The sequence below is a fragment of the Elaeis guineensis genome, chromosome 1, assembly GCF_000442705.2.
Source record: "Elaeis guineensis isolate ETL-2024a chromosome 1, EG11, whole genome shotgun sequence".
Lineage (NCBI taxonomy): Eukaryota > Viridiplantae > Streptophyta > Magnoliopsida > Arecales > Arecaceae > Elaeis > Elaeis guineensis.
This window is the reverse complement of record NC_025993.2, coordinates 169,847,463-169,919,551: the sequence shown is the minus strand read 5'-3', so window position 1 is coordinate 169,919,551 and position 72,089 is coordinate 169,847,463. Positions and strand designations below refer to the sequence as shown.

Here is a 72,089-nt window from a genome sequence, read left to right as displayed (position 1 = left end):
CATGAAGAGATTTATGAAAATTACTTGAAGGATAAATCTTTGACTTATAAAGTTTTACGACAAGGATATTATTGGCCTACCAGGAAGAAAGATGCAACTGAATTTGTCTGAAGATGTGAACCATGTCAGAAGTATGCTAACATACAAATCAATTGGCCAGCCAGCTGATATCAATTGTTGCACCATGATCCTTCGCACAATGGAGAATCGATATACTTGATCCTTCGCACCAGCCAGCTTACTGACTATATCTTGATTTTTTATTATAAAAACTGACTTAAGTCGAATGACTACTCATATCGACTTAGCTTTAGCTAAGTGAAACATTACACCGACTCAACTCCGATCGAGTGAAAAATACACCGACTTGACTACGATCAGTCGAAGGATATTCAGTTTATCACCATCTATCAAATACCTAAAGTATACAAGTTAAATCGACTGACATCCGACTAGCAGACAAACTCTACTACGACTATTGGTCGACATTCAATTCATCGATGAATGATCAAAAATTTGACTGTTATTCAATGACATTGATAGTACAAGTGTAAAAAAAGATTCCTTAAAAAATTTCTTTTCATTCATTCAAAAAGACATTATAAAATTAGACTCAAGATCTGATTATAAAATTAGACTTATTGTCCAATTACAAAAAGAAAAAGAAAAAAGTATTATACCGGTCACCAGTCAACTTCTTCTTCACCTTACTCCGGTATAACTTGGGTGGTTGGAGCAGGTTCTGGTGCAGTCAGTGCATCTCCTTCAGTCAGCACGGTGGTTTCCTCAGCAACCTCTTCTCCTGAACTAGGAGGGACAATGCTGCTCAGATTCAGGTTCGGATATAATTTTTCGACTGCATCTCTACCGTCCTCATATCCAATGCAGTAGGAGGTGAATCTGTTCTCGAGAATTTCATCCTTAAATTCTTATGAATCTTTAAAATTCTCAATGGCCAGACTCAGAGCATCTTTCGCCAACTCAGCTTCTTTCTTAGTGGAGGCCGACTCTGCATTGGACAGTGCCAATCTCTCCATGGTGGCCCGATGTCTTCTGTGCTCTGCTTCAAGCTCCTTTATGCATCCATCTCTCTCTTTCTGAAACCGACTGATGGAATGCTTTTTGCTTTTGATCCAGAATTCAAGAGACACAAGGTTCTATTAAGCCAACTCTGATTCGGCTCTGGAGGACTATAGTTCGATCGTCACGTGGGAGATCTCTTCTTGGAGCATCTTCTCCCATTCGACTGTCGTCTAAAGTTGTTCGACAACAGCAGTTTTATCGACGTTGGTGATTGCCACCTTATCCATCCACGTCCGACAAAGCTCGATGATTTTTCGATATCCACTTTCTAGAACGTGCAAATCATGTGCCCACTGAAAAGAAAAAGGATAAGTCAAGTTGGATCAAAAAAAAAGTTTCATTGACTCACCCCAAGCATTGTCGGATAAAATAAAAAAAATATTTCAGACACTATCCGATCTCTCCTATTCTCCCTATCAGTCAGAAGAAGTGCAGCTTCGATAAGTCATCTGGCCAGTGACAGATTGGCCAAGGCCAACTCACCGACTGGGATTCGGATATCGAAAAGAGTGGGGAGACCCGTCGGTGACCCATTGTCAACAGAGGTAGCCGGCACCTTTCTCTGCTCTGTAGTCGACGGTCGTTCGCTTGAAACCGTCATAAGACAGTCGTTCACTTGAAACCATCATAAAATCGATGCTCGACTATGCTCGAGATCGCTCCGCTTGAGGAATAGCTTGTGCAGCAACAGATAGTTCTAGTTCAGTCGCGACTGCAGAATCGGCCTGAACTCCAACTGATAGAGCCATCGATGATTCTGATGCGGCGTCTTCATCTCTTGTCGTCTCAACTCTGACTGACGGCACTTCAATTGGAGGTAGCATTGTCGAAGCCAACAATGCTATAACCGGCTCGATGTCGGGAGCCACCACTGATGGGATGTCGGACTCCCTCACCAGTACCAACCCAGACGCACCCTGAATTCTCTTTGGCAGTCGAGATGTTCCAGCATCGGTCGCTGCTCTTTTCTTAGCAACATGTAAACGGATGTCGGTAGTTGAAACTCATGCTGTCGTCCACGTGGCTGCAATCAAAAAACAAAGTTCAATACAAAATTCAGAAGCAAACAAAAAATAAAGCGATCGATTATGCTATACCTAAAGAAGTTACCGAACTAAATCCGACATCATAGAGAGCCTGCTCTGTCATCAGCTCTTGTTGCACTGAAACTTCTATATCTTTAAGTAAGAAGAAGTCTTCTCAATCGATGATGTCAACTCAACTATGCTCATTGGGGCCAATTCTCGGGTCACCCCAGCAGAAGGAAAGTCCTAAGGAGATGAAGAAGAAATGAAGAAAAATTGATTCTTCCATCTATGAATGGACGATGGAAGACCGAAAATGAAAGAAAGATTATTTCTTGGGTTGAAAAACCACCAACCTTTAGCTTTAAGATGAGGACGAAGAATAAAGAAAGCCTAAAAAAGAGAAGGGCAAGGGTTGGTTGGGATAAGACGATACAACAGAGCAAAGCTGATAATCAGCCGAATAGAGTTCGGGGCTAACTGAGTGGGACAAAGTTGATAATAATCAAGAAGATTTCAGATGAACTCCGAAATCGAAAATCGAAGACCAGTCCAAAGGTCCTCGAGATAAAAGGCAATCTGATTCGGAGGAGGAGAGTTCACCTGACCATCCAAACCAGAGGCAAAGAGCTGATATTGCTCCAAGATACGGTATTATTTTTGGAGCCGATCGATATTGGGTCCGAATAAGGAAGAAATCTCCTTCTTCAGATCCAAAGGAGAATTGCCAATCGAATTCTCCAACTGGCTATCTTGAGAAGTTGAGGCCTTTGCCTTCTTACCCCTACTTGCCATTGAAAATGAAAGAACCTAGAAGAAGAAGAGAAGAAAAAAACCTAGAAGAGAAATAAGAACTTGACCTAGAGAACTAGGAAATGACGTGAATGGGGAAAGCTCTCAGCACCTAGGGATAGAACCTCCTGTTGCAGAGGAAAATGAGGAATGCAAAAGTAGAAATTTCAAATAAAAGTGACTTTATATATATATGATCCCTCAATGGTCTGAATGAAATTCAAATTAGGGCTCTCTCGGATTTCGATATGTGGCTACATCAAAACTGATCATTGATCGAACGGTTCGACGTACCTACTCTCAGATCACGTTACCTCACCACTATCTGTGTGAATAGCGCAAGTCAATGGCATCTGGATATGTGGCTGAAATCTACTAGTCAGAATCATATCATCCGAATTCATCGGATGCCAAATTATCTTCTCGAAGCGACCCCAATGATGATCTCACAGTTATCGAAATGACAAAACTGTTGGAGATCCTTTGCATTTAAAAAAATCATTAATGTCTGCAGTCGAATCGGAGCTCAAGATAATACGTGACAACTCCCTTCGTCCAACGTGCCAGACCACGTGACAATCCACATGTCAAACTACCTTGAATTTGGGAGTGGGGGGCAACTGTTGGGACAATTCAGCCGACTCCCTGATTCCAACTCTCAATCGACCTCATAAGCACAAACTGTCGACTATCAATCGACTTGCTGACCAACAGTCGGCTATCCTCAGCCATCAACAAACTCCAACTATAATAATCTGACTGATTTCAAACCGATGACCATCGGCATATCAGAGTTGCCCGTCGATGATCATTCGGACTTCCACAACTGTCGATATACGATCGACATACGACGTATTCTGTTTACCGACATATAGTCGGCTTGCCAAAAACTACCAGCGCAAAAAGCGCATAATGGTCAGCACATGATCAGTAGTGGGTATAACCACCTATCCCACGATCACATAATACCAGAACAAGCAGGATCACGTGTCTAACCGTTACAGACGGTTACCAACTACTCGTCTATAAAAGAAGATAAATGAACAGCACTTGGTAAGGTCTCTGGAGAGCTGAAACTCTGCCTCTTTGAATATTCATCTACTATTTACCACTCTCCACTAACTTAAGCATCGGAGAATCCCTGCCAGACATAATTTCGATCAGTGTGGATTTCATTTTGTAGGTACTCTTCACCGGCAACAGACGTAACAGGAGATTGACCGCAACACTCCTTAATTCTAGAATACCAATTCCATAGTGGACCATGAAATTGGTAATTCTAGATTATATTGAACACCATCTAGGTCATATTGAATATCAGTTGGAATAACATTGCATTAATTGTATTGGAATAAAGATAGAATACTAGATTTTCAATTAAACAGAAATCTGAAATAACAAGGATGAATAGCAATTCTCCGAAAATTCACATTTTTATTTCAAAAATAAAATTTAGATATTCAAATACTATCTAAAAATACATTGCATGGCTGTCCTTGCAATCAAACATAGTCTATAAGGAAAGATCCATACACGACAATCTCATGGCACAGCAATCCATGCTTTGAATTCTTAGAGGTGAAAAATTAAGATCCAGTCCTGTTCCTATTTAAAAATAGAACGCCCCAGCTCGGTGAATTGATCAGGGATAAAATACTCCAGTTTGTGTTGTGCAATGGAGGGTTGAGTCTGAAGAGGGACCTAAGATCCTCGACAATTGGCCCAAAACACTCCGGATTGCGATTTAATTGAGGACAAACATGGGTAATTAAAGGATGGATGATCTTTTCAACAATAAGTATATGTGCTGAGGATCGGGGTTATGTGGTTAATGCCATGGTATGTTTCGTTATTGGTTGTGAAGTCTTTTTATCGACCCATGTGACGACGCAATATTTTTTATTTGTGTTTGATTTTTGTGAGCCCAATTAAATCATCCAAATTAGAGATGGTAATCTAGTGGCATTTGACAAAATATGGATTGCAATGCAGCATAAGTCAAAAAAATTTTAACCCGAACTTGATCCTTTTATTAAGTAGGCCAAAAATCCAAACCAGAATATGTTCATTTTATTAAATAGGTAATCTAATTTGATATGTAACAAGTTGAATCTAGTTAGACGAGTTAAATGGATTGAGCATTGCCATCCTTAACACAAATACTGTCCGACTATCCAAGATATGATATATAGCTTACTTTAACATTCTACCCCTCCTTTGTTTTTTTATTTGATTTACTCGTTATAGATTGATTCAGCATTTAGGGTCACAGTTTGGATCTATTGAATACTTTTAACTGATCAAGACCTCATGTGACCTCATCATAATATTAGAATATAAAGTTGAATTTCATAAAATCAGTCTACTCGAAATCTGGATGTGATCATAGTTCACCAAGTGTACACTACACTGTTTTATACTGCTCACTGTATTTCAAGTTTATGGTATTAAGGAAGAGTTACGAGAGTGTAAAATAAATTTTAACTTATAAACAATCATACTTTCTTGAGATTTTGATCCCATCAAGTTCTCTACTTGATTTATATCATGTCTTACATGAGTCCATTGTCTATTAAAGCTTGAACCCTCTCTGACTTGTAGATGAATAGGATTTGTTCAATTTCATTTGGGTGCCCAAAAAGTTGATGGCCCAATAACGGTTTCCGGCCAGCGTTATCTTTAGAAAATCTGATTGAAGCAGATGTTTAAGAAGATCAAAAGAAAAATTCTTTGTGCACCGGTGCGGTGCAGAATGCACACATCGCACATAATGATTGACTTACATACAAGGTCAGTAAAAAATAAAAAAAAAAATTTGCATGCTGTTCGATCCCATGCGTGAGTCAATTACCACGCGCGGTGCACAAAAAATTTTTCAAGATCAAAATTATTATGTAGAGCAACTTAAAAATCCAGCGGATCTTTTTCTTTGGGCCGGCCCTCTAAAATCAGGCCTAATCTGACTTATAATTTTATTATTTAACTAAGTGCACCGGTCCAATTCATGAATACAATGAGATTTTTAGTCCAACCATTAAAATATACCCTTAATAGTAGATAATCCCTTTTCAGGATGATTTCATTTATTTAAATCAAGAGGGATTAGGTAGCCTCATAGGTAGAAATATCATTTTTCACTTTTAATAACATTTTTCTTTTTTGCATATTTTCATAAATGAATCCCTTGCCAGTTGATTTTAGGGGCCGATAAGATCTATAGGCAATAAATTAGGTTCTACATCATAGAATGAAATCTTCTGAAAGATCATATGTTTGGATTAAAAATTATGCCAATCTATTTGTCCCAACAGATTTTTTTCCTTCTATTTTTGGATCGAACTAGGAATTAGATAAAGCAACACAACAAGCCCTTATCTATTCTGCATTAAACATGGCGAAATTTTAAATGAGTAACATGTGGATCAATTTCACTTCCAAATTCCTGTGGAGTCCAACTTCCTAGTTTCCTTTCTGGCGCATATAACTTCACATTTTCTTAAATATAAATAAAAAAGCAAGCTAAACTTGATCGAAAATAGCTTCATTAGTGTAATATATCACTATCTAACCTTGATTAATCAGGTCAATTAAAGCCCACTTGCTTTTGAGCGAAAATCTGTGTTACAACAAACAGGTTGCTGGTAAATGATTCCCTGACTATAAAACATTATTTTAGTATTATAATAGTTACCTTATAACTGTCGATCTATGATAAAATACCGGAATAAATTTATGACAATAAATACTAAGGTGTTACTCCATCTAATTGATGTGGCGCCCAAGTCAAAGAGCCAAGGGATCTTTTCTTTTCAATTGTAGCACACAAAAGACTTTACCTCTCTCATAGTTGGGGCGTTACAATTAATCTACTTGGACTCAAAAAAAAAAAAAAAAAAAAAAATCTAATACGATATACCCTCTTTTTTTATTTTACAACCTTTCAAATATAAACAATACCAGAACTTGATCAGCATTGCTCGGGAACAAACGCTGTCTTCATCCACTGGTAGGTCCATGAGAATCAAATTGCCTGCCTTTGTTGTTGTGCTAGGACTTCTACAAAGTTAAGCCGACTGCGTTATCTACAAAGCACTTCACTACCCAAAAAAATTTTAAACAAATTGGAAGCCGTAGAGCTCAGTGCACAAGAATTATGAAACTTAGTGATATTAAACCCATCTTTGAGGACTAATTTCCAAGATCATCCCTGGGCAATAATATCGGGCCTGATATTTAAGGACAAAAATACCAGTCCAATGGAAAAAAAATTATTTTCATAACTGTCATTTTATGAAAACATGTTCTATCAAGGATTGGGATAGTTTTGATATTACATGATAATGATCATAGATTATTATAGCATACCAAAAAAGTTAATCGTGGATATCTGATGATCTTTAAACACTGGAATTTAGAATGCCAAACATGGTAATGTTAAATTATGGAGGATCAGATAAGTCTAGGATGAGAATTGTTGGAGATCTAAGATCACTATAGTGATACCATTTAGGTCACCAATCATTTAGAAAAGTCAGGGCTGTGTTAACTTAGAAAAATCACTCAAAAAATGTCACTCAATTGTCTTGCTCCAATCACCTTGCTTTATTAAATAGCACACTTCACGATATCAATTCAAAGGGAGCAATAAGAACATGCATGGCTTTATGCGTGATTAATTTGAGTTATTTAAGCATTTTTTATGTTAATTTAATGATGGCCGTAGTATATAGAAAAAATTAATTGACAAAGAATAGATTGCATCAGAAAAGGAAAAAAGAAATTAAGATGGGATGAAATATATGTGGAATCGTATGTTTGCAACAGGGGAAATTTAGCGATGCACGGGAGGCACCACAATAAAAAGAGGGCAGACTAAACTGGCCAAGAACAATTTATAATGGCCGGCCTATCTGCACATCGCCCAAACCTATTGAATATTCGTGTCAGCAAACTGGCAGGCATATTCGTAGATCTGTCAAATTTTATAAAAATCTTGGGGCTTGTTTGATACTGCTGTTGTTTTTATGATCTTGTTTCCCTGCATATTAGTGAAATACTACTTGTTATTGCTTACTATGTCCCTATTCATTATTTCCTTCCTTCCTCATCTTCTTTTCTTCTTATCTTGCTTTTCTCTTGGCTTCCTATTGTCCATTTGAACTCTCTATACTTTGGTTTCCTTGCCTATCTATCTCTGATTTCTCATTTTTCTATCTCAATGGCATTCCTTATGGTTATATCTCTCTCCTATTCTATCCTTCTCATATTAACAAAGTGCATAGCAATCTTACCTCTATTTATCAGGGGCTCTCAGCTTATACTTCGGCGGGACAGGTTTCTTACGTTTATATGCTGGGACTCCATGCTGCTTTTTTTTATCTGTAAAGACTATATGTTATACAGTGCTATCTTATTACTTGCAAGCTAGGATTACTGTTTGGTTATGTTGCATAACTTTGCTCTATGGAAACTTCAAGATGTGACTCTCATGTACGAGAACTTCAGGGAGATCAGACATATTGCTCTACTAGACTTCAATATATGATTCACATGTACAAGAACTTTAGGGGGATCAGATTTATCGGTGTTATGCTAATCTATTTGCTGTCAACTGCATTCTCTGGCTTATTCTTTTATCAAGTTCTTTATTCCTCGTTATTACTTCACTTTCCAAGATGTTGCTGGATCTTTGTTCAACTGGTTCTTAATCATCAACACTGCTGGTTCCAAGATGCTGGTTATAATTCCTTCACTGGTGGTCCTCTATTTACTTGCTCCAACATGCCGGTCTAGCTGTGTTTCACTTTCTTTGATCCTACGGCTGCAACCATACAATTGGATGCCTGTTTTCTTTACATCATCATGTTGGTATTTGTGTGGTTATACTTGTTACTTATTCATATTCAGCTCTCTGCTGTGACTCTATTTCTTGTGTCACCAAAGTTAGGATCATATATTTACTTCATCAGCAACTCAACTTCCAAAGCATTCGGCAATGTATCATCATAGAGTATTCACTAAATGGCAAGTCTAGCGGGCACGATTTCTTTTTTTTTGCCACTGTTCTGTAGATATTTAGTCCCTACCTTCTGTAAACAGTTGATCTTTTAATTCTAATATAGCATTGGCCCTTCTTTTATATATATATATATATAGGAAAGCTACTTGATATTGTCGTTGGAGACGGCATGTCCAAGAACCTTTTGCCATCCCTTCCTTTTTATTTTTAACCTTTCTCAAAAGTAACAAATTTTTGCAGCTAAGCGCTCCTCATGTTATGCAAACAATTTGAAAAACCAAAAAAAAGTTTCATGATACATATTTATTAAGTTAAGTTGAATCGTTTACTTCAATTTTTAAAACTAAAAATTAGAAAAACTAATACCAGATACATTCTTATCTATTCTGCCTTAAACATGTCCAATTTTCAAATCAGTAATATGTGGATCAATTTAGAGTCAAAATTCCTATTGAGTCCTGGTCCATATTTTCCATTTTGTTGCAGATATCTCCATATTTTCTTAAGTATATTAAAAGAAAAAAAAATCAAGTTAAACAAGATCGTGAAATAGCTTGATTGGTCTAAGACACCGCTACTAAGTGGGTCAATTTAAGCCATTTGCTTTTGGGCAAAAAATCCACGCCACAGCAAGCAGGTGGCATGTAAATGATTCCATGACTATGAAATATTATTGTGATATTGTAATGGTCATTTAGTAACCGTTAATTTATAGCATCTAGACCACCCAAAAGAAGGTTTTGCTGTAAACACAACGTGTTTTGATTTGTCAGACGTTTTCACTTTCCTAACTTTCGTTTGAAAAAAAAAAAGAAAAAAAAAAAAACAAAGAATGTCGGAATTTTTTCTAAAAAAAAAACAAGGAGGGTAGGAATTATTTCAGCCCGGTTCCATATTGGGACATGCATTATTGGGTGGACTTGGTGGCCCGTCACTATCTTGTGACGTGAAAGAATTAATTTGCCGGAACGTTACATGTGAGAGACAAGCAAACGGCTGCGGTAGTGCTGATTGCTCATGTAGCTCCCACGTGTCATTACATAAATAATTTACTGCATTTTTGTAAGGTATCGCTTCCAATCCCGCCGTCTCCACGGCGCGTCGCCCATGTGAACCGGGACGTCACACCCACTCGGCCTCTCCCTCCAATGGCGACAAATGCCCGGCCGCCCGCGTGGATCCACCTCAACGAGGAATTATATTATACCCCAGTATATCAGTTTTTTTTTTTCTGTCTTTTATATATATATATAGAGAGAGAGAGAGAGAGAGAGACTACTCCAATATATAAAAAAATAATAATTAATAAAATAAAAACAAATGAAATCTTTGATGAGTCTCCGGCACTTTCCTGCATATTTCTGTCTATCTAACCATCTTAGCACAAACGAAAAAAAAAAAAAGAAGAGAACGATCCAACTTTTTTTTTAATCCATCTCATTTTAGAAAGTGAAGATCTTTTCAAGCTCGAGAGGATGTTGGAGTCAATTTGATCGGAGAGACTTTGCGAGCAAGGTTGAGATGCATGATGGTGCTTGTTGCAGCCAATCATCTCATCATCTATTCGTCGGAAACGAATACCTGTAAAATAAAGTCCGTACTGATCAGAGTTATCTCCGATGGAGATCCTCTGATGCTTAAATCAGAGAAGAAGATTGGGTAACAGTCGAATGAGAATGGAGACAGAGCTCAATGATCAGGATTAGCTTACCGAAATATATTGCCTTACTCCTATTTTATAGAGTAGAGCGTCGTAACTGCCGGATATGGTTCCGCATTCAGCGACGTAGAATCACGAGGTGATAATCTCGTAATAGGTTATTAATCCCCATGGATTACATCCGATATCAGTGGAGTAACCTTTCGTGATGGTTATGATATATTTGAATGAGTCGGCCGACTGTTCATCGAGAATCGATTGTCGGTTAGTAGCTCTAAAATACCGATGGGTGAAGTAGCTTACTGTCTGCAGAGTTCGAATATCGGTCGTCTGTCGATCTTGATTCGATAAGGAATATTCGGTTGGTCGGTCGAGAGTAGCATCGGTCTACTCAGCCGACATATAGTCGGTAATCGCTTTCAGGATCGTCTGTTCGTTTAGTGGGTCAGAGTCAGACGTCGGTCGGTGTGTGCTGGAGTTCGATCGATTTATAGAGGTCGGACGGTTTACTCTAACAGTTGCCCCCCCACTATCGAGTCCAATGATGGATCATCGCGTGCGTCGTCACGTGGTTAATTATCTGAGACAAAAGGAGTTGTTGTCTATCATATCGAATTCCGACTCTGACACCACCTTCGTTGGAGTACGGTCGAACAATCATTTTGTTGCTTTCGAGCCGTCGTATCGGCAGAAAGATTTGGTGTCAAGCATGGTATCGGGAAGATGAGCCAGCACCAGCTGTTATATTGGAAAGGCGAACCAGCATCGTGGGATTTAATTCTGGCATGTAGATTTTCGTCATGTGTCGGGGTGCTATTAGGTCGGAGACGTTCACGCAGATAGGGATGACATGGTTCAATCTGAGGTAGGTGCATCGAACCGTTCGATCCATATTCAGCTCAGATGTTGCCACATGTCGTCATTCGATAAATTTTTTATTCAACCACTTTCATCTCGATCGTTGATAGATCTTATATATATAGGATCGCTCTCAGCCAAATCTTCACTTTTCCCTGTCTTTGGTACTGGGACTCTGCCGGATTGTTGCCCCTACACCCAAGATCGTTGCTCCAGCTCAGGTTAACTTTTCTTTCGAGTCCCTTTTCCTCGAGGTTCTTGTCTACCTTAGAGTCACTTTCATGGCTAGGGTTTCTCTTTCTCAAGAAGATCAGTCGGAGAATCCGACTGATGAGTCCCAATCGAGTCTGGACATGGAGGCTTCTTCACTTTCGGGATCGAACGTTGAATGGCTCCGGGAGTAGTTTTGCATTCCAGAGCAGTTTTAACTTTTCAACCCCGGGATCGATGGTCAGATGAATAACCCACCATCGGGTCAGGTGGCCTTCTACATCGAAGATCTTTGGGTGAGTCTTCGATTTTCGATTTTGAAATTTGTTCGGAATATCATGGATTACTACAGACTCTGCCCGGCTCAGCTGGCATTGAATTCGGTCCGACTGATAATCAACTTTATCTTATAATGTCGGATGTTGCCGACCGTCCCCCGCCCTTCTCTTTTTCGAGTTTTTTTCATCCTCCAACCCCATCCGAAGGCCCGAGGGTGGTGGTTCTTCAACCTTCGAAAAGGTCTTTCATTCATTACCGATCTTCCATCATCCATTCATGGATGGAAGAACCAGTTTTCTTTGTCTCTTCTTCTCTTCCCTAGAATTTTTTTTTTTAACCGACTTATCCCTTGTCTGCAGTTGATCCACGACATGTCCGATCTGGAGACCGACTACATAAAGTTCGCCGACATTCGGGGTGCGTGGAAGAATAAGGTGACGGCCGCTGATGCCGAAAAGGCGGCCACGTTTGAACAACTCAAGCCAGTGATGGAGCGGGAAGCCAGACTTCAGGAGGAGGTTTTTCGACTTACCGATGACTTGGCATCTTCGGGGGCCGAGCTTAAATTGATCCACGAGACTATTTCGGCTCTTGATGCACAGGTCAAGAGCAAAAGGCATTCTCTCCACCAGCTTCGACGAGAGCGAAATGGATGCATTGAAGAACTCGAAGCCGAGCATGGGCGTCATTGGGCCAGCCTGGAAAGGTTGGCAATGGCCAAAGAAAAATTGTCATCTGCTCGAGCCGATACTGATTTGGCAAAGGTGGAAGCAGAGTCGGCAAAAGAAGTATTGGATCAGGCAGTCGAAGATTTTCGAGGCTCGGAAGAGTTCAAGGAAGAGATCCTCGAAGGTGGCTTCGCTTTGTATCGTGTCGGGTATAAAGACGGTCGCAATGCAGTCGGAAAGTTATACATGGACCTTGACCTGAGCAGCATCGTCCCTCCGAGATTAGAAGATGATGCTGATGAAGAAGAAGCCGCTCCGACACAGGGTGAAGCACCGATCGAGCCCAAAATCATTCAAGTTGGAGACGCTACTCCCAAACAAAGAGACGATGACGAAGCTTAGTCGGTGTATCTTCTTTTTCTTTGTAAAGAAAGTTATCATCGAACTTCGATCCAATTTTATACTTTTCTTTTCTGATAATGAATGAAGATATTTTCCTTCAAGATACAGAATTTTTGTTTGCTGAAATGTCTATGATGTCCGTCCATGGAGTAATCTCCAAACGTAGATCATAGATCTGACCATTTTGCAGATCGTAAGGTTTGCTAGTCGTGTAGTTTCCAATGTATTTAGTTAGAATAACGATAGTAAGTCGTGTATCCATTACCCAGATCTTGATTGGGTTCATACGTCGTGTTACCTGATAAATGTGGCAAGCCGAATATCTCTCGACTGGCCGAGGCCATATCGGTAAAATTCCAATCCAACCTTGGTCGTTTTGGTGTTTTGCCTTTCTTGTTGATACCAAGTCAACAAATTAGCTAGCCATTTGAACGAAAAGCTGACTATGGGGGCGGCGTAGCTTTTGTGGAGAAAATCTGCATGGCCGGTGCTAGCCTCCCGTTGAAGTAAATAGATCAGTTCTGCAGGGGAATCAGGATATAGTCAGTGGTCAGACTGAAGGTTTCTGACTTCTTTGGAAAATCAGACCCCAGGCCGTGACATCGATGATCCGGCCTCCACAACGAGGACCGACACTTCATTAGAAGTCTGGTTTACGATTCTGGAATAGAACTGTGTTTCCAAGTGTGTACAAGGATCACTGATAGTACAATTTTAGATTGTCGATATTTCATGTTCAGAGAATAGCCAAACTTTCCCAAGGTTTTGAGCCGATGGGCACCCAATCTGTTTGTCTCTGATATCCTGTAGAGTCCTTTCTAGTTCGGAGATAGCTTTCTTTGATCTAGAGGTTTTGAAATTTTTACTTTTCTCAGAACTAAGTCTCCTGGTCGGAAAACTTTCGGCTTGACTTTGGTGTTATAGTACCGAGCTATCTTTTGTCGGTATGTGGCCATGCGAAGTTGAGCTTCACGTCGGAGTTCTGGTAGGAGATTCAAGTCGGCTCTCCAAAACTCGGAGTTGTCCAGTTCATTATATTGCTCAACTCTTGTCGATGGTAATCCGATCTCAAGTGTGATCATCGCTTCCGTCCCATAGGCTAAGTTGAAAGGAGACTCTCCAGTCGGTATACGGGGAGTTATCCAATACGCCCATAAGACTGGATATAGCTCTTCGACCCAAAGACCCTTAGCCTCATTCAGTCGGATCTTTAACCTATGCAAGATTGTTCGGTTGGTCACCTCAACCTCTCTGTTTGACTGCGGGTACCCGACTGATGTAAGCTTATGTGTAATATGGAACTTCGTACAAAATTTTTTGAAGTCCTGATTGTCGAATTATCGTCCATTGTCGGTGATGATGGTATAGGGTAGTTCGAATCTGTAAATGATAGATTTTTGGATGAAGTCTTCTATTTTACATTCGGTGATTTGGACCAGGGGTTCAGCTTCTATCCACTTGATGAAATAGTCGATTGCGACCACTATGAATTTTTTTTGGCCAGACATCGGGGGGAAAGAGCCGAATATGTCGATTCCCCACTGAGCGAAAGTACTGGGTGTGACAATGGATGTTAGCTGACTGGCAGGTTGATGTTGTACGTTGGCATACTTCTGGCATAGTTCGCACCTCCAGACCAAGTCAGCTGCATCCTTTTTTATGGTGGGCCAATAGTAATCTTGTCGCAAAATCTTGTAGGCTAGGGACTTGCCCCCTAAGTGGCTTCCATAAATTCTTTCATGTACTTCTCTAAGTGCATAATCAGCATCGATCGGTCCTAGATACTTCAGTAAGGGAAGGGAGAATGATCTTTTGTAGAGACGACCATCCATCATCACATATTGAGAAGCTGCCCATCAGGTTCGTTTTGCTTCCACAGGGTCCTAAGGGAGGACTCTGTCGGACAGATACCGGATGATCGAATCCATCCAAATAGGTTCAGCTGTTAGCTGCAATACTTTTTCATTTTTGTCGATGCTCGGTTGCTCAAGACACTCTACAAATATTCGGCCCAGCGAACTGTAAGTAGTCCTTGCCAATCTAAAAAGTATGTCGGCTCGAGCATTCTCGTCCTGGGTATGTGGAAGATCTTGAAGTTTCTTAAGTTCGTCACAAGGTCTTTCACCTTTTGAAGATATATTGCCATGATCGGGTCTCGAGCTTTGAATTCACCTTTGACTTGTCCCACGATCGGTTGGGAGTTGGTGAAGACCTTCAGACTGTCAATCTCGAGCTCCTTAGCCATTTTCAAACCGACTAAGAGAGCTTCGTATTCGACTTGATTGTTTGAAGCTTTGAAGTCTAACCGAAGGGCGTACTCGATGACTACCCCTTCTGAGTTGGTGAGAATGAGGCCAGCTCCACTATCTTGAGCATTCGATGCCCCGTCGATATGCAGCACCCAGGTCGACGTTAGATCGGGCTCGGGGGTTGCAGCCTCCTTCATGGTTGCATCTTCTGACTTGTTGTCATCTATTGTGCATTCTGCGATGAAGTCGGCTAGAACTTGTGCCTTCATGGACGGTCGTAGTCAGTATTATATGTCGAATTCATCTAGCTTCACTACCCACTTCGTCATTTGTCCCAGTGTATCAGGACGGTGCAGGATCACTTTTAATGGTTGATTAGTAAGGACCGCAATAAAGTGTGCCTAAAAGTAAGGGCGAAGCTGTTGCGCCAATATGATCAGGGCGTAGATCATTTTCTCCACTTTTGAATATCGGACTTCGATGTTATGGAGCACTTTGCTGGTGTAGTAGATGGGTCGGTGAATTAGGTTTTCATCTTTTCGAATGAAAATCGAGCTAGCCGCCTCTATCGATGTTACTAAGTAGAGATACAGTATTTCTCCAATCTTTAGTTTTGTGAGTAAAGGTGGAGAAGCCAGGTATTTCTTCAGATCTTCGAAGGCTTGTCGACATTCATCTGATCAAGAGAAGTCCTTCATTTGTCTCAAAGTCTTGAAGAATGATAGACACCTTTCAGCCAATCTAGACATAAATCGACTGAGTACGGTGATTCTGCCATTCAATTATGGTACCTCCTTTGTATTTGGATGCTTCATGTTGATGATAGCTTTTATTTTTTCGAGGTTGGCTTCGATCCCTCGTTGCGAAACAAAAAATTCAAGAAATTTCTCCGAGATCACTCCAAACGTATATTTGATCGGATTTAGCCTCATTTGGTGTCGTCAGAGCGTGTTGAAAGCTTCTTCCAGATCGTGAATATAGTTCGAAGTCTGAGTGTTTTTTACCAGCATGTTGTCCACATATACTTTCATGTTTCGTCCGATCTGTGCTTTGAAGATTTTGTTGATGAGTTGTTGATAGGTGGCTCCGACATTTTTCAGATCGAATGGCATTACTTTGTAGCAGTATAAGCCCTTATCGGTCATGAAAGCCGTGTGTTCCTTGTCCTCTGGTGCCATGCGGATTTGATTATATCCAGCAAAGGCATCCATGAAGCTCAGTAGTCGATGACCTGACGTTGCGTCTACCAACCGATCGATCTTTGACAGTGGACAGCTGTCTTTCGGACAGACTCGATTCATGTCAGTATAGTCGATGCAGATCCTCCATTTTTCATTGATCTTTTTCATCATGACACGTTGGCGAGCCAGTCTGAATATGTGGCTTCTCTGATGAATCCTGCTATGAGTAGTTTGTCGACTTCCTCATCGATAGCCTTCTGTCTTTCCGAGGTAATGGACCACTTTTTCTGTCTCACCGGCTTGACGTTTGGACTAATGTTGAGCTGGTGGGTCATTATTTTCGAAGGAATGCCGGGCATGTACATGGCTGACCAAGCAAAGATGTCAGCGTTGGCTTTGAGCAATTTGATTAGCTGTTGTCACTCTGGGTCAGACAATTGTGATCCGATTCAGATCGTTTGCTCAAGATTTTCTATTATCGGGATGGAAGTCAATTGTTCAGCTGGCTCACCCTTTCTTGATTTTTCCTTTGATCTAATTTGTCGGTCGATAGAGAGTCCTCAGATTTATTGTTCTGGACGGAGATTGTGAAACAACGTCGAGCAAGTTGTTAATCTCCGTGTATTTCTCCGACACCATTTTTGGTCAGGAATCGGACCAACTGGTGGTATGTCGAGACTATTGCTCTCAAGATATTTAGTCTGGGTCTTTCGAGTATGATGTTATAGGCCGAGGGTACTCAGACGATCGTAAAGATTATGAAGATGGTGCTTTATTGTGGTTCAATCCTGACAGTTAGGGAGAGGGTGATTTCTCCTTCCACTGTGATTGCATCTCCAGTGAAGCCGACTAATGGTGTCGAGATTTTTCTGAGTAGGTCAATCGACAATTTCATTCGGAAGAAAGTCGAATAAAACAGAACATCAGTTGAGCTTCCATGATCAATAAGTATCCTTTTTTATATCATAATTCGCTATTATTGCTAAAACAACAACAGCATCATCATGGAAAGTTTGAATTCTCCGAGCATCTTCCTCCGAGAAAGTTATTACATCATGGAGTCTTGGGTGCTTCATTGACTCCTCGTCGGGAGTTGCCCCCCGATCCAGCCGTCTGGTGATCATGTTGATGACTCCTGCGATTGGTTGGTTATTCACGGCTTCCTCAGTCGTTTGGGGTCGTCGAACGAGAGGGGGTTGAGTCGATGGCTCCCTCCTATATTTTGTGAGGTAGCCACATCGTATCAGGACTTCTGTTTCATTTTTGAGCTGGATGCATTATTCGATATCGTGGTCGTGATCTCGATGAAACTGGCAATACTTCCTTCGATCACAGTTCCTCGCTTTCATTGGTGGAGGGTGTCATAAATATTCTGTCCCTTCAATCTCCATGAGGATTTGTGCATGAGGAGAAGAGAGAGGGGTATAAAAATTATACCTATTATGTGTCGGCCTCGATCTCCATCATCGGGGTGAGGCTTGCTTGTCGGATGGGGGCCTACTTGTTTCGACCGGAGCCCCACTCTTCTTTTACTTTTTTTTCTGACCTTTATTTTCTGCCTGGCATCGGTCAGAAGCTCCTTCGTCTGCGGGCATAAATTTGTACGCATGTTCTAAGAGTTCAGCATACGTCCAAGAGAGGATTTTATCCAATGAGTACGTGAATCGAGACCTCCTAAAGCCTCTTTTCATAGTTGATATGGTCATATCTTTATTGAGGTCTCTGACCTCAAGCGTTGCAGCATTGAATCGGGCTATGAAATCTTAGAGTGTTTCGGTCTCTCCTTGTTTGATCGAAAAGAGACTATCCAAGGTCTATAACAGTCTCCGACTGATACTGAAATAGGCCACGAAGGAATGTTCTAGCTGCTCGAAGTAGTGGATACTTCCTGACCAAAGCCTAGAGTACCAGGCCCGAGCAGCTTTTCGAAGTATGACTAAAAAATCGATGCACAAGAGGGCATCAGTTACTCCCTAGATTATCATGAGAGCCTTATAGCTCTTGAGGTGATCGATCGGATTGGTGGAACCATCATAGGGCTCCACATACGACATCTTGAACCGAGTTGGGATCGGTTCGTTCAAAATAAGTCAGGAGAGAGGCTGGGCGGTATGAAAATCAAAGTCGTTTGATGATTTCTGACCGTCCGTCTAGAGCTGGATGAGTCGGTGGTTAATTTTTTCGAACTTACGTTCGTAGTCTTCAGGCCGTCGGTGGTGAGAGACTCCGAAGGTTGATCCTCCCGATAAGTTAGAGGTAGACGGTGTTCGCGGTCGCTTCTCCTTCCTTACTCAATCTAACTGGAAAGGAGAGGGGTACCTTGAATTGTGGGTGGTGCGTCGGGATTACTGCGAATGCCGCTACTCATCCCGTTGAGAGAGTCGAGATCGTCGCTCTGGTTGAGGAGATGGAGATCGTCGCAAATGATGGCGGCTATGCTTGGAAGGCACCGAATGCACCGTCGGTTACTCCGCTGGCAGTTGTGGTGGCTGGATTTGCTGTTGTTGAAGGCTTTTGACCGCCTCTGCGAGGAGTTCATTTGTTGCACGATCGCAACAATCTGAGCGTCTGTGGTAACCACGGGGCATGAAGAACTGGGCTCTATTATCGGAGGCAGGGGAGGGGCCTCTTTCCGACGGGAAGAGTGTCTTGCCGAGCTGGTCATCGTTGATCATTAGGCTCTAGTTCTCGTCTTTGCGAGTTTCTTTCTTGTCGATATTTTCTCTCTACCTGGCACGTCAATCTGTTGCGGCCAATCCTCTTATCGTCTGTTCGTTGGAAATGAGTACCTGCAAAATGAAGTCCGCACTGATCGGAGTTATCTCCGATGGAGATCCTCTGATGCTTAAGTCAGAGAAGGAGATTGGACAATAGTCGAATGAGAATGGAGATAGAGCTAAGTGATCAGGATTAGCTTACCAAAATTTGTTGCCTTACTCCCTTTTTATAGAGTAGATCATCGTAACTGCCGGATATGGTCCCGCATTCAGCGGCATAGAATCACAAGGCGATAATCTTATAATGGGTTATTAATCCCCATGGATTACGTCCCAATATCAGTGGAGTAACTGTTCGTGATGGTTATGATATATTTGAATGAGTCGGTCGACTGTTCGTCAGGAGTCGATTGTCGGTTAGTCGCTCTGAAATACCGACGGTCGAAGTAGCTTACTGTCTGCAGAGTCCGAATATCGACCGCCTGTCGATCTTGGTTCGGTGAGGGATGTTTGGTTGGTCGGTCAAGAGTAGCATTGGTCTGCTCAACTGATATATAGTCGGTAATCGCTTCCAGGATCGTCTGTTCATTTGGTGGGTCAGAGTCGGACGTCGGTCGGTATGTGCCGGAGATCGATCAATTTATGGAGGTCAGTCGGTTTACTCCGACAGTGCTTTTACGGGAGTAGATGAGGTCAGCCTACTTAGGCTTTGATTTGCAGAGGTTAGAGGAATTTTTGCAGCCTTAGGAGGAGATGATGTTGGTGTTGGTGACAGATTTGCCAAAGGAGGAGAAAGGCATTGACCTCAAAATATATGGCTAGCTCTGGTGGCTAATAGTTGGAGGAGGCGGGAAGAGGAGATGGGGGGAGGGTGGCAACCATATGGATGAGAGTGGATATTAGAGGCTGATTTTTTTTTTTTTTTTGCCCCATTTCCATTGAATTTTGTTATTATTCTTGTTATATATGAGCAGCAGAGAGAATAACAAAATGAAAAGAAGAAAAGAAGAGAAAAATAGAGAAGAGAGAGAACAAGAGCACATAATTTATATGATTTGATCAATTGACCTACATCCACAGATAGAGACAGTGCAAAAGCTTCACTTCTAAAAAATGAACATTTCAGAGTACAAAATTATATCACAAATTTTAGCCTCCAATCTCTAGATCTCTAGGATGCTCAATTACTTGCAACTCTTAATTATTACTACTCCCTTAGGATTATAGGAGATATATATGTATATAATAAAGTAAACTGATTTAAACTCAAATTGGTATTCCTATAATAAATCAGTTTAGGCTAATATTCTAATTCGATATGAGTTTGAATTGCCATCCAAAATAGATCTTTAATTGATATAGACTTGTTCTACCAAATATAAAATTTAAGATAAACTCAACAAATTTTCACCTTGGCTTGAAGTTTATCAAATCAAATATATCAAAATCTTTCTTGTTGTCTCTTCCTCACCTGCCCCATAAGGGTCTCAGTCTCTACAAACACCAATCAAGTCCAAGCTATGCTTGGACTTATATTGGAAGTGGCTTTGACAATATATCAGCTAAATTATCTATAGTAGATATCTTCTAAACTACAATAATATCATTATTGGTGATCTCCAGAATAAAATGATACCTGACATTAATATACTTGGTCCACTCACAATATATTGAATTTTTGGCCAAGTGAGGGAACTATGGCTATTTTAATGGATAATTGTTAATTGTTGCTATAAGCGAAGACTATTAACATGACCATACAACCATATACTCTCTCTGTTATAGTTATATACTCTGCTTTAGTTATAGATAAGATAAATATTGATTGAAGTATAGCTTTCTAACTAATAGTATAACCAAAAAGAGTAAAGATACATCTTGTTAATGAGCATCATTTATACAATTCACCTGCATAATCAGAATCAACATAGCCTGCAATATTATTAGTTGATTCACTACTATGATAAACTAAGCCAATATTTGTAGAGCATCTCAAATATTTCATAATCTATTAATATGTCTTCCCAGGATTTTCTATATATTCACTAACTATACTAATTATATGTGAGATATCGAGCCTAATACAAACCATAGCATATATCAAGCTACCAATAGTACTAACATATGAAACACGTGACATGTGCTCCACCTCCTCCTTAGTTTGTAGTGACAATAAAATAGATAATTTAAAGTATGCGACCAAAAGAATACTCATCGATTTGGATCTATCTATATCAAAGTGTTTAAGCACCTTCTCTATGTACTTTTTTTGAGATATGTATAATCGACTTGTTTGTCAATCTCTAAGAATCTCTATCTTCAAAATCTTCTTTGCTACATCCAAATCTTTTATTTTAAATTCACCACTCAATTAAACTTTCAACATATTGATTTTCAATTTATCTTTAGTTGCAATCAAGATATTATCAATATACAATAGCAAATATATAAGAAATAATCTGGAAGTATCCTATAATAAATGCAATTATCATAGTGATTTTTGGTATAATCATTATCAATTATGAAAATATCAAATCTTCTATACCATTTCCTAAATGATTGCTTTGCACCCAATAAAAAGTTCTTCAATAGGCAAACAAAATTTTCTTTACCTGGAACAAGAAAGTCTCTGGTTATACCATATAGATTTATTCCTCTAACTCATCATACAAGAAGATAGATTTGACATCAAGCTGCTCAAGCTCTAAATCAAACACATAAACCATAACAAGTAGAATCATATGGAGTTATGCTTTACAACAAGAGAGAATACTTCATAAAAATTCACTCCTTCCTTCTAAGTATGATCCTTTGTAACTAACCATTCTTTGAACCATGCTGTCCCAACCCCAAGAATGTCTCCTTTCTTCTTGAATATCTATTATGTAGACTCTTTACTATTAACTATATCCTGATATGAGGAAGGTTCTTCATCCTCAATACTCTATTGCAAGAGTATAAGAAACTATATTTGTACATCATAAAGGTGGTCTAATACGCCTTCTCTCCATATAAGTAGCAATATTTTATTATTGTTACTGTTGTGACGTATCATCCTATATAAAATCCTGCATCTTTATCTCATTGGATTGAACTGGAGAGTTTTGTGACACTCTTTTAGAGCTCCAATATTAAATTTCATCTGTTTACTGACATCATGGTTTATACCCACACTATCAACGGATTCCTTCTTCTAATTTAACATAGCAAACTCATCAAAAATAATATCTCTATTAATAATAATTTTGGATGACCTATAATCATCTATATATCATAATTTATATCCCTTCACCCCATCTACATAATCTAAAAATATACATCTTTTTGTCCTCTATTCAAGTTTATCATCATTCACATGAACATAAGCAAGTCAACAAAATATTCTCTTTTTTTGAGGCAAACAAAGGATAGTAGGAAGCTATCCATTTTTATTGAAGTAAAGTAAAGAATATATTACAGGAGAAGTATTACAAAAGAAATGGGGAGGAAGAAAGGCATATCCACGATAAGACAAATAAGGAAAAAAATCAAATGCACTGCATGGTAAAGTAAGCTAAATTTGGCTAGGTGCTTATCCATCCACCATCATAAGAGGTAACAAAGATTGCAAAGCATCCTAGAGCCCATCACGATCGTCTATGATCTTTGAAGAACAAATATGTTTCTAGCTTTGGAAACTTCACAAAATATTGTACAAGATGGAAAGAACAAATCCAGTCCTCTTCAAAAAATTTGGTTGTTTCTTTCCTTCCAAACTTTCCAACAACTTGCTGGCACTAATTGATCCCCCACTCTTCTCTTCAACTTAGTTTTGTATGTAAGCTTTGAACAAAAGAGCATTTGAATAAGAGATGATTTCAGACTCCAGATTTGACCCACACAATACACATTAAGAATTGATATTTTAGCATTTCTTAGTAAGCAGTTCCCCCATATACAATTTGTTCTTTGTTGCAAGCCATAAATGACCTTCGCTATTTCTAGCAATGGAGTATTTCAAAAAGTTTTTACAAATGGATATTTTAGACCTCCACAATTAAGAAACTTATAGAACGAATCCATCGAGAACAAACCACCTTGAGAGGATAATCAAATATTCTCAAACTAGAATAATAACATAATAAGCATACCATACATCGTATGGAATCTTGCACTTAATTATAGTTGATAGAGATCAATTTAGCAAGTACCGTATTATATTAACTGCTTCAATTCAGAAAGTTGTGTTGAGACTAGCATTTGAGTGCATAAGATGAGTTCTCTCCATGAGTATCCTATTCATCTATTCTATAACTTCATTCTACTATGGTGTTCTTTATATAGTGTGATATCTTATTATACCTTCATTCTTACTGAACTTATCAAATTCATCCGAACAGTACTCCGAGCCATTTTCGATTGTCAGTATCTTAATCTTTCTTCCAATCTACTTATCAACCAAGGTTTTTCACTATTTGAATTTGACAAATATTGCATCCTTATAGTTTAGAAAATACACCTTGATCTTTTCAAAGTAATCATCAATAAATATTCAAAATAATGATGTCCACTCTTTGATGCAACTAGAGAGGGACTTCAAAGCTCTGAATGGATGTAATCTCATGTACTTTTGATATTGTGAATATTGGTACTTATTGGGGTAGATCCTCATCACTTAGCCGACTATCCCTCATCCTCTCCTTCCTACCAATCAGGTGCATGACAGCTATCTCTCTTTCTTGTCTCCGCACTGACTAAATACCTTATGCTACGGATCAAGCCATCTTGAATGATGGAATATGATCTAGTCGGCATTTGATCGATTTGATTTGACAAGCAATCAACGTCTAACCTATGACGTTCGATATGTAGTCAGCACTTGACTGATGACTTCCTTGATGTTCTATTGACTATCTTAATCCTGCAAATCTGAGGATCAAAGGATGGTTATTCGGTATGAGCATTAACTACACACAATCATGGGATACGATAGTCGCCCACGAGCTATCCATTATTCAATTTTGATAGCAGTTAATGAGGTAACCATTGTAAATGCCATGACTCCCACATTCTGAATATTCAGAGATGAGAATTACATTATAATGATATTCTCTACCCTATAAATAATGGTAAGCAAAGGGAGGCCTGGTAAGTTGAACTAATTAGAAGCTTTTAGCTCTCATTTTTTATTTTTTACTATTTTCTTTCTTCGACTGACTTAGGTATCGGAGGATCCCCCACCGGACAACTTTCGACAAAAAGATTCATTTTGCAAATTCTCTACCCTTCGGTACTTATGCGTTACTACTCGGCTTACCCGCCGACCATCTCGTCGGAGATCGACCGCAACAGTACTAAACTTTACTCTGCACTACTTATCAAATATATAATGTTCGTAAAAGTATCTAATCTTTCTATCTTCACACCATTAAGTAGGCCTCTCTCTTAGTCAAATTCATGCATCCCTCTTTCACTCATATCCTTAAACATGTATGCTATCACTGAGTAGCATCCGTATTAATAACCTTGATGATAAAGAAACTACTATAGTATTTATTATTATTTTATTTAGTAAGTGATATAATTCATTAACCAACTTTTTTTCATCACTATAACAATTTTTTAAAGATTTTCAATGAACTATTCTTGTCGGTATAATTATACCCATGAGATTCTTAAGCACCTAAGAAAATTAGGTTCTTTTCAATTTCAGAATATGCCAAGCATCTAAGATCCTCATAGTACCATCATACATCTTAATTCGAATTGTTCTAACATCAACAACTATAATTAATTAATTATCTTCCAGTAGAATTTTTTCTTCCCTAATATAGTAGGTAGAAAACTAATCTCTATTGAGAATTATGTGAAAGAAATAATTAGAATCATGAATCCATTCAATCCCAAAGCTATCCACACTGACTGACAGAATCTCATTACCAATATTATCAAAATTTTCTTGTGCTATACTCGAATTAGCTTCGAAGATTAGCCCTCTTTTTTCATACTTTCCTTTTCTTTCAGGATAAAGTCTTCTAATATGTCCTTATGATAATGAAAATAATGAATGTTATATATTTTGATTTTGATTTAGACTATCTTACGACTAGAATCCCTTTCACTGCTCCTACCTCTAGCAATCAAGCCTTCTCTTTGATTCTCCTCGTAGCTTTCAGAAATCCTTTTCTTCAATTCTTTAAAGAATCCTTTATATCATTGTCTAAAAGAGATTCTCTAGTGTACAACATAATGTCAACGAAGTTCTCATAAGAAGGTGGTAGCGAGCACAATAATATAAGAGTCTGATTTTCATCATTAATTAGCACACTAATATTTCTTAAATTCAAAATATTTTTATTAAATTCACCTATATGATTTTTCATGGATGTACCTTCTTTCGTACATAGGTGTTAGAGCCGATTCTTCAAATATGATCTGTTTATGAGTAACTTAGGCATATATCTACTCTCTAATTTTAACCATAGTCCCGCCACTGTCTTCTATTCAATTTTTCTAATCATCTCGTCTACCAAATATAATAGAATTATACTATGTGCCTTCGACAATAGCTCCTCTTTGTCTCTAGTAGATATTATATCCGATAACTTCTTTTTACTTTTCAATGCCTTCCATAAATCTTATTGCACCAAAAAAGTTAGTATCTTAATCTGTTAGATACTGAAGTCGTTCGCACTATTAAACTTCTAGATTTCGAATTTTACAATTATCATTACGAAACTCCATTCAAAAAGTGCAAGACATCGATACCACTTGTTGCAACCAACAAGGAGAATGATGAGATAAGAAGAAAAAAAGAAGAGAGAAATTAAGTGCACACATAATTTATTTAGTTCAAACCTATGTCTACAGATAAAAATAATACAAAAATTTTACTATAAAAAATTAAAAATTATAACTATAAAATTATCTCATAAATTTTAGCTTCCAATCTACCCTATCTCTGATAGACTCAATTACTACTATTTTTTTTATGATTATAGAGATATATAAAATGCACTAAACTAGTTTAAATTTATATTAATATTTTTATAAAAAATTAATTTAGATCAGTATCCTAATCCGATATGAATTTGAATTGTTACCCAAAAGAGACCAACATATAAATTTATCCTAATAGAAGTAAAAATCAAAATAAACTCAACCTGTCAACCATCCTTTTCCACGTTTGACGAGAGAAGCGACAGCCGCCAGTAGGAAAATATCTGGTCTACCGAGCTGGTACAGTGGACGCGGAATGTCATTTGCGTTGTGGGACACCCGATCATCGTGGTGGAACCCACATTTCATTGTTTGTATGGGCCTGAGTGCCTTAAAAAGTTTTGTAACTATTTTATTCCCAGGAATGAAATTTCGTGACCACCGGCCTGCTGAGCTGGTGCATCAGGCGGTGGACCCCACATTTCACTGATTGCATGAGCCTTAGTGCCTTATAAAAATGGCGTGAGTATTTAATTCCCTCAAATAACTGGATCTGTTTGAGGCTTCACAACGCCACCGATAGAGCGAGAGTGGGAGTAGAAACAGTATCAGCTCCAAGAATGGGGAAGACGGTGGAGATATTGGAGACCGGCTTGGTGACTCCGATCGACGACACCCCAAAGCATGAGATCTGGCTGTCAAATCTGGACCTATTGGTGGCCCGGGGTCACACGCCAACGGTCTATTTCTACCGGCCCAACGGGGACCCCAACTTCTTCTCGGTGGAGGCCCTGAAGGCGGCTCTGGGCAAGGCTTTGGTGCCATTCTACCCGCTCGCCGGCCGGTTCGTGGTGGGCCCAGATGGCCGGGTCGAGATCCACTGCACCGGGGAGGGGGTTCTCTTCGTCGTCGCCCGCTCCGAATCGACGGTCGATGAGTTTGGAGATTTCGCGCCGTCGACGGAAATGAGGCAGTTGCTAGTGCCGTCGGTGGAGTCCGGCAACCCACCGTGCATCTTGGTCATGTTTCAGGTCAGTTTTCTTTTGTAGTTTTATTTATTCTCTCTCTGTTTTTTTTCTTTTTTTTTTTTTTTTTTTTTGTGGGGGTAGTGGGTCGGGTCGGGGGTCGGGGGGGTAGGTGGAAGCTTCTTTGTTATTCGTACCCCATACCCAAGGGGTAGGTGGAGGGACTATAGTACCCCATTTACCCCTGCCACTTCACGAAATACCCTGTCAAGGTGCGCTTTGGGGCACTTGCTGGGATACGCAAAGCCTCCGAAACGTACCTGACGCAGACCCAGCCCAAGGAAACACCAGTTCAAGCTTGAATCAAGTTTACCAATAATCACACGTGGCTTATCTTAACTCTCTACCCCGTCTATAAGTAGGTCATATTGGATGTGGATACTAGAGTCATAATTTAATGGCCTTTAATTTGATTAAGCGAATTTCTGTCCTAACCCAACTCGTTCGCAGCTAGAATACGGGGTCCTTTCAAATAGAAGTATCAAGGTATGAGTTTTAGATTGGGATTCCAGCGAATCTCTAAGCATTCAACAGCTATGAACAAGTTACTCTGGATGATTAACCAATTCATGTTATAAACAATCGCTTGTTGAAGTGCTTGTTTGACAGCCTGAGCCTCTCTACAAATGGAGGTTCGTGGGCCGGAGGCAACCTTGATCCTGCGCATGTAAGACCACCGGTTCAGATTGAACTACAATTCCAGTATTGTTATTACTTTGGAAAGTGTCAAGAGACCTACCAGTTTTTGCCTTGGTCTTGGCTCATCTAGCTGGAGTGATTTACAGTAGGGATGTGAATGGGTTAAATATGGATTGGGTCAATATCTATATCCATCCCGTACCGACAAATCTCGTCAAATAGAGGTAGGAGTTGGGTCGGATTGGATAGACAAGAAGAATCAAATTAGATCAGACTAGATAAGGATTTCATCATATAAATATTATAAAATAATTATAATTTTGAAAATTTGGATTCGAGATGGAGTGTATCATTATTCGTATCCGATTTAAATTTACTTCGAATATTTTTTCTAGAATCCATATTCATTTCAAGTTTTCATTGGATTAGATAAAATTCGCTCCATTCGAATGGGATTTGGTATTTAATGGATCAGCTAAAATTATCATCTCTAATTTACAGTTGGATCCGGTCAGTTTGTGCCACATTTCTCACCCATCCATCAGCTATATTGGTAATAATGATCTCGGAAAATAGATCAGGATCTTCTCCACTCTCCTTCCCGCCCTCCTTCCTCAGCTGTGTTCAACAAACACTTAATTCGTCGAACAAACAAACCACCATCTGAATCCGTATCCAAATGGTTGCAGGTAACGTTCTTCAAGTGTGGTGGGGTGTGCTTGGGCGCCGCCGTGCACCACCCCACCGCAGATGGCCTCGGCGCGCTCCACTTCGTCAACTCATGGGCAGAAATTGCCCGAGGCATGGAGCTCGCCGTCCCCCCCTACCTTGACCGCACCCTTCTCCGAGCTCGCTCTCCACCGACGGTGCTCTTCGACCACGTCGAATACTCACCGAAGCCACAAGCGAAGCCTTCCAGCGGCAGCAAATACCCCTTCGACTCCGCCATCCTTAAGCTATCCAAGAACCAGCTCAATTCCCTCAAGAACATCGGCGGCGGCAAGAAGCCCCTCTCCACCTTCAAAGCAGTCGTCGCCCACGTGTGGCGGTCCGCGTGCAAGGCTCGCCAGCTTTCAAGCGATCAGGAGACCCGACTGTACATGACCGCCGATGCGCGTGCTCGCGTTACGCCCCCACTTCCACAAGGCTATCTTGGCAACGCCATCTTCAGGACGTCGGGAGTTGCGACGGTCGGAGAAGTGCTGTCCAATTCGCTCGAGTTCAGCGCCGACAAGGTTCACGGTGCAATCGTTCGATTAAATGACGAATTCATCCGGTCGCTTGTGGACTACCTGGAGCAGCTGGAGGATGTGAGGGGTTTGCACAAGGGGGCGTGGGTGATGCCGGGCACCGACCTGTGGGTGATCAGCTGGCTGGGGCTGCCGATATATGAGGCCGACTTTGGATGGGGGAAGCCGGTGTTCATGGGGCGTGCGTGCCTGCAGTTCAGTGGGCTGGTGTACATCATGAACAACCCCGGAGCTGATGGTAGTCTCTCGTTGGCGGTGGCGCTGGAGCCAGAGAATATGCCAAGGTTCAAGAAGATATTCTTCGAGGATTTGGAGGCTGTGGGGGGAGTGTAGCCATGGCTGGCTTCTGTAGCTTGTGAGCTCTGGCCTTCTTGTGCCTGTCGGTGTTTAACTGGATTATTGAGTTGCTGGTATTATGTATGTCCCCGCTTTCTAGCATGCGAATAAATTTGGTTCTGGAATTTACTTTCAGCATAATTGAGTTTTAGCGGTTGTCATTATTTGTCCGGTCTGGCCAATTGTATGGGTTTCTGGATGTTTAAGCATATATAGTTCAGTTTAAACATCCTGGTTGAGATGGAGTAGAGATCCTGTGTGGTACTCGTGGTGTACCGCATGCACCGTCCATCATGTGGTTCTATACGGCTGCACACTACGTAGTGCATCGCATGACCTACATCCGTGAACGGTTGTCCATCACATGGATGATGCACACAATGCACGGTATCACCATGCAGTGCACCGCAAAGGATTCATGCCCGATTATGATAACCTTTTGTCTCTATGTTTACACTATAGTCTAATCCAAAGTATGCATCCAAAACATAAGTTAGATAATAGCCATGTAGTGATACCAAAAACCAGATAAGAGTGCGAGAAGTGTAGGCTAAAGGTTCGGGACTCATTTAAACGCATGAGCACGAAAATCACTAAGTTAACCATTGGATGGAATCGTGCGCAGGCATTATTCTTTTAAGAACGGGAGGATTAGCTAGAATGACGGCAAGAGAACAATGGGGATTATATTATGGTAGGCCAATTAATTGCAACGAGATGCCACATAAGACAGGCCTACCTACATCTAAACGAAGTAGGTCGAACCAGGCTGAGTTTTAGAAAGATGACAAAAGTAGCCCTTGTAAATATGGCCCACTAGAGAGACTGGGTATTGACTGAGAGGCTGATCATACTTAGAAATTGGCCTAATACATTTTAGAGTTTAGAAGGACAACATGAGAGATGGAAACCACTATTGAAAGATTGGGATGTGAGAAGTGGAGATGTGGTTGGAAATTGCTACAGCAACCATCAGATAAAAAGGTCGATTATGTGATGGTAACTGGGGGAGATAAATGTCAATGCTCGAGAGAGACAACTGTCCAACACTGGAAGAAATATGTGTAGAAATATTATGTTATAATTCTGAGAAAAGGCACTTCGCTGAATAAATCAGTGATCGGTCTTTTTATCATATTAACTTTATCTTTCAATTATTTTTAACCTTTAGTCCTTAATTCATAGTTTGTAGCTCCTAATCACTGCCCTTCTAGTTTGGATGTTGGTGGCATACTCGTGGATTAGGACTGACAAAATATGATCTGACCCATCAATCCGACCTGTATTCAACCCGTCATAAATAGGTTTAGGTCTAGGCTAAACAAGTTTGAGTCATAAACAGATCGATCCGTTTAACCCGTTTAATAAGTGGATTGGATATGGGTTTTAAATATCTGACCCGTTTAATCCGTTTAATATTTAGGTTGGGTTGAGTCAGATAGCCCATTTAACCTGTTTAACCTATTTCTGATCCATTTAACCCGATCTGTTTAATATGTTTAATCCATTTAAGACCCGTTTAACCTGTTTAAAATCTGTTTAACCTGTTTCTGACCCATTTAATTTGATCTGTTTAACCTGTTTAATCCGTTTAACCTAATTTGATCTATTTAATCAACAGGTTAAATGGATTGGATCGAGTCGGATTACTTGTTTAATAAACAGGTCAGATTCAGATTTGAATTTTTGACCCGTTTAATAAATAGATCGGATTTGAATTGATTATTTTCTGATCCGATCCATTTATGATCCAATTTATTTATGACCGACCCAACCCATTTGCCACCCCTATCATGGATCGATCCAAGCTGAGCTGTCAACTTGTCCCCCCATCCTTTCCTGAGGGAGAAAAGAGGGCCAACAAAGTTCTCAGTCTGCATCAGATTTTCCTAGGCACCTCTAGGTTATGCGGCACAAGATAACTTGCCCTATGGCTTGTCTGATTAGAGGTTAAGATCATGGCTTAGGAACTAGCACAATGTTATTCTTTGCAAATATGCTTGCTCAAATGGATGGATCAAACATGATTATACCTGAAGGGGAAACCAAAAGCAGATGTTAGTATGAACTGGATTATAGTTCACCCACATTGAACTTATGTAGGTTCGGGTATCCTTAATTAACTAGTTGTTGGGTGCTATTAATTCCCAGTTGGACCAAAAGCCTGAAAATACTGAAATATTGCTTTGATGAACAATCTGCAAGGAGATTATTTGTCCCTTTCCAAATTTTCACCGAAGCATGAAATCATCCAACTAACATCTTTCAACATCACCTTGTGCTATTTTTTTTTTCTTGAAAGAAAAAATTTGACCCTTATAAACTCCCACCGATCCAAGATGATTAATAAATCTGATACTTTTTTGTGGATTAGACCTGTGCAGCATAAACACATGACCAGTAATATAGCATCCGATGAAACATGTCTAATTTATTTTGAATTAAGAGCATATTTAGTTGGGAGGAGTTAGACTCTTTAGCCTCTAATGAAAATGAAAATGAGTGTCCTCCGTTCCAGTTATTTGGTTGAAAGAGTTCTATTACTATTTTGATTTCAAGAAAAAATGGAAAAGCCTCAATCTCACAAAATCTAAATCTAACTATCCCCTATCCCCTAGTATTCAAATCCTAATCTGATTTTGATTTTGATCACGAGATATGGCCATCTAAGTTCTATTCCAATTCATTCTAATTTCAATTCGAATGATGATTCTGGTCGCAAATCAAATGCATCCTAAAAGGATAATTCCATCTTAAATCGTGTCAGCAAACAGCGAGCATTTTATGCAACGTAGGACACGTGTTGGCCAATTGAGTTAAAAGGCAAGCAACTTCCGCAAAAAAATAAAAAGAAAAAAAAAAGGGGAGGCAAAGAAAAGCAGTGAATGCCAGATTTCTACAGCGAGAGCAACAAGACTAAAGATCCTGAAGGATGCAATTATTCCCAGCGATCTCTGGGAGGTAGGTATAGGGATGCTGATAACATTTCTAATATGACGCTCATAATGACTGGAAGTTTGGTGCCAACATGGTTTGGGCGTGTTGCCAAATTGGAAAGGATCTCTATGTATAATAAAAAAGAGAGGAAAGATTGCCATTACTTACCTTAAATTTGGGGTTTTTGGTAAAATTCTTGTATTACCATTTGTTAGGACTTCATCAAATTTCGTGCTCTTGCTTCTCAAATGGCTGAGCAAGAAATTATTTGTTGGTGGAATATGATCTAGAAATTACTATTTTGATTTTAAAATAATATTATATATAAAAAAATTATTAAAAAAAATCAGAAGACTAAAAAAATTTTGCCATAATCAAGATGTATAATATATAATGCTCAAAATATATGACTTACCTCTACATACGGGTCTACGATGATCTCGTCCCTGAAGTATAATAATTTCACTTAACATGATCCCCTTCTAACCCCCATGATCGCTAAAAGGCTTGATACGAATGACATCGTGTAGTTCCTTAAAAAAGAAAAAAAAAAAGTGAAAGAAACTTGAAAAAAGTACTTTAGAAAAACAATGTCTCGGTCTCCAAAGCAGTGTGCTGTGAGAGATGGAATACCAAAGAGAGTGGATGTAATGTGATGTGTTCGAATATATCCAAAGGTGCTGGACTCAAAGTCTATTTATAAATTCCATCCGAATGATTACAGCAATATTGTGGCTCTGAAGATACGTGATATATATTTCGGACACATTATATCTCTTCGCACACCAACGTTTAATTTCGAAGAGACGTGACTCTTTGAAAAGAGGTGTTTGGTAAAATATATTTTAAAACATTTAAACCAACTAAAATTTAGAACATGAGATTGATTTTTTTTAAAAGCAGTATTTCTAATTAAATCTCAACATTATTATGAGAAATGCCATATCATTTCCATCATGATACAATGGCACAAACCCGCAATTGAACTTCCATAATCAAGCAATTTATACCAATATAGTGAGCTAGTCCCAGGAACGTAAAGTGACGAAGCACTCAGATAAAGGCAGCTCAATGCCTCAACAAACCACCATAACAGCGGTTAAAAATTGGTAGTTCATATGTCGTTTTATCAAAAGAAAAAAAATATTGTGGATCGTAGGTTGTATCAATCCGGCTCACTCGTCCTATATAAAAGTTGGTGATTGCTAAGTGGTACCCATATCCCTGACTCACACCCCCAACCCCAACCGTACCAGAGAAATCCCTATTTACCATTAGCGAACCAATGACATGAGCGTCAAATGTATAAGCGATCTTTCCTACTACTTCTATTTGTCTCAGCAACATTGATTGCAGATACGGATAACTTTGTACGTCTATTTATTTGGTCCAGTCGTAAGATTATTTTAAGGATTCATTTGATTCACACAAAAAAAAATTTCATCTCAAAAAATAATTTTTAAAAAAATTATTTTTTAAAAAATTATTTTTTTAAAATAAAATTTTGATACGTTTGATTGACGTGATTTATTTAAAAATAACTTATATTTGATTGAACATTTATTTTTAAAAAAAATTATATAAAATATTTATTATATTTTTAGTAGATATAAGACTCTATCTTTTTACTCCTAAATATTATATAAATATTAATATAATATTTATATTAATATATTATAATATAATATTAGACTATAATAATTTATTGTATTAATATAATACTAGTATATATTAATACAATATTAATATTTTGATATAATAAATTTATTAATATAGATATAAATATAATATTAAATATAATATTATATTAATATATATATATATTATATTAATATTAATAAAAATATTATATTAGTATAAATGTTAAAATAATATTTAGATATAATAAATATAATAATATTCATATTATATTCATATAAATATTAGGATAATATTTGTTGCAGCCAACTCTCCGTCGTCTGTCGTCGGAAATGAACACCTACAAAACAGCGTCCACACAAACTGGATTTATGTCCGGCGAACACCCTCCGATGCTTAAGTCTGAGAAAAAAGTTGGTGAACAAGAGTTGAATGTGAACAGTAGCAGCATTTTGGCCCAGCATAAGCTTATCCGTCCCATTTTTCTTACCCCTTTTTATAAACGAGATTTTCGTAACCGTCGGACGTGGTCCTGTATTTTATGACGCTAAATTATCGGATCATAATCACGTAGTGGATCGTTAATTCTCACTGATTACGTCGTGATATGTGGTCGGTAACTGTTCATTATGGTTATGGTATATTTGAGTTGACTGATCGACTATATGTCGGTAGAACCGACCATATGTCGGTAAAATTTATAAACAACCGTCGGTTAGTAGTTCTGGTATACCGATGGTCTAAGTCATCCGCTGTCGATCGATAGTAGTCGAATCATTAGTCGGTCAACCGGCAATAGATCGGTGCGGTTCTGATCGATGAAGAGTCGGAACCACACATTCAGTCGATGTAGAGTCAGAGTTGTATGTCCTGTCGATCGGTTGTTATTGAGTCGGAGTCAGTTGACTTGAGTCAGGGATCGATTGACTTACCCCAACAGTTGCCCCCCACTCCCAAGTCCAAAGGGAGTCAACGTGTGTATTACCACGTGGTCTGTCACGTTAGACGAAGAGAGTTATTTTTTATCACATCGAACCTTGATTTTGATGCCGTTTTCTTCGAGATATTGGTGATCGGTTATTTGTCGTATTAGCAGGTACAGTCATCTATCATATTGACTGGATGATTCAGTATCAGTTGTCAGTGTCAGACGTCATTTCGGAAAGTCAATTCGGCGTCTGACGATATGATCCTAACAAGTAGATTTATTCCACATGTCCGAAAGTTATTGAGTCGGAATTGTTCACACGGATAGAGATGACGTGGCTCAATCTAGGGCAGATGCGTCAAACCATCCGATCAATGGTCGGTCCAGATGTTGCCACGTATCGTCATCTGGTAGATCTTCGATTTGACCGTCTTCATTTCGGATGTTGAGGTATCCTATATAGAGGGTCAGTCTCAATCAAATTTTCATTTTTCACTACTTTTGCTGCTGGAACTCTGCCGGATTGTTGCCTCAACACCCAAGGTTATCGCTTCCAACCTTCAGGTCAACTTCGTCTTTCTTTCGAATCCTTTCCTTTTTCCTCTAAAGTTTATGTTTTCTTTAGAGTTGTTCTCATTACTAGGGCCTCTCCTTCTCAGAAAGATTGGTCGGAGAATCCGACTGATGAATCCCAATCGAGTCCGGATGTGGAGTCCTCTTCACTTTCGGGACCGAATATCGAACGGCTCCGGGAGCAGTTTTGTATCTCGAAGCAGTTTCAACTTTTCACCTCTGAAGCCGATGGTCAGGTGAATAACCCACCTTCGGGCCAGGTGGCCTTCTACGTCGAAAGTCTTCGGGTGGATCTTTGATTTTCGATTCCAGAGTTTGTCCAGAATATTTTAGATTATTACAGACTTTGTCCGGCTCAGCTGGCATCGAACTCGGTCCGACTGATAATTTGCTTTGCTTTGCTATGTCGGATGTTGCCGATCATGCCCCATCCTTCTCTTTTTCGAGCCTTCTTTGTCCTTTGACCTCATCTGAAGGCCCGAGGGTGGTAGTTCTTCAACCCTCGAAAAGGTCTTTTCTTTATCACCGATCTTCCATCATCTATTCATGGATGAAAGAATTAATTTTTCTTTGCTTCTTCTTCCCTTCTTTGGGGTTTTCCTTCTCGTTGGGGCGATCCTCGAACCAGTCCCAACGACAACAGCCGGGTAGAGATCGACGATCAGAAAGACTTTCACCGACTGAAAGACATGTCGGTGTTGAAGCAGAAAGAGCTTGTAACCGAACAGACCCTTTATGACACCAGCCTTAGTTCGATTTCTCGTTTAGGTATAGTATAGTTGGTCGGTTATTTCTGACTTTTCTTTTACTTGCTGAATTGTACTGACCTCCATTGTAATTGCAGCCATGCAGCAGAGGGTGCGAGTGTCGAATGCCGACATTCGTCTGCATGCTACCAAGAAGATGACAGCATCTGAGGCCGGGCCTTTGTGACCACCAAAGAGGCATCAAGCACCGGCTCCGATCGGCATTTCGACATCGATCGTAGAACCCGATGCCCCATCGACATCGGTTCCTAAACCAGTCTTGGCACTGTCAGCTCCGACAGTGCTCCCTGCTGCGCCATCCGAGGAAAGGGCGGTGAGGCGAACTACCGAAACAACATCGGTAGTTCCACCACCTGAGGTTCGGGCCAAGGCAAGAGAGCCCGAACAATCTACGGCTGTGCCAGTTGATCCTTCAATTGGGGCGTAGTCAAGCTCAAGCTTCCCCTCGCTTTCAAATGTGGGGCCGCCGACAACAGATCGAGGGAAAGCTCTGATGGCCTCAGCGGATGATGTAGTGTCGGAGGGCCATGCGGTGCACTTCGATCTCCAAGTGCCCGTCGATGAATCGACCTTGGCTAATTCTATACTAACCAAGCGACTGTGCCAGATGACTCTCCTTCTGATCGATCGAGAGCGTCAGAGAAAACGGTCGGTGGTCGAAATATTTCATTCTTTTTCCCGACCATCATCGGGGTAAGTTTCTTTGATAAAATTTTCTTTCTTCTTTTCTCTTTTTTTTTATCTGACTTATTCTCTGTTTGTAGTTGATCCATGACATGTCTGACCTGGAAGTCGGCCACATGAAGTTCGCCGACATCCGCAGCACGTGGAAGAATAAGGTGGTAGCTGTCGATGCTGAGAAAGCAACTACACTTGAACAACTCAAGTTGGCAGCGGAGCAAGAAGCCAAACTTCAGGAGAAGGTTTTCCGACTCACTGACGACTTGGCATCCTCAGGGGCTGAACTTATGTTGGCTCGCGGGGCTATTTCAGCTCTTGAATCACAGGTCAAGAGTAAGAAGCATTTTATCCACCGACTTCGATGAGAGTGAGATGGATGCATCGAAGAACTCGAAGCCGAATGTGGACGTCATCGGGCCTGCCTGAAAAAGTTGGCACTGGTCGAAAAAGAATTATCCTCTACTCGAGCCGATGTTGATTTGGCTAAAGCGAAAGCAGAGTTGGCAAGAGAAGCACTGGATCAGGCAGTCAAGAATATTCGAGAATCGAAAGAATACAGGGAAGAGATCCTCGAAAATGGTTTTACTTCATACTATATTGGATATGAAGACGGTCGAGATGCGGTCGAAAAATTATATCCGAACTTCAACTTGAGCAGCATCATCCCTCCAAGATCGAAAGATGGAGTTGCTGAAGAAGAAATTGCTCCAACTCAAGAAAAAGCACCGACTGAGGTCGAAATCATTCAAGTCGAAGATGCTACACCCGAGTAAAAGAACGATGATGAAATCTAATCGGTGTATTTTGCTTTCTTTTTTGTAATCAGATACTTGTGATCGGACTTCGGTCCAATTTTGTAACTTCTTGTTTTGACAATGAATGAAAGCATTTTTCTTCTAAGTTTGAACTTTGTTCGTCTGAAATATTATCTGCAACATCTGCAATGTAAAGTAGTCATCGAACATTAATCGATGATCCGATTATTCGGTAGGACTTGCAGAATATCCATTAGTCGTGTAGTCATTTTGACGTACTTGATAGAAATTAAGATAACGATTGTAAGTCGAATATCTCGTGCTCAATACTTGGTCAGGCTTATACGTCGAATTATCTGATAATCGATGGCAAGCCGAATATCCCTCGACTGGCTGTAGCCTAGTCAGTATAGTTTCAATCCAACCTTGATCGCTTTGGCATTTCATTCTGCTTAGTTAGGACTAAGTCGGTATATTAGTCTTTCGACTATAGTCAGCTTTTATAGTGAAAAACCGACATTGAAAATTGAGATATAATTAGTATTACGGCTTTCGCGATGAAAGCCTGTGTAGTCAATGTCGGTTGATATTGCAGTCAATGTATCGATTTTTGCATGAGAACCGAATACAGACGTCACCGAAGTAGTTGATTCTTCGATTTTTATAGTAGAGGCTGAGATAAACTTCATGTCAAAGTACAGTAGATAGCTCGGCTTTGGCAATGAAAGCCGACATATAGCCAGTAGTTGATAAAACTTATCAAAGACTTGTGATTCTAAAACTTTGATTGTATTTTAAATAATGTATATATCGATACCTTTATTGATAATACATCTTCAGATTGTCGGTATTTCATGTTCGGAGAATCGTCGATCTTTCGAGAGTTTCTAGCTGATATACGTTCGGTCTAAGAGTTTTCGATATTTTGTAAGGTCTTTCCCAGTTCGAAGATAATTTTTCTCGATCCAGAGATTTTGAGACTTCTGCTTTTCTTAAGACAAAATCTCCTGATCGAAAGATCTTCAGCTTGACTCTTGCATTATAATACCGGACTATTCTTTGTCAATATATAGCCATCCAAACTTGAGCTTGCTGTTAGAGTTCTGGAAAGAGATCTAAGTCGGCTCTCTGACATTCAGATTTGCTTGGCTCACTATATTACTCCACTCTTGTTGATGGTAATCCGATTTCAAATGGTATCATTGCTTCTGTCCCATAAGCTAAGTTGAAGAGAGATTCTCCAGTTGGTATGCGGGGAGTCATTCGATACGTCCATAAAATCGAATATAATTCTTCTATCCAGAGGTCTTTAGCTTCGTTTAGTCAAATTTTTAGCCCGTATAGGATTGTTCGATTGGTTACTTCCAGCTCACCGTTTGACTGTGGATGACCATATGATGTGAATTTATGCATAATATAAAACTTCGCACCAAATTTTTTAAAATTTTGGTTGTCAAATTATCGACCATTATCAGTGATGATGGTGTGTGACAAACCTAATCTGTAAATGATGAATTTCTAAATGAAGTCTTCCATCTTACTTTCAGTGATTTGCGCGAAAGGTTCAGCTTCTATCCATTTGGTAAAATAGTCGATGGCGATCACTATAAATTTTTTCTATCCAGATGTCTGAGAAAAAAGATCAAGTATGTCAATCCCTCATTGTACGAAGGGCCATGGTGTTACAATTGATGTCAGCTGACTAGCCAGTTGATGTTGTATATTTAAGTACTTTTGACATGGTTCATACTTTCAGACTAGTTCAGCTGCATCTTTTTTCATGGTGGATCAGTAATATTTTTGTTGCAGAACTTTATAAGCCAGAGATTTGCCCCCAAGTGATTTTCGCATATCCCTTCATGCACTTCTCTAAGTGCATAGTCGGCATCTGTAGGTTCTAAATACTTCAGCAAGGAGAGAGAGAAAGATCTTTTGTAAAGATGATCATTCATTATTACATATTGAGAGACCATCCATCGGAGTCGTTTAGCCTCTTGGAGTCCGTAGGAAGAGTCCCATCGATCAGGTATTGAACGATCGGATCCATCTAGCTTGGTTCGATAGTGAGCTACAATACCTCCTCGACTTTATAGATACTCGATTGTTCGAGGCATTCAACAAATGTCTGATCCAGCGAGTTAAAAGAGATAGTAGCCAGTCGTGAAAGTATGTCAGCTCGAGCATTTTTGATTCTGAGAATGTGAAAGATTTCGAAATATTTCATACTTATCGTAAAATCTTTCATCTTCTGAAGATACTTCATCATAATGGGGTCGCAGGCCTCAAATTTGCCATTGACATGTCCTGGTATCAATTGCGAGTCGATGAAGACCTTCAAACTGTAAATCTCAAGCTCCTTGACTATCTTCAAACCGATCAAAAGTACTTCATATTCGGTTTGATTATTTGAGGCTTTAAAGTTGAATTGAAGGGCATACTCGATGACTACCCCTTCGAAGTTTGTGAGTATGAGGCGAGCTCCACTACCTTGTGCATTTGATGCTCTATCAATGTGTAGCACCCAGTTCGACTTTAAGTCAGGTTTGGGAGTCGTAGCCTCTTTTATTATGTTGTCATCTGTATTTTTCAATTTATTATCGAATATAGTATATTCGACGGTAAAATTGACTAGGACTTACACCTTCATGGATGGTCGTGGACGATATTGAATGTTGAACTCGTCAAGCTTCACTGTCCACTTTGCCATCTGGTCTGACGTGTCAGGTCGATATAAGATTGCCTTCAGTGACTGATCTGTCAGAACTATAATCGGATGGGCTTGGAAGGACAGATGAAGTCGTTATGCCAATATATTAGGACATAGATTATTTTCTCTGCCCTTAAGTATCGAACTTCGGCATTATGAAGTACCTTATTGGTATAGTAGATTGATCGATGAATTCGGTTCTCATCTTTCTGGACGAACACCGAACTAACCGCTTCTGTCGAAGTTGCCAAGTAGAGATACAATGTCTCTCCGACCCTTGGTTTTGTGAGCAAAGGTGGAGAAGCCAAGTATTGTTTCAAGTCTTCGAAGGATTGTTGGCATTCATCCGACCATGAGAAATTCTTCGTCTGCCGCAAAGTTTTGAAGAATGGCAAGCATCTCTCAGCCGACCTAGAAATAAATCGGTTGAGCACGGCAATCCTTCCATTGAGTTGATGTATCTCTTTCTTTGAGTTTGGATGCTTCATGTTGATAATGGTTTTGATTTTTTCGAGATTAACCTCGATTCTTCATTGTGAAACAAGAAATCTGAAAAATTTTCTGGAGGTTATCCCAAATGCACACTAAGAAGGGTTTAATTTCATCTGATACTGTCGGAGTGTGTCGAAAGCTTCCTCCAGATCTCGAACATGATCTGCAGTTTGGAGACTCTTCACCAGCATATCGTCCACATATACTTTCATGTTTCGCCCGATCTGTGTCTTGAATATCTTATTGACAAGTCGTTGATAGGTAGCACCAGTATTTTTCAGACTGAAAGATATTACTTTGTAGCAGTATATGCTTTTATCGGTCACAAAAGCCGTATGCTCTTCATCTTTTGGTACCATATGGATTTGATTATATCCAATGAAGGCATCCATGAAACTTAGAAGTCGGTGGCCAGAAGTCGCATCAACCAATTGATCAATCTTCGACAACATAAAGTTGTCCTTCGGACAAGCTACATTCAAATCAGTATAGTTGATGCAGATCCTCTACTTTTCATTGACTTTTTCTACCATTATCATATTGGCAAGTCAGTCGGGTTACGTAGCTTCTCTGATGAAGCCTGCTATAAGAAGTTTGTCGACTTTTTCATCAATAACCTTATGTCTTTCAGGAGTAAAAGGTCACTTCTTCTGTCTCACCGGCTTAATATTTGGGTTGATATTAAGTCGGTGAGTTATTATTTCTGAAGGAATCCAGGGCATGTCGGTGGCCGACCAAGCAAAAATATCGGCGTTGGCATTGAGCAATTTTATTAATTGTTGCCACTTTGAGTTGGATAATTGTGATCCAATTTGGACCGTTTTCTCAGAATCTTCTTTTTTTAATGGGATGGAGACCAATTGTTCAGTCGGTTCACCCCTCTTTTGATTTTTTTTTGGTCTAATTTGTCAACAGACAAAGAATCTTCAGGTTTGTTATTTTGGATGGAGACAAGAAAGCAACGTCAGACGAGTTATTGATCTCCATGTATCTCTCCAACTCCATATCTTGTTGGAAATCAAACTAACAGATAGTATGTCGAAACCATTGCTCTCAGAGCATTAAGCTCAGGTCATTCGAGTATGACGTTGTAAGCCGAAGGTACTCGAACTATCATGAACATTATGAAAATAGTGCTTTGTTGTGGTTCAATCCCAGTGGTTAAAAAGAGAGAAATTTCTCCCTCCACTGTGATAGCATCTCCTGTGAAGCCGATTAGTGACGTTGAGACTCTTCTAAGTCGGTCAATCGATAGTCACATTCGGAAGAAAGTCGAATAAAACAAAATGTTGGTTGAACTTTCATTATCTACAAAGATTCTTTTTACATCATAATTGACTAGTGTTGTCGAAACAACAACAGCATCATCATGGGGAGTCTGAATTCTCCGAACATCTTCTTCCGAAAAAGTTATTACATTATCTAGTCGTCGTCGCTTTACCGACTCATCTTCGAAAGTTGCACACTTATCCAGACATCCGAAGATCATGTGGATCACTCCTGCAGTCGGTTGATTATTGACAACTTTCTCAGTTTATAGTTGAGGTCGTCGATCAGCAAGAGGTTGAGTCGATGAATCTCTTCGGTATTTCTTGAGGTAGCCTCATCGAATCAGGGCTTCTATCTCATCCCTGAGCCGGATGTATTGTTCGGTATCGTGATCGTGATCACGATGGAATCGATAATACTTCTTTCGATCATGGTTCCTCGGCAACGCCTTCATCGGTGGAGGGTGTCGTAGATATTCTGCTCCTTCGATCTCCATAAGAATCTACGCATGGAGAGCGAAAAAAGAAGTATAGGAGTCATACCTGCTGTAATTTGGCCTTGGACTCCGTCGTCGAGGCGAAGCTCGCTTATTGGATGGTGGCCGACTTGATTCGGTCGGAGCTCCTTCCTTTTATTTCTTGTTCTTCTGACTTTTGCCTTCTGTCTGGCGTTGGTCAGAAGCTCCTTCATCTGCGTGCATATATTTATATGCACGCTCCAAAAGTTTAGCATAAGTCTGTGAGAGAGTTTTATCCAGAGAATATGTGAATCGAGATCCCTTCATACCTCTTTTCATGGCCGAAATAGTCATGTTTTCATTGAGATCTTTGACCTCAAGTGTGGCCGCATTAAAACGAGTCATGAAATTCTGAAGTGATTCAGTCTCTCCTTGCTTGATCGAGAAGAGACTATCGAAAGTTCGCAGCGGCCTTCAACTGGTGCTGAAGTGAGCCACGAAAGAATGTTCTAGCTGTTCAAAAGAATATATGCTTTCTGATTGAAGCTCGGAGTATCAGGCTCGAACAGCTTTCCCAAGAGTTGTCGAAAAGTCGATGCATAAGAGAGCATCGATGGCCCCCTAAATCATCATGAGAGCCTTGTAGCTCTCAAAGTGGTCGATCGGATCGGTAGATCCATCATATGGCTCCACCTGAGGCATCTTGAACCGAGATAGGATCAGTTGGTCCAAGACATGCCGAGAAAGTAGTTGGGCGGTGTGGAAGTCGTAGTCGTTGGAAGACTTCCGACCTTCTACTTGAAGCTGAGCAAGTTGGTTATTGATCTCTTAAAATTTACGTTCATAATCATCAAATCGCCATTGAAAAACTCCGAAGGTAGAACCACCCGACGAGTTTGAAGGAGACACGGAGGGCGTTCGCGGTCGTTTCCCCTTTCTAATACTATCGAGATGGGAAGGAGAGAGGGAACATCGAAAATGATGAGTGGCACATCGAGAGTGCCGAGAATATCATTGTTCGTCTCGACGGAGAAGCCGAAATGGTCGCTCCGGAGAAGAAGATGGTGATCACCGTGTATGGCGGTGGCTGTGCCTGGATGGCACCGATTGTGCCATTGGTTGCTCTACTAGTGGTTGTGGTGGCTGGGTCTGCTGCTGCTGGAGGTTTCTGACAGTCTCCATAAGGACAGTCACTTGCTGCACAAGTGTAAGGATCTAGACGTCCATGATGACCACAGGATGTGAGAAACTAGGCTCTGCTACTGAAGAAGGAAGAGGAACCTCTTTCCGATGGGAAGAGTGCATCGCTGATCCGGTTGCAGTTGAGCGTTGGGCTCTGATTTTCGTCATTGCAAGTTGCGTTCTCCTACCTGGCACACTAATCTGTTGCGGCCAACTTTTCTTTCTAACTTAAGCATCAAAGGGTCCCCGCCGGATACAAATCCGATCTGTATGGATGTTATTTTGCAGGTGTTCATTCCCGACGACAGACGATAGAGAGTTGGCCGCAATAATATTAATATAATATTATATCATTATTCAGTATTTTATTCTAACTATCCATTGATATTTTTTAAAATCTTAACCGTTGATCTAAACAAGTATTTTGAGAAAGAATAAAGTAGTACCACTTTTCATCCCATGAAAAGTGTCGAAACCCACCTCCCCCATGAGTTTCCGCTTTCCATGAAGGGGGAGTTTGGTGCATTATATAGATAATATTGCTATGGTATTATGCTTGCAGAGAAAATATGATTATCTGATAAAATAACAGAAAATTTTATATTGTAGTATTTGATAGGTACAGTAATATTATTATAAAATAATAGAAAATCATATATTATAGTGTTTGGTATACAATTTAGATTACACGAAATATAAGCTAATTTTTTTAAAATATCCACATCCTTGCTTATTGATTATTGTCTATTTTCTATGGAGACAATTTAATTTTGAGATCCAACTATTTTTGGTACATCACCAACCGAAACCACCAATCATATTTTTTTTTTATTTTCACCAACTGAAACTATCCATAATTTATTTAATATATATTTTAATTTATTTTATTGAGGATATTTTGGTCCTGAAATTATCCTATTACAAGATTGCGAGGTTGCAAAATTACATTTAATTATATAGCCACCTCCTCTTAGATAATCAGATTAGCTCTTTTTAAGATAATGCTACATTACATTACAAAGGCATTTGGTGCACTACATAGGTAATGTTGCTGTGGTAATATGATTGCAGAGGAAATATGATTATCTGATAAAATTACAGAGAATCCTATATTGCAATGTTTGATATACAATTTAGATTATATAGAATATAAGCTAATTTTTTCAAAGTACCTCCATCCTTGTTAGATTATTGTCTATTTTGTAGAGGGACAACTTAATTTCAGGACCAACCATTTTTTGTGACATCACCCGTTATATTTTCTTTTCTATTTTCACCAACTGGGACTATCTATAATTTATTTTGATTTATTTTGATGGGGGTATTTTGGTCCTAAAGTTATCTTGTTGCAAAATTGCAGGATTGCAAGATTATATGTAATCACATAGCCACCTCCTCCTAGACAATCAGATTATCTCTTTTTGAGATAATATTACATTATATATAATACAATATTATCTGTGAAAGTGACGAAATAAATAGTGTAATCTGATTACCTATTGCAAAATTACATATAATCCTATCAAGATTACATGCTATCAAATGCTCCCTATATGTAATACAGTATTATCTGTGAAAGTAGCAAAATAGATAGTGTAATCTGATTATCTGTTGTAAAATTATATATAATTCTGTCACAATTATATATTATTAAATATTTTTAAAATATAAAAATAATTTTTTGAAAAAAAAAAATTTTTTTCTCAAAATTTGAATCAAATAAGAGATTTTCTGTCCGTTTCCTACTTCCTAAGAAGTATCTCTTCTCCCTCCGTTTTCCATCAACCAAACGAGTTTTAAGACGTACGGTCTGCCCCGGGAAAGATTTATATCTCACCTATGGTTAAGATGGTCACACGTCCCAGTGGCCAGTAGGCCCAGTACGATAATCGCACGTGTTTTACCTAAAAAAAAGATAACCACTCGTGTCAAGTCCCGTGGGGTACCACAAGTTGGTTCATCAAACAACGAAGGCTCACAAACTGACTTTTAATTTTTATATATCAACAAAAATACTGATTTTTCATTCAATCTTTTTGGTAAGTTTGTAAGAAAAATTATTAAGTGCACGTCTCTGAAAAGCTCCTCCCCGATCTTACCATTTACATTGCTCGCACGATCCACATTTTTTCTAATTTCCAAAAAAGAAAATATTTAAGTAATTCCAAAAATATCAATCAAAAAGTCACTTACCCGCCGTGGTGTATTGCAATTGTTTCATTTGATTCGGTATTAGGTAGGCACCGTGATTGGTGTCAAACATCCTAAAAAATATTTTTTTTAAGTGAATTTTTAAAATAATTGTAATGCTGCTTTTCAAATCGGATAGAAATATATTGTTTGGATCCGTTTTTATCCGATCAAAGATTCACGCGATAAGTGATTATTAGTTGGATCAGATTCATCGCTCACGTGATAAATTAGTTCAATTTTGAAGCAACAGAGAAAAATGGATAAATTGTTGACGAACACAATGCGTACACTCTGGTGCACGTTGCTTTGCCATTAAATTAATCCGCCCACTAAGCAGCTGATCCGGTCCAATTAAAAATTGTACCCCTAGGAATCAAGTAGCTTGCCTAGATTACAAAAGCTATTAACAAATTCACATTATCATTGGACCACTTCACTCCCCAAAATAAATAAATGACAAAAAAGTCGACGAGCTCAGCCCACAATCGCGTTATAAAACAATAGGCTCCTTTAGGATTTAGGATCCCGCCAAGCCGCCAACACGCTTGTATACGACTCTTTTGAATAGTTAATTTTATTTTTATTTTTTGAGAGGCCCCAAGTTCAGAACATGTCAAGATAAATTTTAACGGTAATATTAAAAATGATAAAAATAATATTGATTTTGTCATCCAAAGATATTATGCTAGATTACTGACGGCGGAGAGATCACATCTTTTTCAGCTTTCAGTCTCAAGAGCTGAGCTTCACGCCTCTTGGATTGGTATTGTCTTTATCGAGCAAGAACTGCGGACAATAAGGATCATTATTGAAGATGACTCTACCGTCATGATAAATTAGATTCAGAACGATATAGTACAATCGGAAACCTACCCACTCATTTAAAATATTCAAACCCATCTTCGTGACTTCACTATAGTTTCTACTTAGCAAATCTTTCAGAAAGCAAATGACACTACTGACTGAATCGTCTCTTAGATGGCTGAGTATATCGATGACTAGATCTGACATCAGGATCAGACTTATCTCTGAATCTTGTAGAATATTTTATTTTTTAATTTTTTAAAATATATTCATGTTAGATCATTATGAACATTCATTTATATCAAAAAAAAAAAACTTAGCTACGTTGTGATTTAAAATAAAAACAATGCCAAAAGAATTTGAAAGCTCAGGCGATCCCCAGGCGATCCCTTTCTCAGAGGGGGGACATTACGTGCTTGTGACATTTGCCACCTGTATTATTAGTTTATTAGTTCAACATTTTTGGTAAAATGAAGGGGGAAGCTGTATTACATAATGGAAAGCAGACAATTTGCAAAGGCAACACATGTACACTAACAAGAAAAAATTTACAAAGTAAGCCAAACCGTTAAACAAGAAAGTTAAAAAGCCGAAAGAAGCCCGATGAGGCCCAATTACAAATGAATGAGGTGAAGCATGTAGATAGTGACTGGTTGAAGCAAAAAGGACCCCGAAATAGTATCTATTTGATGTAGCTATTGGTAAGACCAGCAAAATATGGGCCGGTTCATCAATTTGATCCATATTCAATTAGTTATAAATAAATTTAAATTTAGATCAAATAAATTTAGATCATAAATAAGTCGATCAATTTAATTTATTTAATATTGAGATCAAATTTGGATCATAGATATCTAATCCATTTAATCCGTTAAATATTTAGATTGGATAGAGTCAGATAAATCAGTTAATCTATTTAATATTTTTAATTCATTTAATCTGTTTAAAAAAAATTATTTACTCTATTTAAATTCTGTTTAATCTGTTGTTTTTGACCCATTTAGCCTGATCTATTTAATTCATTTAAAATTTATTTAATCTATTTAATTTATTTAATTAAATTTGATCTATTTAATCTAGTGCACGTTGCTTTGCCATTAAATTAATCCACCCTCTAAGCAGCTGATCCGGCCCAATTAAAAATTATATCCCTAGGAATCAAGTAGCTCGCCTAGATTACAAAAGCTATTAACCCATTCGCATTATCGTTGGACCACTCCACACCCCAAAAAAGAAAATAAATAAATAAATGACAAAGAAGTCGACGAGCTCAGCCCACAATCGTGTTATAAAACAATAGGCTACTTTAGGATTTAGGATCACGCCAAGCCGCTAACACACTTGAATGCGAGTCTTTTGAATAGTTAATTTTGTTTTTATTTCCTGAGGGGCCCCTCCTACAGTATATGACTGGACAGTGGTGAATCCAAAAAATTTTATCGCTGGACACATTATATATAATAACAATAAAAATATATGATTCTCATGGATCCAATGTATAACAAAAGATAAATTTTATCATCATTTTTTATAACTGTCATTTATAAGTTCTCATTTTTTGAAAACAAACCATTACATCCTCATTAGTAATAGATGCAAGTACATCTTTTTCTATAAAACAAAGCAATTATTTAGAAACTAATCACTCATCCGATTGCGTAATTCTATCTTCACAATATTCATTGCAGAAAAACACCCTTCAACAGTTGCAATTGCTATAGGCAAAATCAATGCTAATTTCAAAAGTTGATATATTAAAGGATGAGAAAGATTTTTTTTGTCTCCACTAAAACTTTAGAAAGCTCTTCAATCCCCTTCAAGTCTGCAAATCTATCATTTATACGCACATCATCAATGTAGCTCTTAAGTTGAATATCAAGAGACATGTGATCACAAAAAGATAAGTCCTTGGGGTAAAAGTCAATCAATTTCTTCAATTTTAGCACATCAAAATGACAAAATGAATCTTCTGGATTGAAGCAAGCTATACAAGTAAACAACTCAAAATTTACCTCGTTGAAGTGATCATTAAGCTCTTGGAGTTGCATATCCAAAACAGTATAAAAAAATTTCACACGATAGTGATGCAAATTGCTAATATTGGTTCTACGCCGTAGGTTATCAGGATTAACAAACTCTTCATCCATACTCAACATTTCAATATTATGCTCATCACAAAAAGAAGAGATCTTATCAAGAAGAGTATCTCATCCATCATCTCTAATATTTTGCAATCATCTCTTAGCAACTCTCACTAGTACAATAGCATTCAATATGTCTTAATCTTTACTTTGCAAAGCCAAAGACAACTATTTGTTATCCCCAGAACAGTAATCATCAATTGCAAAAAAAAAAAAAAGCAAAATCAAATGATTGCAAATATCTCAAAAAACCATGTGCTTGAGCTTTCTTCCCTAAATTTGTAGCTTCCTTCTTAACAACTTCAAGCACTTCAATTATATGAGAGAATAATTCAACCAAATCCATAAGTGACTTGAAATGAGAACTCCAACGTGTGTCTCCTGCCCTCTTAAAACTCATCTCCTGATTTAATCCCTTTCCAGTTTGAATAACACTATCACTTACCCCTTGTTCAACTTTGTTCAATTACAACTTTCGAAGCAAATCTTTACGTTTATAGGAGCCTCCAGCAACATTTAACATGGTGGAGATCATTCTAAAAAAATCAATAATATCAAGGTGCTTTTTAGCAACAGTCACTAGAGCTAATTGAAGTTGATATGCAAAATAATGAACATAATAAACTGACCTGTTTTCATCCAAAATCGAAGCTTTAGACCATTAAATTCATCTCGCATGTTGCTAGCCCCATCATAGACTTGACCCCTAATGCTCATTAAGCTTAATCCATACTCGGCAAATAAAAAATCAATCGTAGATTTAAGAAATAAAGTAGAAGTCTCAGTCACATGAACAACACCAATGAATCTCTCATTCACTAACCCCAATTTATTGACAAATCGTAAAACCACGGCCATTTGTTCTTTGTCGGACACATCACTAGATTCATCCACTAGTGAACCAACTACATCATCCCCAATTTCTTTAATGATAGCATTTACCACTTTTTGTGCAAAGCAATGAACAATGTCTTTCTGTATTTCTCATTTGATTATTTTCCGTAGCATTTTGAAGTACAACTTTACGAATAGCTTCATTTTGCTCAGATGTATACTCTATCATTTCAAGAAAATTTTTCTTATTCAAAGATTCATCTGACTCATCATGATCAAGAAAAGATAATCCTAACTGCAATAATAATCTAAAAACATCAACTGAGATATTTAGATGAATTCGATACTCATTTTTTATAAGATTAGAATGCTTATGAAGAGCAACTTGAATGAACTACTTTTCTCTCATCAAATTTTTACATCTTTTAAGTGCTTGATTATGAAAACTATTAACTTCGCCAACATGATCACCTAGCCTCTCTATTTGTTCCAACAATTAAACTCATTTGACATAAATGCATCATTCCCATCTTGATTCGTAAATTGATCTCTAAACAAGTAGCAATATAAAGAATATGCTCTATCCTCTTTTATGCTATACTCTAACCATTTTCCATATTTATCAAACCAGTCCGGATTAAAACGATGTGATCTTGCTCCAATTAATCTAAAAGAAAATTCATGGCTCTTAGGTTGGCAAGGTCCTTTGAGGCAATAAAAACACCTTATTCCATCTCTTTGATTGGGGTGATAATCCAAAATTTTATCTCCTTCGTCAAGATCAAAAGAAAGGGTGTTCAAATCAACTAGTTTTGGCATTAAAGGAGTGTTAGTAGATGCATCACCTGTTCCATTCGGGCCGTCGCTTTCACTTTCACCTTCGGGTGTTGGAGAGAGTTTTTTTTTCAAAAAATTCTCTATAATTTTATCTAAAAAAATTATAAAATAATAAATTTCTTCACTAATAAATTTTTCTATACATAATCATTAATCAGTTCAAAGTAAATACAATTAGATCAATAAAAACTTACTGCTCGACAAAGGGGAGAAGGGAAGAAGACAATATGTGACAGAGTCATGGAGTAGTGGGTGCCCGACGTCGGGCGGAGTCACGGAGGCCAGAGAAGAAGGTCTGAACGAGGAGGGTTTCAGGATGGGACTGTGGTCGGTGGAGCCATGGGGCAGTGGGCGCCGGAGCCCCGGAGTCACGGAGCAGTGGGCACTAGAGCTGCAGAGCAGCGGGGTGTTTGAGGAGTCGCGGAGGTGGAGCAGTGGCCAGTGGGCACTGGCGGAGTCACAGAGAAGGAGGGTTTCACTTTTCACGGCTTAGGACTGGGGCTGGCGGTGGAGTCATGGAGCAGTGGGCACCGAGCGGAGTCGTGGAGAAGAAGGGGTTGAGGTCGAAGGATCACGGAGCAGTGGGCACCAGAGGCCCAGAGGAGTCGCGGAGAAGGGCGTCGATAGAGTCGTGGAATCCCGGAGAAGAACGGATAGAGGATGATTTCACTGCTGGGGGCTACTACATGGGGCTAAGGCCGGCGGATCATGAATCAGTGGGCACCGGAGGGTGGAGGCCCGAAGGAATCACAGAGTCGCGAAGAAGGGCGATGGCGGAGTCGAGGAGTCACGAAGAAGAATTGATGGGGGTTTCAATTTTCACCGTTGGGCTTTGGGGGCCAATAAAAAAAATAATTGAAATATGGGCTTAAGGCTTGGGCTGTCGTGGGCCATGGCCCCCAATGCTATCATATTCGATCCGTCCGTGTCAAGATAAATTTTAATGATAACGTCACAGATAATAGAGATGGTATTGACTTTGTCATTCAGAGATCTGATGCTAGATTGCTAGCAACAGAGAGATCACATCTCTTTCAGTCTTCAATCTCAGGAGCTAAGCTTTACGTTGCTTGGGTTGACATTATCTATACCCAGCAAGAGCTGCAGATAGAGAGGATCATCATTTAGAATGACTCTGCCACTATAATAAATTAGATTCAGAACGATACGATATAATCGGAAGCTTATCCGTTCCTTCAGGATATTTAGACCCATCTTCGTAACTTCGCTATGGTTTCTACTCAGCATGTCTTTCAAGAAGCAAACAGTGCTATTGACTGAATCGCCTTTTATATAGTTGAGTATACTGATGTCTGGACTTGGTATCAGAGTCAGATTTACCCTCGAGTCTTATAGAATATTTTATTTTTTGATTTTTTAGGATACACTCATGTTAGATCAACGTGAGTATCCATTTGTATAATTAAAAAAAAAAAGAAAAACTTAGCTCTGATGTGATTTAAAATAAAAACAATGCCAAAAGAATTGGAAAGCTCAGGCGATCCCTTTCTCGGAGGGGGTGCATTACGTGTTTGTGGCCTTTGCCACCTGGATTATTAGTTTATTAGTTCAACTTTTTTGGTAAAATGAAGAGTGAAGCAGTATTATATATTGGGAAGCAAACAGTTTACAAAGGCAACATATTGTACAGTAACAAGGAAAAATTTACAAGTAAGCCAAACTGTTAGAAAAGAAAGTTAAAAGCCCAAAGAAGCTCGATGAGGCCCAATTATAAATGAATGAGGTGAAGCATGATAGATAGTGATTGGTTGAAGCATAAAGGATCCCCAAATAGTATCGATGAGACCAGCAAAATATTGACCGGCTCATTAATTTAATCTATATTTGATCGGTTATAAATAATTTTAAATTTAGATTAAATAAATTTAAATCATAAACAGATCAATCTATTTAATTTATTTAATATTTGAATCAGATTTAGATCATAGATATCTGATCCGTTTAATCCATTTAATATTTAGATTGGATAGAATCAAATAAATTATTTATTTTTTTAATTTATTTAATCAATTTAAAATTTATTTAATTTATTTAAAATTTATTTAATTTATTTCTGTTCTATTTAATCGAATCTGTTTAATCCGTTTAATCTATTTAAAATTCACTTAATCTGTTTAACTTATTTAACCAAATTTGATCCATTTAACGAATAGATTAGATGGGTAAAATCAAATTATTTATTTAATATATAGATTAAATTTGGATTAATATTTTTTTTATCTAATTTGTATCAATTCGATCTATATCCAATCCAATTGGCATGCAGAGGAGTCCGGAGAGACATAATAAACTATAAATGTGGTATTTGCCTATGCAAAAGGGCATAGCCTACTGACCAAGTATAAGAGTGTTGACGAACCATGTAGCCCAAAAGACTAAAATCAGAACATTGCCAGCAAATTCACTGAGCCAAGCATGGTTGCCACTAGAAAGTACCAAAATATATTGCATCAGGAGCCCCCAACAGTGTAAAGAAACCCTTCAAACTGTTGTATAATGATATGATTTTCTGGTGCAGTGGAATGATTCATCTACTTCTGAAGCCACTTGGGAGTCATGGGAAGACATTAAAAGGCGATTCCCTGACTTTAACCTTGAGGACAAAGTTGCTTGAGTGGGGGGAATTGCAGCAGGTGGAACTTAACTGAAGGCAAAGTCTAAATATTAGTTAGGTTCAAATGTTAGTTAGCTAATAACAGAATTTGTTGTTATAATAACAATATAACAGAATTTGTTGGATTAGTTGTGAGGTGTTGTACCAATTTGAGCACCTGCTACTATAAATAAGCCGGCTCGGAAGTGGAATAGGCAAAACAAAGATGAGGATAGCTATAATCAAGAGATAAGAAATACATGCCAGGATAACCTTCATATAAATAAGCCCGACTCCATATGGGAAAACCTATTATGAAGCACTGGACCGATAGACTGCAACCCTGATGGAAGTAATGTAAAAAGCACCCATCAAGCCGGTGAATTAGAAAATGTGCCTGCAACTTCATTAGAACTATGATTGCATAAAACCATGTAACGGCCTGCTGGAGAGAGAAACAGAATGCTAAAATGGTTGCAAACATTAAAAGAAAACACTTGGAAACCATATTATGAACAAATTGTAGCATGTACTCTTCATTGCTTTCTCCCAGGATTTTCCTCACTTGCGTTCTCTTAATTACAGAAAATCGGAACAAGTAGATTTCTCCAATGTAGAAGTATGCAGGAGTAATTTCTTTTCCAATAGTGCACCGGAAAGAACATAATTTCCTCTCTTACAAAAAAAAAAAAAAAAAATGGAACGTAGTTTCTTCACTTTTGGGAAATACTTGATGAACCATTTTTTATAATCCAATACAAAACCTAAAATATTTACTCAAAATAAATTTCCTCCGCAGCCCTTTTTTTTTACCTCAAAAAAAAAATCTGAATTGCAATTACATCATCGATCTGGAAAATAAATAATCTCCTGAACATCATCTTTGGCCTAGAACAAAATTTCTGTCAAATTTTTGAGATAAACAGCAGTCATCCATTTTTAAATAATGATGTGGCAGCTACCTAGAATTGTAGATATCTTACAGTACAAAAATATACAAACAGAAGATTCGAACAGAGTGGAGCAAGCTTCCCTGACCTATCATCAATATTAGATTCTTACTTGGGCCATTAAAGATGCCGCCAAAGTTTGCGGTCATTGTATTGTCTGATAGCCGGTGGATTGCGGCATCGGTAACGAAATGTGACCAAAGATTTGAAACAATTTTTTTTTTTTTTTGGATCATCAAGATTTGAAATGTCTTTGGCTATTCTAAAATATCCAGATCACTTGGGCAGCTCAAAATATTTCTGAATCTACTTTCCACCTCCACACCTGATGGTTTGCACAAATAAGAAATATATTTTTGTGTACCAGCATATATGTTTCCTACGTAGCTTGAGCAATCCCCAATTTATAAATAAATATCTTTTGATGGGCTAAATTTATCTAGAAAAGATGTTGGTGTGAACTGAATTAAAGTTCACCCATGCTAAACTTCTCCAAAGACTTATTTGGTTTGTGGAAAAAAAAAAATTTTCTAAAAAATTATTTTTTAAAAAATTATTTTTTAAAAATAAAATTTTAATATGTTTGATTGATCATAAAAAAATGACTTATTGTAAAGTAACTTATGTTTGATTGGGCATTCATTTTACTAGAAAAACTGTGTAAGATAGCTATTATATCCTTGGTAGATATAAAATCATATATTTTTACTCACAAACTCTATATAAATATTAATATAAATATAATATAAATATATTATAATATAATATTAGATCATAATAATTTATTATGTTAATATAATACTAATATATATTAATATTAATATTTTGATATAATAAATTTATCATATAAACATAATATTATATTAATATAAATATAAAGATAATATTAATATAATATTATATCACCATTCAGTACTTCATCCTCATCATCCATTAATATTTTGCAAAATTTTAGTCACGAATCTTAAAAAAATATTTTTAAAAATAAAAAAATATCATCAATTCTCATCCGATAGAAAGTATCAAAATCTACCTCTCCTATTGGTTTCTACTTTCTATGAAATGTGAAAAATATTTTTTTATGAAAAAATTTTTTTTTCACTCTCTCTTCTTTAAAAATTTCAACCAAATAAGAGACTTCCTCTCTATGTCTTAGAAATCATCTCTTCCTCCCTTTGCTTTTAGTGAGCCAAATGAGCCCTAAAGCATCCTTAATTAGCTGGTCGTTGGGTGCTATTCTTAGTTGAGACCAAAAACCGGACACACGTACCAAAATATTGCTTTGATGAGCAATCTGCAGGAAGGTTATTTGTCCCTGTCCAAATTTTCACCAAAGCACGAAATCATCCAGCATCCATCATTCAACATCACCTTGTTCTATTTTCTCTTTTTCTTGAGAAGGAAAAAATTTTACCCTCATAAACTCCCACCAATCCAAGATGATTAACAAATCAGATATTTTTTTGTGGATCAGACACATCATGATCAACAATCCAGTATCAGGGGAACAATGTTCAGTTCGCTCTGAATTAAAGAAGCGATTCCATCATCTTCAGTCATGTCCCCCTTCTTCAGCAAACAGCGCGCATTTTATACAACGGAGGGCACAAGGGTTGGCCGATGGAGTGAATAGGCAAGCAAACGCAAGAGTAAAAGGTCCTAAAAGGCTAAAACGACGCAATTATTCCAAGCAGTCTCTTTTTTTTTTTTGGTAAGACCAAGTAGCCTCTTCAAGGTGGGCATTGGGCTGTTGATGCCATTTCCGACATGACGTGCATAATGATGCAGAAGTGTGGTGCCAACTTGGATTGGACGTGTTACCAAATTTGAAAGGATCTCTACGGATAACAAAAAAGAGAGTAAAGACTGTCATCACTTACCTTAATTCTAGGAGCTTTGGTAAAATTCTTGTATTACCATTTGTTAGGGCTTCATCAAATTTGGTGCTCTTGCCTCTTAAATGGCTAAGCAAGAAATTATTTGTTGGCGGAAGATGGACTAGAAATTGCTATTTTAATTTTAGAATAGTGTTATAAAGAAAAAAAAATCTACTAAAAGAAAATTCAAAGATTGAAATAAGGATGTACAATACCTTAAAAATGTGATTCATTTCGTATTTGCGGGTCTATAGTGATCTCGTTCCTAAAATACAATAATCCAATTTGACCCGATCCTCCTTTATTGAGCACGATAGGTTTGATCTGAATTACTTCTTTGGGTTGCATGGAAGCAAAAAAAAAAACTTGAAAAAAAAAAATACTTTTTTAGAAGAATAATATCTCAACCTCGAAAGAGATACATTGTAAGACAGAATATAAGCTGGAGTGGATGTGATGTGATATATTCAGATATATCCCAACGTGCTGGACTTGGAGTCTATTTATAGATTCTAAGTCAACGAAGCAATATGATGGTTTAGAAGATATGTGGTGTTTTGAAGACCAAAATTCTTTTCCAAAACATCAAAACTCTTCAGAAAGAGGCATCTAACAAAAGTATTTAAGAGCATTTAAACCAACTAAAATTTAGAGGATATAATTGGTTATTTTTATAAAAATAATAGATCTTGTTCAAATTAAAGCCCTAACATTATTTCAAGAATGCCATGTCATTTCCATAATGATGCAATAACACAAACTTGAAATCGAACTTCTATAAGCAAGCAATTTATACCTACATAGTGAGCTAATCCCAAGCACTTCAAGCACTCAGAACTTCTTATTAAAGAATGCTGTAGATCATTTGTTATATCAATCCGATTCACTCATCCTATATAGAAGCAAGTCATTGCTAAGCAGTACCTATATCCCTGACTAAAACCCCTTATGACACTGTACCATACAAATCCCTATTTACCATATCAAACCAATGAAATGAGCGTCAAATGATCAAGTGATCATCCATACCAAACAAAAATCATATGAGGCAGGCATCAGGGAAAGAAATATAAAACAAACTTCTAATTTTGCAATATTTTTTCTATTTTGCATTTTCAAAATGAAACCCAAAGTCAAAGTCTCTTCTCACAATGTACATGTTTTGCACCGGAAAAGCTATGTCCTAATAGCAGTCGTATCTCGAAAACGAATAACTATAACTTACTTATCTTCTATGCATGATGTTCGGCATGGAATATAATTTTATTCAAAATTTTCAAGATGAACGGCTGCCATTTATTTTCAAAACAGATGATGTAGTGGTTATCTAGATTTGTACATCATTTACAGTGCAAAAATATGCAAGATGGGAAGATTAACTTCCCCAACCATCATCAATTTTGGATTCTTGCTTTGATCATTAACAATGGTGCCAAAATTTGCATTCATTGTATTGTTTTCTAGGTAGCAGAATTCTACATCATCAACAACTTGAAGATTTGAAATATCTTTTCTTTTTTTTTTTTTGATTATCAAGATTAAAAATATCTTTGGCTGTTCTAAAATATCATAAATTAAAAAATTAAAAAAAGACTAAAATTAAAAAAATTGTTCTAATAATTTAAATTAATGCTTAATCAATCACCATGTGCACGCATAACATGATTTTGCTATAAGATTTTCGGGTTTCACGTGCAGCCATTATCAGGCGGATGTGCCGGAGAGAGATTTCGGTTCGAACGGAGTACGTGACAATTCACCAAATTTTTTTTCTTACGAAAATATGCATGCAAATTACACATTAGCCTTATACCGGTTAAAAAAAGACACATTAATGAATAATGTCAGATATCGTAAATCTCTATTTTGGTGAAACCAAATCTGTCAGATATCGTACATCCCTATTTTAGTGAAAATCAAATCTAACCAATATAGTAAATCCCTATTGGTGAAAATCAAATCATAAAAATCAAATCACAATTAAAACCATCCTAAATTGGCCCAAAGTATATTCTTTTTATATATCTTTTTTTATTTCTTTTTTATTCTTTCCTGGAGTCTATTTATATAATGTAAATCATGTATAGAAAAAAATCAATCAAAACAAATGAATTCTACTTTCTCTTCATATTTTATCATGGGATCATTCCTCATCTTCCATATTCTTGCATTGCCTATTTATGAGAGTTCTTGCAATCTCTCATCTTTTGCAATCCATCAATGGCCACTGAAGATTTGAAAGAATCTTCTCAACCTATGAAGGTCATTCTTGATGGGACCAATAATCCATTTTGGTCTCAACAAATTATCAATTTTTTGAAGGAAAGAAAGCTGTGGAGATATGTCACAGGTGATATTCCCCAACCAACAAGAAAAGCTGATAAAATTGATGAAGCCCATACTGCTAGACTTGATGATTGGGATAGCAACAATCACAAGATTATCACGTGGATCTTGAACACGTCAAGCATCAATATTGCCATGAAATTTGGTAAATATGAAATAGCAAAAGAAGTTTGGGATCATCTTCGTGCAAGATATATAGCTATAGCTCTTGATCCAGCTCGAAAATATAAGTTAAAATAGGACTTGCTCTCTCTTCGTCAAACTACAGGTCAATCAGTTGCAGATTTCTATTCCTGCATGTCTACACTATGGCAGCAATTAGATCAGATGGGTCCAAAACTCAAAAACAAAGAAGATGTGATAGAGTATGAAAAATATCGAGACACCGATACACTTCTCGAACTCTTGATGGCGTTTTCTCCTGAGTTTGAGTCTGTCCGTGCCTCAATACTTCACAAAGATTCTCTGCCATCTCTCTCCAGTGCTTTGAATGAACTCCTTTCTAAAGAAACATGCAAGGGCCTTCTATCATCAAACCAACATCATCAAGAAGCAGTGTTGTTTGCTAGAAATAGGATCAATGCCCCTTCATCAAAAGGCACTGGTTCCTTTCCCCGTCGACCAGATGGCAAAGTCGACTGGAGCAAAGTTGAATGTTACTTTTGCCATAAGTTTGGTCATCTGCAACCAAATGTCCCAAGAAAAATAACGGCCCACTTGCTCCAACATGACCACCACAATCAACTGCAGCTGTAGCGACAATATCGAATATATTGACCAATGAGTCTGATCACAAGAGATCCACTTCTACATTCACGACTACTAAAGTGGAAGATATTCTTATTAAAGCCCTTGCATGTCAGGGTAATATTAATTCTTCCTCTGCTTTGTCTCATTTGCCAACACAGGTAACTCTTGGATTCTTGATAGTGGAGCTTCTAATCATATGACATTTGACGCTACTTGTTTTTCAACCAAAACACCCATTCTTCATTTTACCAATATACTTACTGCATGTGGAAACAATCTTACTCCTAGTCATATAGGACATGTCAACATACCTTCACACTTATTTGTACCCAATATTTATCATGTTTTCAATTTATCTATGAACTTGCTATCTATCAGTCAACTTATTGAGAATGATTTTGAATGTATTTTTTCTATCCATAGTTGTCAGGTACGGTAGCAACAGTCGAAGAAGATCGTTGGGATTGGCCATAAAGTGGATCGACTTTTCAAGATTGTGTGGCTATACACTCCTTCTCAACATTCAATGGTCACTTCATCAGTAACAACTTTTCATCTTAGGCATCTTAGATTAGGTCATGTATCCATCTCTTATTTGAGTAAACTCATTTCTAATGGATTGTTAGATAGCATTGCGAACAAAAATATTGATTGTATCCATTGCAAACTTGAAAAATTATCTGCATTACCTTTTAATAATAGCATCCACAGTTCTATTGTACCTTTTGATCTCGTACACTTAGATGTTTAGGGACCATTTCATGATCCCACTATGGGTGGATCTCGATATTATGTTATTTTCATTGATGATTTTTTTCGTTATACATGGATCTACTTGCTCAAATCTCGTTCAGAAGTAGTTCTCAAATATAAATATTTTGCAAAGATGGTTGATGCATAGTCATTGATAGCACCAAAAACAACTCTACTCACTATATAGGTAGGATGAGTCGAGATCGTATCCTCAGGGACCTTGGGCTAAGTTGAGATTACAAAATAAAAGAAAGAAGCATTGTTTTGATTTAGAAAATAAATTATCTTAAAATTGATGTAATTAGAAAATAAAGAGCTCGGGAGTTTTGAATTAATTTTGCATTAGTAGAGTTGTATCTCTTTTTTTATATTTAAATAGATGCGATTAATCTTAAGAAATATACCTATCTTTCCTCGGCACGCCCCGTACCCATAGATCATGGCGTGTCTCCGAAAAGTACTAGGTAAACAACTCTTCTTTCCTCGGCACGCCCCGTACCCATAGATCACGACGCATCTCCAAAAAATAAAAGTTATTCCTAATATTAATCTAACAGGAAAGCATAAATAAAAGCATATGAAAGAGAGCAAATAAAAAACTCATGACGATTTAAATAAAAAGCATAATCTTTATTGCATATAAAGAAATAAAGAAATACAAGAAAGTTTAGAACAATAAATCCACTCTGTGTCGTTACAAAATTTTTTCTCCACTCCCGAGACTGCTAGCTTAGCTGCTCATGAAGTAGTCCCTTTCTATTCCTCTATGCAAGGCTCTAGAAGAATTTCTAGGCTCCCCCTCCAATAGGAGTACAAAAGCCTTTTTATAGGTGTTAGGAGGGAGGAGTTTTACATGATTTTTCGATGTGGGACTAAAGAAAATACTAAATACTAAAAGATGGATGGATGAGATGGAAAGATCACAAGCAGATAAAGAAAATATAAATTCTTCCTCTTGAAGTATTTTCAAATATTATCTTTTTTTTTCTTTAATTTTTAGATCCAAGAGCGTCCGTCTGTCCCCCACGAACCCGCTGCGCCTCGCGCTCGCACTGCCTCGCGAACCCGCTCGCCCGCACTGCCTCGCGCATCCGATGCTGCACGCCCGCACTGCCTCGCGCATCCGATGTCGCACGCCCGCACGTCCGCCCGCGCGTCTATGCCGCGTGAACGCTGCCGCGTGAACCCATGCCGCGTGAACGCTCCTATTTTATTCCAAAAAGAAACTTTTGTTTCTTTACAATGACGTCTATATCCTTTTTAGATTCCTTGCATAGTATCTTCATTTTCTATAATACCGTATGCATCCTTTTTTTATTTAAATTTTATTTTAAGTCTAATTTTCTTCAAACTTGAGTCTTTTTTATCTACAAATCGGACTCTTTGTATCGGCGATCACCTTTCCTGTAAAACATAAAAAAAATATCAAATTTTTAATAAATAAAATAAATTAAATATAATTTTTTATTTTAAATGACTTAAATTAAGTGTTTATCACACCTCCCAACTTGAATTTTGCTCGTCCTCAAGTAAAATAGATATATCAGCATTGTGTACCGACTCGATCTTGAATAAAAAGTTAGGTTAGGCATCCCAAAAAGTAGATGATACCTGGTCAGACCATTAAAGAAATACTTCATTGGATTATCAATTTGACCCAATTAGTGGCTGAGTGTTAACTAAAGAAATTTCAAGAGCTTTTCTTTCACCAACTCCCCACTTTACTCTTTAAATCCTCTAACTTAATATGAGAGAAGTTTATTATCTTCTTGCAATTTAGTCTCCTTATTATCCACTATTTTTTTAACATTGCCTATCTTTTTACGCGAACCACAATACTTACTTAGGCGAAGGGGCCCGGTTACTCAGTAAGAAACCAATATTTTTTTTTAAGTAAATTTTAAGGAGAATTTTTTGTATACCTCGATCTTTCCACCCAATCTCTCATGAAGTAGATTCTTTATTGAGATCAGTAAGAAAAGGGTTGTAGAATCACTCGTAAAATTTGGTCTAGTCTAAACCCTACCATTCATTGGATTTTCTTAATAATTTATTCCTCAGTATTTCTAAAATTATCTTGACCGTTAATCATTCATTGTTTAGGATTCCTAATTGACTCTTAATCAAAATAAAATTTGGATACACAAAATTAATTATTTCTGACCATACTCGAGGATTTGATTAATTTTCTTCCCCCCCAACTTAATCTACATTATCCTCAATGGAGTAGGAAAGCAAAGAAAATAAAAGGAGAGAGTGCACCTGAGATAATTTTGCTTCGAAAGTTGAAGATAGCTTCATTGATTAATAGGCTCTTGTTCTAAATTCCTGCAGCTGTGGTAAAGTAAAAAAATATGAAATCATTGGGTTGCCTCCCAACAAGTGCTAAGTTTTACATCTTCAGCCAAACTGAATTGAGTATTATGGCGGTATTGGATCCACTAAATCAACAGATTCAATTAATTCTCCATCACTAATTTCATCTATGTACGGTTTCAATTGCTGACCGTTCACTTTAAAGGTGTTCCCCTGTTTAGGATTTTTGAGTTCTATAGCTCCATGAGGAAATACCTAAGTTACAATGAAAGGTCCGTCCCAACGTGAGCGAAGTTTTTCAGGAAACAGACGCAACCTAGAATTGAAGAGCCAAACTTTTTGATTAGGCTCGAACATTTTTCGTGCAATGAATTTATCATGGTACGTTTTAGTTCGAGCCTTATAAATTCTGGCACTCTCATACGCTTCATTGCATAGCTCTTCAAGTTCATTTAATTGAAGTCTCCTATTGGAACCTGCATTTTTCATATCAAAGTTAAATTGTCGTATGGTCCAAAATGCACGATGTTCCAATTCCACCGGCAGATGACAAGCTTTTTTGAATACAAGTCGATAAGGAGACATTCCTATGGGTGTTTTAAAAGCAGTACGGTAAGCCCATAATACATCATCTAAGCAAAGAGACCAATCCTTTCTATCAGGCCTAACCGTCTTTTTTAGGATATGTTTAATCTTCCTATTTGACACCTCTACCTGACCATTAGTTTGGGGGTGATATGGTGTGGCCACTTTGTGTGTAATATTATATTTTTTCATAAGTGCTTCAAAATGTTTATTCGTAAAATGAGTCCCCCCATCACTAATGATCACCCTTGGAAAGCCAAATCGACTAATGATGTTTCGTTGGATAAAACTAGTTACAATTTTATTATCATTAGTCCGTGTAGCTATTGCCTCCACCCATTTTGATACGTAATCAACTGCCACTAGAATATATTCGAATCCAAATGAGGCTGGAAAAGGTCCCATGAAATCAATCCCCCAAACATCGAAGATTTCTACTACTAAAATGGGGGTCAGCGGCATCATATCCTTCTTGAATAAATTTTCTGTTCGCTGACATTGCAGACAACTTCGGTCAAATTCATGTGCATCCTTGAAAAGTGTTGACCAATAAAATTCACTCTGCAGCACTTTTGCTGCAGTTTTTCTTCCACTGAAATATCCCCCACATGCCAAAGAATGGCAAAAAGTGAGAATACTTTGGAATTCACTCTCGGGGATACAACGGCGAATAACTTGGTCAAGACAGTATTTGAATAGTTCAGGTTCTTCCCAGAAATAATGTTTAATTTGCGAAAAAAATTGATCCTTTTCTTATTTTGTCCAGTGAGAAGGTACTTGTCCTGTTGACAAGTAATTGACAATATGGGCAAACCATAGAGGACGCCTAGAGGAGATTGTGAAAAGTTGTTCGTCAGAAAATTTCTCTTTGACCTCATCTATGCCTATCGTGTGTTCAACTAAGATCCTGGAGATGTGATCAGCTACCACATTCTCGGAACCCTTCTTATCTCAGATTTTCAGATCAAATTCTTGTAAAAGAAGGATCCATCTGATCAAACGCGGTTTAGTATCTTTCTTTGAGAGGAGATGTTTCAGAGCCGTATGATCAGAGTAAACTAGAACCTTAGACCCTAACAGATATGAGCAAAATTTTTCAAGGGCGAACATTACTACTAGTAGCTCTTTTTCTATTGTGGTGTAGTTTAATTGGGCATCGAAAAGAGTCTTGCTAGCATAATAGATCACATGTGGCTCCTTATTGATTTTTTGACCTAAGACGGCACCTATTGCAAAGTCAGAGGCATCACACATAATCTCAAATGGAATGGACCAGTCAGGGGGTTTTATTATGGGTGCTGTTGTCAGGACTGTTCGTAATGTGTTGAATGCTTTCAAACAGTCTTCGTCAAAGACGAATGGTGTGTCCTTGGCCAACAGATTGCACAGGGGTCTTAAAATCTTGCTAAAGTCTTTGATGAAGCGTCTATAAAATCCGACATGACCTAAGAAGGATCGTATTTGTCGGACCGAAGTAGGAGGTGGTAGTTTTGAAATGACCTCAGCTTTGGCTTTATCTATCTCGATCCCTCTTTCAGAAATAATATGTCCTAATACAATTCCTTTCCGCACCATGAAATGGCTCTTTTCCCAATTTAAAACCAAATTTGTCTCTATACATCGTTGAAGAACCTTGGTTAGGTTCTGAAGACAATCATCAAAGATAGAGCCAAATACTGAAAAATCATCCATGAAGATCTCTAAAAATTTATCGACCATATCAGAAAAGATGGCCAAAATGCACCGTTGAAAAGTGGCTGGTGCATTGCAGAGACTGAATGGCATACGTCTAAATGCAAATGTTCCATAAGGGCATGTGAAGGTAGTCTTTTCATGATCAGCAGAAAATATCGGGATCTAGTTATATCCCGAATATCCATCTAGAAAATAGAAGAAACTTTGTCCTGCTAGCCATTCTAAAATTTGATCAATAAAAGACAAAGGAAAATGATCTTTCCTAGTAACGGCATTCAGCTTTCGGTAATCCACACATACTCGTCAACCAGTTGTTGCACGAGTAGGAATTAACTCACCCTCATCATTCTCTATTACGGTAATACCTGACTTCTTAGGTACTACTTGGGTTGGACTAACCCACTGGCTATCTGAAATTGGGTAGATAATTCCAACATCTAGCCATTTCACTACTTCTTTTTTCATGACTTTCCATATATTCAGATTCAATCTTTGTTGCATGTCCCTATGTGGTTTTGCCTCAACCTCACAGTGAATATGATGCATGCAAACAGAAGGATCTATACCCTTCAAATCGATAATTGACCACCCTATAGCCTCTTTATGCTTTTTGAGTACCCGACAAGTTTGTCTTCCTGGTCGTTGGTTAGGTCAGATGCAATGATCACTGGAAGGGTATCATTGGATCCAAGAAATGAATATTTCAGCGTGGCAGGAAGAGGCTTTAGCTCTAGAGTAGGTGGTGCTTCTAAGGATGGTACTAGAGAGCCTGATTGAATTGGTAATTGCTCGTACTTTACAGTCCAAGGGGGATTGGTGCTAAAATTGGAAGATTCTAGCAAAGCATGTATTTCTTCAGTGTATCCATCAATATCAAAATTATCCATTCCAAAATATGTTAGGCATGCCTGTAAAGGATCTGAGTTGAGCAAGGCAGGAGCTTTATCTTCTATAACTTCCTCTAACAAGTTGATCTCATTATGGTCGTACACAGGTGGTCCCAAAGATGCATTGAAAATATTCAACCTTAGCTTCTTATTTTTTAAAGATACATCCATAACTCCGGTCCTACAATTTATACAAGCATTAGCGGTTGCTAAGAAGGGTCTACCTAGGATGATTGGTATTTGGTTGGGGTTGCTGCCAGATTCCATATCCAACACAAGAAAGTCAACAGGAAAGTAAAATTCATCTACTTTCACCAATACATCTTCCAGTATTCCACGGGGTACCTTAATGGATCGGTGATGCGTAGTCGTTGATAGCATCAAAAATAATTCTACTCACTACGTAGGTAGGATGAGTCGAGATCGTATCCTCAGGGACCTTGGGCTAAGTTGAGATTGCAAAATAAAAGAAAGAAGCGTTGTTTTGATTTAGAAAATAAATTATCTTAAAATTGATGTAATAAGAAAATAAAGAGCTCGGGAGTTTTGAATTAATTTTGTACTAGCAGAGTTGTATCTCTTTTTTTTTAATTAAATTGATGCGATTAATCTTAAAAAAAATATCTATCTTTTCTCGGCACGCCCCGTACCCGTAGATCACGGTGCGTCTCCGAAAAGTACTAGGTAAACAACTCTTCTTTCCTCGGCACGCTCCGTATCCGTAGATCACGGCGCATCTCTGAAAAGTAAAAATTATTCCTAATATTAATCTAACAGGAAAGTATAAATAAAAGCATATGAAAGAGAGCAAATAAAGAACTCATGACAATTTAAATAAAAAGCATAATCTTTATTTCATATAAAGAAATACAAGAAAGTTTAGAACAATAAATCCGCTCTGTGTCGTTACAAAGTTTCTTCTCCACTCCCGAGACTGCCAGCCTAGCTGCTCATGAAGTAGTCCCTTTCTTTTCCTCTATGCAAGGCTCTAGAAGAATTTCTGGGATGATCCTCAAATAGAAGTACAAGAGCCTTTTTATAGGTGTTAGGAGGGAGGAGTTTTACATGATTTTTCGATATGGGACTAAAAAAAAAAAATACTAAAGACCGCGAGTCTGAATGCCGCACCCGCGTCTGCGCCCGCCTGCACGTCGTCCGCGCTCCGCCCACGCTGCTCATCGCCTCCGCGTCGCCTGCGCATCTGCTGCCACGATCCGTGCGCCGCTGTGCCGCTCGCGTCCGTGCTGTGCCGCTCGCGCCCACGCCCACAATGCCACGTTCACGAGGAAAGCACCCGTGAAACAAATTACAAAAGTTTTTCAATTACAAAAAGAAACATTTGTTTCTTTAAAATGACGCCTATATCTTTTTGGATTCCTTGCATAGTATCTTCATTTTCTATAATATCGTATGCATCTTTTTTTTATTTTAATTTCATTTTAAGTCCAATTTTCTTTAAACTTGAGTCTTTTTTATCTGCGAATCGGACTCTTTGTATCGACGATCATCTTTCCTATAAAACATAAAAAAAAATATCAAATTCTTAATAAATAAAATAAATTAAATATAATTTTTTGCTTTAAAATACTTAAATTAAGTGTTTATCAATCGGTCTGCTAGTTGTAAGGTCACTGTCGTGGGTTTTAACACTCGAAATCCAAATAGGTCATATACAGAGCTCGGGAGAAGGTTGACACTTGCACCCAAATCTAATAATGCTGTTGCTCCTTAGATTGATTTTGATGATTACAAAGCAGTTGAAGGGGTACCAATGATTTTCACTTGAAAAAGACTTATTGCTCTTCAGGGGCAAAATTATAATTTTATCAAAACTCTGATTTGATAGTATCAAATGATAGAACAAAAGATTTGTGATCCAATGGTGAAATTTTATTGATTTTGGACTTGTATTTTGAAAGATATGCATGATTGAAAATCATGAGTCGACTCATGAGTCGACTCATAGCACATGAGATGACTGGCACGCTGAAAATCCTAACCGGCACTGTCTTGGCACTCCCAGTGAGTCAACTCAATGAGTCGACCCCCAAGGCATGAGTCGACTCATGAGTCGACCTCTGCGGATCTTTTTGCCAGTTTTACAGAACCTCGGATCCTGCTCGTTTCTGTGATGTTTTCCACAGAGGTCGACCCATGAGTCGACCCCCAGGCATGAGTCGACCCATGAGTCGACCCCTGTGACGGGATTTTTCCGCAACGGCTAGTTTTTAACCCATTTTAAATGCTCTTTTAATGCAGTCTAACGACTTTTTTTCAGCCTAGAAAGTTTTTCACTATTTCTTAAAGCTATAAAAGGGACAAAAACGTGAAAATCAAGAACAAGAAAAAGGAGAACAAAAGAAGAACAAAAAGAAGAAAAAGAGAGGATTCAAAGAGAGAGATTTTGTAAAAGAGATTTCAAGCCAACGTTTCAGCCCTAAGCAAGTGCTCATTCAAATCTTTCAAGAAGCCTTCAATCCAAGCTCACCAACTCCTCAAGAGCACTTTCAAGTCTCCATCCACCTTGAGAAAATCCAAAAAGGGTCTTCTTCTTTTAAGTAAAGTGTATTTAAAGTTATATTCGCTCATTGAAGGAGCTTTTCTTTGTGCTTAATTGTGCTATAAATTGTTATACTCAGTTTGAGTGATTGGTTTTGTTTTAGAGGGGTTCCAAAACAAGGGAAGATTGATCCGAACCTTGAATCGGAGTATATAGGGTTGGCTTGTACCCGAAAAATAAGTGGTCTAGCTTGGGATAGCTAGAGTCGGAGTTTTCAACATTTGTATTCGGGTTGAATATAAGTTTAGTGGATTGGAATTCTCAAGTAGGAGCTTAGGGAGTGGATGTAGGTGCAAGGTTGGCACCGAACCATTATAAATCTTTTTGTTTGGTGTGTGCCTAATTGCTCTTCTTTATCTCTTCATTACTCTCTTGCATTCTTGCTCTTGCTATTAGCCTTAAATTAATTCTACTCTCCCTATTTATTTAGCTTTGTCAAACACTTCTCACAAGTCATAAGTGAAGCTTAAAATTTTTAGAAACCCAATTCACCCCCCCTCTTGGGTTGCATAGCTGGGTAACAAGTGGTATCAGAGCCCGGTGCTCTAGCCCTTCTTTGATCTAAACAATCAAAGAGCCAAAGATCTATGGCAACCTATGTCAGCACATCTCTAGCCGAGGGACAATCCACCAACCGACCTCTACTTTTCAATGGGTCTAATTATACCTATTGGAAAGCTCGGATGAAAATATTCATTCAAGCATTCGACTATGATATGTGGAGTATCATAGTGAACGGTCCTCACACACCCATTAAAATCATAGATGGTGAGAAATCAACCAAACCCGAGAAAGAATGGGATGAGGTTGATAAGAAGATGGCCCAATTAAATGCTAAAGCAATGAATATTCTTTATTGTGCTCTTGATGCTAACGAATTTAATCGCATCTCTACCTGCTCATCTGCTAAAGAAATATGGGATATGTTAGAAGTAACCCATGAGGGAACCAATCAAGTAAAGAAGTCTAAAATCAATATGCTTGTGCATAAATATGAATTGTTTAAAATGGAGCACGATAAGTCAATAACTGGCATGTTTACTCGCTTTACTGATATTATTAATGGTTTAAAGAGTCTTGGCAAGTCCTATACTAACAGTGAGCTTGTAAGAAAGATTCTCAGGTCCTTACCAAGAACTTGGGAAGCCAAAGTGATTGCCATTCAAGAAGCTAAGGACTTGAACATTCTACCCTTGGAAGAGCTTCTAGGATCATTGATGACTCATGAGCTAAGCATGAAGCAACATCAAGAGGAAGAAGTCAAAAAGAAAAGAACCATTGCCCTCAAATCCACAGCTCCACCAGATGAAGAAACTGATGACACTGAAGATGAAGAACAGGATGAAGAGATGGCACTCATTACCCGAAGATTCAAAAAATTTTTGAGGAAAAGAAAACAGGGGATAAGGAAGAGGCCATTCACAAAAGAGGAGCAGAGCAAAGAAAAAGAGAAAGACCAACCCGTTATCTGCTACGAATGCAAGAAGCCGGGACACTTCAAATCTGAATGCCCTCAGCTGAAGAAAGGTCCCAAGAAGTACAAAAAGAAGGCCATGATGGCTACTTGGAGTGCGAGTGATGACTCAAGCTCCGATGAAGAAAACTCAATCGAACAAGCCAACCTGTGCCTTATGGCACACGAAAATGAGGTAATTTCTGATACTCCTAGTGACTTTACATTTGAAGAATTACATGAAGCTTTCTATGATTTAGTTGATGAATTAAAGAAACTAGAAATGAAGAACAAAGAGCTAAAATTGAAAAATCAATCTTTGTTGAAACAAACTGAAAACATTTCAATTGAGAAATCCACCCTACTTCAAAAAAATCAAAGCTTAAAGAATGAAATTGCCAAGCTAAAACCAATAGTAGAAAAGTTCACCTTGAGTTCAAATAAACTTAATATGATTCTTGATAATCAAAAGGCTGTGTATGATAAGGCTGGACTTGGCTATAATCCCTTGAAGAAATAAAAATATCTGAAAAATATGTATGAAAACTCTTTAAGTAACAAGTCTTCTAATATTACTTGCTTCACATGTGGTAGAGTAGGACATAAGTCATACACTTGCTTCTCTAACAAATCTGCAAACTCAACTGTAAAGAAAATATGAGTTCCAAAAGGAACCATTATGACTAACCAAAAAGGATCCAAGAAAGCTTGGGTACCTAAAACAAAAACTTGACTTTTGCTTGCAGGTGTGTCTAGCATCCCAAGGAGGAAACAGAAAATGGTATCTTGACAGTGGATGCTCGAGACACATGACTGGTGATGAATCTCAATTCATCACTCTTGATGCTAAGGACGGAGGGATGGTCACCTTTGGAGACAATAGCAAAGGAAAGATCATCGGTATAGGTAACATTGGTATCACTCCCTCCAAATACATTGAAAATATTTTGTTAGTAGATGGTTTAAAGCATTACTTACTAAGCATTAGTCAATTTTGTGATAAAGGATATAAGGTTATTTTTGAATCATCTGTTTGCATTGTAACTAGTCCTATTAATGATGACATTAAATTTATTGGACATAGACATGGTAATGTTTATATGATAGATTTAAATGATTTAGCCAAAATAAACATGCAATGCCTAGTGTCCTTGAATGCTAAAGTTAATGAGACTAGTTGGCTTTGGCATCGCAGACTCACACACATTAGCATGCATTCTCTTTCAAAATTAATTAAGAAAGAATTAGTTCTTGGTTTGCCAAAACTGAATTTTGAAAAAGATAGAATTTATGATGCATGCCAACTAGGTAAACAAACAAGAGTTTCGTTTAAATCCAAAAATATTGTTTCTACCTCTAGACCTTTAGAGCTTTTGCATATGGACTTATTTGGACCTACTAGAACCACTAGTCTAGGAGGAAAATGATACGGTTTTGTAATTATAGATGATTACTCTCGTTTTACTTGGGTTTTCTTTTTAGCACACAAAGATGAAACTTTTCATATTTTCACTAAATTTTATCGAAAAGTCACTAATGAGAAAGGATTTTCAATTCAAAATATTCGAAGCGATCATGGAACTGAATTTAAAAATCAAGACTTTGAAAACTTTTATGATGAAAAGAGAATTGGCCATAACGTCTCTGCTCCTAGGACACCCCAACAAAATGGGGTAGTAGAAAGGAAAAACAGAACCTTAGAAGAAATGGCCCGTACCATGCTTTGTGAAAGCAACCTTCCAAGATATTTTTGGGCGGAAGCAATCAATACAGCATGTTACATTTTAAATCGTGCCTTGATTAGACAAATTTTAAAGAAAACTCCCTATGAGCTTTGGAAAGAAAGAAAACCTAATATTGCTTATTTTCATATTTTTGGTTGCCGATGTTTTGTGTTAAATAATGGTAAAGAAAGACTTGAAAAATTTGATTCAAAATCAGATGAAGCAATCTTTCTTGGTTACTCCTCCACTAGTAAAGCTTTTAGAGTTTTTAACAAAAGAACCTTAGTAGTAGAGGAGTCCGTACATGTTGTCTTTGATGAATCTAACGATCTTCCTTCAAGGAAGAATGAAAGTGCTGATGATGCAGATTCTCTTATAGAAGGAATGAAGGAGATCACTCTGAAAGATTCAACAGTTCAAGAGGATAAGAAACATAAAGACAAACAAGATGAGAAAAGTGAAGAACATCAAGAACAATCTCAAGGTACAAATGACCTACCCAAAGAATGGAGGTATGTTCACAATCACCCTAAGGAGCTAATTATTGGTGATCCTATGCATGGGGTAAAAACTCATTCTTCACTTAGAGAAGTATTTAATCATTGTGCTTTTGTATCTCATCTTGAACCAAAAACTATTGAAGAAACTGAAAATGATTATAATTGGATTAATGCAACGCAAGAGGAACTTAATCAATTTGAAAGAAATAATGTATGGACTTTAGTATCAAGACCTAAAAATCATTCAATAATTGGCACAAAATGGATCTTTAGGAACAAATTAGATGAACATGGAAATATAATAAGAAATAAAGCAAGGTTGGTTGCTAAAGGTTATAATCAAGAAGAAGGGATTGATTTTGATGAGACCTTTGCACCTGTTGCTAGATTAGAGGCCATTAGACTTCTACTTGCATATGCTTGCTTTATGAAATTTAAATTATTTTAAATGGATGTCAAAAGTATATTTTTAAATAGATATATTGCTGAAGAAGTCTATGTAGAACAACCCCCAAGATTTGAAAATCATGCTTTTTCTAATCATATTTTTAAATTAAATAAAGCTCTATATGG

The 72,089-nt window shown here is 38.0% G+C and overlaps 1 protein-coding gene and 1 pseudogene across 1 annotated transcript; one reads left to right on the top strand and one right to left on the bottom strand.

Annotated features, from left to right (window-relative positions):
* The first annotated feature begins 26,579 nt into the window (after positions 1 to 26,579).
* On the top strand, positions 26,580 to 29,446 carry LOC105060153 (putrescine hydroxycinnamoyltransferase 1). The gene is made up of 2 exons (XM_010943758.4): positions 26,580 to 27,092; positions 28,415 to 29,446. The coding sequence occupies exons 1-2, from the start codon at positions 26,682 to 26,684 to the stop codon at positions 29,306 to 29,308; spliced, it is 1,305 nt and encodes a 434-aa protein (XP_010942060.1). The 5' UTR covers positions 26,580 to 26,681; the 3' UTR covers positions 29,309 to 29,446.
* An 18,886-nt stretch (positions 29,447 to 48,332) lies between these two features.
* LOC140857156 (uncharacterized) lies at positions 48,333 to 50,488 on the bottom strand (annotated as a pseudogene).
* Between the last annotated feature and the right edge of the window lie 21,601 nt (positions 50,489 to 72,089).

Bases quoted from the DNA above. Each gene is read 5' to 3' on its own strand.
- LOC105060153 (XM_010943758.4), top strand. From the start codon at position 26,682: ATGGGGAAGACGGTGGAGATATTGGAGACCGGCTTGGTGACTCCGATC. The intron at 27,093-28,414 runs GTCAGTTTTCTT...AAATGGTTGCAG, and splicing joins GCATCTTGGTCATGTTTCAG to GTAACGTTCTTCAAGTGTGG.